Source organism: Zingiber officinale, chromosome 3A (assembly GCF_018446385.1).
Source record: "Zingiber officinale cultivar Zhangliang chromosome 3A, Zo_v1.1, whole genome shotgun sequence".
Lineage (NCBI taxonomy): Eukaryota > Viridiplantae > Streptophyta > Magnoliopsida > Zingiberales > Zingiberaceae > Zingiber > Zingiber officinale.
Genome location: NC_055990.1, coordinates 99202991 through 99275079, shown reverse-complemented (window position 1 = coordinate 99275079; position 72089 = coordinate 99202991). Strand labels below are relative to the sequence as shown.

The 72089-nt window shown below is 40.2% G+C and overlaps 2 protein-coding genes across 2 annotated transcripts; one reads left to right on the top strand and one right to left on the bottom strand.

Moving 5' to 3' along the window:
* Nucleotides 1-33018: 33018 nt before the first annotated feature.
* On the bottom strand, nucleotides 33019-36738 carry LOC122050538 (probable LRR receptor-like serine/threonine-protein kinase At1g67720). The gene is made up of 9 exons (XM_042611432.1): nucleotides 36718-36738; nucleotides 36481-36568; nucleotides 35209-35740; nucleotides 34180-34685; nucleotides 33982-34090; nucleotides 33746-33817; nucleotides 33573-33641; nucleotides 33428-33496; nucleotides 33019-33302 (listed from the first exon to the last, which is right to left on the bottom strand). The coding sequence occupies exons 1-9, from the start codon at nucleotides 36736-36738 to the stop codon at nucleotides 33206-33208; spliced, it is 1563 nt and encodes a 520-aa protein (XP_042467366.1). The 3' UTR covers nucleotides 33019-33205.
* An 8126-nt stretch (nucleotides 36739-44864) lies between these two features.
* Nucleotides 44865-45886, top strand: LOC122052157 (putative germin-like protein 2-2). Its single transcript, XM_042613553.1, has 2 exons — nucleotides 44865-45043; nucleotides 45134-45886. Exons 1-2 carry the CDS (start codon nucleotides 44929-44931, stop codon nucleotides 45694-45696), a joined length of 678 nt encoding a protein of 225 aa, XP_042469487.1. The 5' UTR covers nucleotides 44865-44928; the 3' UTR covers nucleotides 45697-45886.
* The last annotated feature ends 26203 nt before the right edge of the window (nucleotides 45887-72089 follow it).

Sequence of the window (72089 nt, the reverse complement as noted above, 5' to 3'; positions counted from 1 at the left end):
AGATGGGTATGAAGTTATATAAACATGGTCAATTCTACTATTGAACAGATACCCATAGGGCTGACCAGTGATTAGATCGATCTGGCATATGTAGAGAGACTCCTATAGAGTAATGAGTTTGACCCTCCTTTTGACCAGGTCTATGGCTAGTCAAATGTGAGGTAGATCGATTATTCCGACCTACCTGTAAGGTCGACCATCCTTTAACTTGATCGGTTATTGAGCTAGTGACGAGGCACGCTGTTTCTTTAGTTCAAAGGTGAAGCACTGAAACCCTTATTTTTGACCAGCCTAAGGGCTAATTGGCCTTTATAGCACGACTCAGAATCCGGCCAGATCCATTCAACAAGCCCTAGCACCAGACAACCCATTAGAGCCAGATGGGGAAATGTTCTCCTCCATTGACTTTAACTATCATGTCACCTTAATTTTGACTATCACGTTATCTCCTGGGTCTACTCGTTATAACTCATATCACTAGTTTCCCTTTCAAATCTAGTTTAAGGAGGTGTAGTCAACTGACTAGACCTAAGCCCAATTTTTGCCTGCTTGTCTCTTTTACTAGGGTCATTTGGAAACTCCTGTGCTTATTCGCACCTTGGACACTTAGTATTATTTTTTCAAAAACTACTTATCAGTGGCTAGTTATTCAGGAGAGATTACTGAGGATGTGCAGAGATGTGCATGGACAAAGGAATGATTTAGTTGCCACCTCCATCATAAATATCTATTTATGGGTTGATGTACGTCTCCTCGTATAGCTAAATAGTCTCTCTCTTCATACAGATTGATGATCCGTTGCATGTCATTTCTATCCAACAGTTATAATTGAATTATACTTTATAAAAACCCTAATCGACCCAAACCCAATTTTCTCCTGCTCGTCTCTTTTACTAGGTTCGTTCGAAAACTCCCATACTCCTTCGCACCTTGGACACTTAGTACTATTTTTTAAAAAACTACTTGTTAGTGGCCAGTTATTCAGGAGAGATTACTGAGGATTGTTGGAGTAATCTAGATATCTTAATATAACTAGGAAAGTCCAAGTGTGATCTTGACAAAGGAAAAAAATCTAAGAGGAGTCTTGGAGGTATAAGTCCAAGTATGTAGTCTTGACAATTTAAATCTAAGTGTGACTTGGTAAAGGTTGAAGTCCCAGAGGCGCGGCCTCTTGGCAAAGGAAGACCTGACAACAATGACAAGGCCTAAGGAAGCTCTTGAAGGCAAGACATGAAGGATGGGGAAATATCTGAGGGACGCAAAGCTGATGGAAGAGCCTAGGTCAAGATTGGTCGAGCAAGGACAAGTACTGAGTGAATGTACTCGGGGATTAAAATCCTAGGTTTAGGATTTTATTATAGCAGTTACTGTAGTAGTCGACTGATATTTTCATCAGTCGACTAGTAGCAAACAGAATGTCTCTGTTTGCTCAACCCATATAGAGCGGTCGACTGATACTTTCATCAGTCGACTGGTATCAAGTCGTTGGCCTGTAACGGTCGAATTCCACTTAGACCCAGTCGACTGGTGTTTATACCAATTGATTGGTGGCAGGAAAATAGCTTGGTGTTTTTCTTCCGAGCTCTATTTAATAGAGCTCGGGGTCCTTGGGCAAAGTTGACGAAATTAGTGGTGATTAACCCTAATTAGAGTCCCCAAGTGCTCAAATGATCTAGCCTGCTTATATGAGGTTGTGGCGAGGTTTCTTCACCCACAAGGAGCTACGCGAGCTAACTGAAAGTTTTTTGGAAATCATCCACCGACGGATCGGGATCGTCTACCTTACGGACAGTCGTGGAGTGGAGCTTTATCTCTGAACCATGTAAACGAGCATATCTTTGTGGTTTACTTGTCTTCATTCTTCTTGTGTTAGTTTAGTTTTCTATTTGTTAGTTTGTTTTGTATTCCGCTGCGCACTAACATTATAGGAAGCAAACAATTTGGGTGAGACGCTATTCAGCCCCCCTCCTCTAGCGAATGTCAATGTCCCAACAAGGACGTGCGGAGAGGTCATGGATAGAGGAATGATTTAGTTACCACCTCCATCATAAATATCTATTTATGGGTTGATGCACGTCTCCTCGTATAGCTAAACGGTCTCTCTCTTCGTACAGACTGATGATCCGTTGCATGTCATTTCCATCCAACGACCATAATTGAATTATACTTATAAAAACCCTAACCGACCCATATTCTCAACATTTTGCCTTTTGCCTTCTCCAATCTTCTTTCCAACGATCTTTCACTCGCGGTGCTCTCCCCTTTTTCCTCTTTGGTCATCAGTAAGCCCTTCGTTTTTTTTTTACTTCATGTTTTTCCATGGTTGAAGAATCCTTTGCTCCTTAGTATACCCTGACCTTTTCAGACTTTGATGCTGCTAATAAAGCTTACATTCGTTCTCAGTATGAAATCCCCAAGAGCAATAGAATTATCATACCTTCTCCTACCACTCATCCTCATCATCCTCCTGATAATCACATCACCTTTTTTTATGGACCAGTTAGCAGTCGGTCTCCGTTTCTCTGTTCCTCCATTCCTATCAATGATGAGTCAGTATTTTTGTATCCCTCTACAACAATTTTTCCCAAATGTCATCTGTGCCCTATGTGACACATTCATGTTATTCATCCATTTAGCATTCCCTCTGCACCCCAAACTTTCTTTCTATTTTCATATTCCAAAAATCAAAATTAGGAGTTTTCCTTTTTTGAAGACATGCCCTCTTCTAATAAGAGTTAGAAGTTGTATTTCTTTTTCCTTGAAATGCCTGAGCCTACCTCTTGGCCAACCAACTAGCAATCACCCCTTCCTCCCCTTCCTGACATAGGGAATTACAAACATGCCGCTACTTATATCACATACTTTTCCAAGCTAAGCAGTCAACAATTTAAAATTCATTGGCGGTTACATAAAGACCTTCTGCACTTGTTTGGCTTAAGTCTCATACACAAGAAGCGTCTCGGCTCCCTTGGTAAGCTTTGATAACTTGGTCATGTATTATCACTAACTAAGGTATTCTTTATTTTATGTAGTGAACACCATTTTCACTACTCTAGTCAATGACTCGATCGACATGGAAGAGGAGGAAATACACGCCAAGGAGTGAGAATTACAAGCCGAGCAAGGCTTACAACTGGCCGTCGTTACCAGTGAGGCGTCCGAGGGTCTTGCAACTGAGTCCAGTGTGGTTGTTGCTTTAGAGGAACTACCTTCTCTTGCACCTCCACCGCCCGAATGTTCTCTCCTGGAGGGGGAGGACGTTCCTCTAAAAAGACATAAAAGGGCCAAACTTGTCCACTCCGAAATCCCTGAAGAGTTGGTGCCTTCAGCCGAAACACTCTCGGTTGAGGTGCCTTTTGCATATTTATCTCCCGCCTGGGCAGAGCCCATCCAGGAGGAAGTACAAGAGCAATCCTCCTAGCGGACCTTGTTCGCTCTTCCTTCTGTTAGTCCAACGTTAGAGCATGCTCAGACTCAGGAGGTTATTTCTTTGCCGGATGAGTCGATAGACCCTGCCTTCATCATATCTCCCCGTACGAAGACTCCTTCGGGTTCTACAGTGTCAAGACGTCCCCATCAATTTTTGACTGCTTTTGATGTGCTGTCTGCTCAGGCCACAACTTCTCCCTCAATTGTCTTGACCAACCAAATACTTCTAAGGGGTCATTTAATACAAGCCTAGGAAGATGCTGGAAACCAACTCAGCGAGCTAAATCCTAGGGAGTTAGCAGACGAATATGCTTTCATACGAACCAAGGTCTCACCTTGGATATTTCTAATGTTGTTTGTTCCTTCCTTCATAGCTGGGCGATTGAACTGAGTGCTACCCAACAATTGTACTCCCTGGCATAGGAAAATAAAACATTGAAGCATAAAATTTCTGAGGTTGCTTCTGTACCTTCTTTAGAATGGCTGAGCAGAATGGAAACCTAGATCCGAGAGGCTAAAGTCTATCGAAAGCTGAGTTTGAGAAGGCGATCAACTTAAAGGTTGCTCTGGAGGTTTCTGAAGTTAAGCTCTAGTCGGAGGCAACCCTTCGAGCAAACTTGAAGGCGGAATTGGATGAAAAAAATTGTCGAAACTGGTCGGCTCTCCTCCCAGTTGAGGGAGCAAAAGGTTATACATGAAGCCGAACTTGCTGCCAATGTTTCCGAGCTAACTGTTCGAGATGCTGAGTGAGATGGCCTCCGTTCGGACTTGGAAACCACACAGAATTCTCTATCTTCCAAGGAATCTGAATTGGCGGGTATCTTGGCTAATCTAGTGGTCGTCCGAGTGGAGTTGGAGACATACCGAGCAGGAAAGGATGAGCACTTCGAGACGAGGAAGAATGCTCTCCTCCAAACACCTGAATTCAATGTGCCCATCACTCGCTCCATCAGTAAAGCACTTCTTCTCGGAGAGGAGGGTGCGGTAGAGCAATTAAAGGAAGGTGGTTACTTGACTTTCAATCCTCCTGCCCACTTTCTTGACCACAAGAGGATAAACCATAACTCTCCGCTCAACCTATTTTTGAAACTGTTCTGATCCATCATGATCTACTTTGTAATAATCTTTTCCTTTGTTTAAGACACTAGAACTCTGTGTTTATGTTTGTAATCCATGTAATTACACTTTAGGCAAATTCATTACTTGAATTTGCCTTAATGTTTGACTGTCGAACAATTCATGTTTTTTTTGCCTTTCTCGGGTATGTGTAGTATGCTCTAAGGATATCCTAAATCTGTCCGAACTAAGTCCGGTTAGGCCATACCGCAGTGCTGCTAAATTAGGTAGGTACATCAACTTTTAGAAATCGCTCAACCTACCATTCGTCTGGGCTCTAAGACTAGGCCGAGCATAAAAATATTTGGAAATGGTTGAGCTTAACTTCGTTCGGTATCAAACCCTCACGGAGTTATGTCATTCAAGAATGAATCTGATCGGATTTCCCGCCATTACCTCTTCCATTACCTCCACAACCTGTTCGAGTTTAGGACAAGTCGAGCTTTTAAAAGGGGTAAGGGTGGCACAAAAAATGAGGCTTACTTTGGTAATGCATTAATGTCTCGAGATGACTACCTGTCGAATCAGTTATCGATGCAAACCTTTGGTTGGTGACACGTGTGTGATGTCATTACGAGTATACACTCTTTTCTGTACTTGTTTTTTTACCTTACCATCTGATGGTCCATAATTTAGCTCACCTTTTTACTATTATGATCTGAGGACTTTGTTCAAAAAGGAGCCTGAAAGGTAACCTTTAAAGGGTTTCCATAAGAAATCCTTAAGAACCCTAGTGTCCTTAGTTCTTCTTCTTCATCATCACTTCTTCTTCTTTGCTCCCACTCACTTTCCTTTTCTTCCTTTCACTTGAAATGGTGGAGAATAGTGAGTGGTATACGCAATGCTCCTCTGACTTCACCATTATAGGCACTTATGACCTCAACATCAACTAGGGGTACCTTCTTACATAGTTATACAAACCAGTGGAGATTATCCTCATCTTTCCCAAACAAAAAGCATTGCTATCTTTAGAGAGCATGTCGTGGCAGAACTTCGTTTCCCCCTTCACCTTTTCTTTGTCGCAGTTAGCTAATATTTCCATCTGCCACTTCATCAGCTTCTCTCCAATTCCCTTCGTATCCTGAGTGGTGCTACCATGATTTTTTATTTATTTGACTTACCTTTATCCTCTCATTTATTTCATCATTACTTTTATCCTCAACAAGTGATGGATGACCTATTTTGTTTTTGCGTCTGCCCTAAGACGACTTTATTTGATAGGATTCCAGCCCAGGGTGAATGGCGAGATTAATTCTTCTTTATTCGACTCCCAACCTCTTTGCCTTGTCCTATAACCTGGTAACAACATCTTTCCTCTATTCCATATTTGGTTAATATCCGTACCGACCCAGCCTTGCGCAAGGCTTTGGAGAGACTGAGAGATCTAAAATTCAATTTACCCGAGCTAATCATAGAAGGCTTGTTATATGTTTTTGGGCTTACCCCAGTCAATCTTGGGCTAAGTGCCACTTTTGGTAGGAAATCTTCATATTTTAGTAATTTGTAAAGGTTTTTCTCATAATATTTACTTATTATTGTGGCGGAGGTTATCGCCCTAGCCTTTCTTTTCAACTATAACCAATTGAATTAAGATGTTTTGAATCAATAAGGGGAAGCACTGCTAAAGGATCGCAAAGCCGAGCAAGCTTTGCCCTCTGCTGGTTGTTTGCCTCTATAAATTCTCCCAAAGGAGCCTTTTCCTCTAGCTCTTTTGATTCAGATCCTCCTCTCATATTTAAGCGCAAAAGGCCTCAGTCAGGGACTTTGGGTCTGGATCTACACAAGCAACCAACCATCGAGCGGACTTCTCTGGATATGACCAAGGCTCCTTTTGCTCGAGGTAAGAGCTTGGATCTCAAAAACATCGTTGAACTCGTTCTAGAATTGCTATGATAAGACCAACCATTCTTATACCTGCATCTTATGCGATTGCCCCAGATACACAAGCTCTGGGCGTTTCTTCACTCCCCTTAAGTTCTGAGCAAACTTTTGATGCAAGATCAGTTGGTCATACACCTACACGCCTTGTTGTCGCACAAGATCCTAGTCTAGTCGGGAAAACACCAGAACCTTTGCCTGCTCAACCAACCCCTCGTTCATTTGAAGTTACCTAGGGCTTCCCTCGCTCTCCCTTCCAGGTCCCACTCTCTGACTAGTCCTTATTGCCATTTTAAACAATCTTATGTATTGCCCAGTCAGCAAGGGACGGAGGTTACTGCTCCATCTTCGTATGGGTTATTGAAGTTAAACGGTTCCTTAGCCGAATCTTGGTTAAAGGCTTGTGATCAGTTAAGAGTATCTACTGTATCAGGATGCGCAGCTGAACACGCCCTGAATGCGACCACGGTGAGCTTGTAATTTAGTATATCTTATGAACTAAGACTTCATTGACATATCTTATGGGCTAAGACTTATTATTTTTTCAATTTTTCACTTCTGGGATGCACTTAAGCTAAATGGTTGTGGACTTAGAGCGTATTAACAAAGTTTTGAGAGGGCGAGTAGAAGAATTAGAATCTGTAGCACTCATGCCCAGCACTGAAGCAACTAACTTACTAGGAGAGGTTGAAGCTCAGGCCGAGCAACTCTTAAGCGTGAGGCAGAATCTAAGGGAATCTCAACTACTAGCAGAGTCTTACTATATGGACAAGAAAAGGTTGGAAGTCTTATTACAAACTAGTGAGTCTCAACGTTGAGCAGAGAGGGCTATGAGAGCTAAGGTCATTTCAAACCTAGATAAAAAAACTACCTTGCTACAGGAATTAAGGGCTTCTCACATGGATAGCTTCTCTGCACAAACCACTGCATTATATTCCAAGGACTTAATGATACTGGAACAATAGAGAAAATTAGATGTACAAACGACCATGTTGGCATCGCTACAAGCCGAGTTAAACTAGACCAAAGTTGAGATGGAGACGTACATGGCTGGGGAGGATAAATGTTTTGAGACTAGACGAAAGGTTTATCTCAATTCTCCCAATTTTGGGACAACATTTGCCAAGCGCATCTCCAGGACTCTCACCATGCGATCGAGGGAGCTACTAGACAATTAAGGGAGGGTGACTATTTATCTACAGAACCTCTCTCGCGATTCATAGATCGTTATCACTTCAATAGAGAGCTCCCTGAAGACATCCTAAGCGAGTTTGAGTAAGAGTATACCCATATTTTTTGTCATAACCCCTAATTGGTTGTACAATATAAATCTGAATGTTAAAACATGTATTGAACATTATTAAGTTGCACCTGTTTTCTTACAAACTCCCATCATATCTTTCGAACTACCGGTACTTTTAAGTTATTTCTTAATTTACACCATGATAATCCAAGTGACCATTTGCATAAATAAATTGTCACATTAGGGTTGGAAGATATGCTGAACGATATATTGGCATCAACCGACACAATCAAATTGGACGGCAATAATTAGACCGGACGACTATCTCCAGACATATCGGCCAGAATGAATAATAACTTGGGTTAGGTAATGATGTCACCAGTATCAAGAAAAAAAAAGTAATTATAGTAATTTAATAACAGAATTGCAAACAAATCCTTTATAGTAAATTTTTGAGCTGAACAATAAACCGGGCAGGATGACAATACCGAGTATAATAATTGGGCAAGATAATATAATAATAATTTCTTTATAATTTGCATCAGCTTGAAGACTTAAGAGTCTAAGATTTGAAGATGAGAGGACCCACTAGTTTATAACCTGACCGATGGCTCGGGAATTTAGAATACAAGAGCCTATAATTTTCATCATTGTCTACCGGATCGAATAATATAACTGAGTAGGATACCTATATCGAATGGAAATTTAATAACTCGGACCATAGAAATGTGAGAGCATGCTCTTTTATAACCTGGTCAGTGGTTCGGTAGTCTAGGATTGGCCCGATCTGATATCCGAGTGCTAAAAATTTATAGTAGTGAGAGCATGCTCGCTTATAACCTGACCGGTGTCTCAGGAGTATGGGACTGGACTGATTTGATACCCGGGGCTAAAAATTTATAGTTGCAAGAGCATACTTGTTTATAACCCAGTCGGTGGCTCGGGAGTTTAGGACTGGCCCGGTCTGATATCCGGGGGCTAAAAATTTATAGTCGTGAGAGCATACTCGCTTATAACCTGACTGATAGCTCGGGGTCTGAGATTGACCCGGTTTGATACCCAGGGGCTAAAAATTTATTGTCACTTGAGCATGCTTGCTTATAACCCGGCTGGTGGTTCGGGAGTTCAACGCTTGAGGGAATTCTTAGGTGAATCCGCCTGCATTCTCATTAATTGTATGAAATTTGACAAAATTCGTGAGTAAATTATATGCATACTATTCAAGCCCTATAAAACTATAGATGATTCACACTTTAGGGCCGGTCCAATCTTTTCCCTTTCACATCCTCGAGATAGTAGGAGCCTGAGGCGAGCTTTTGTACCACCTTAAATGGTCCTCCCCACTGTGGCTTCAGCTTGTTGACATCCTTGATCGGCTTGACTCGCTTCAAGACCAGATCACCAACTTGAAAAAATTGGGGGATAATTCTGTTGGAGTGTATACTAAAAGCCTAGCTTTTGTAAACATTTATTTTTGAAATAAAAGGATCACATTGGTCAATATCTACATTTATTTGTTAAATGTAATTGCTCAATTAATTTATGTAGTAGACAACATGGTGTGTGGTATCACACACAGAAGATCATGTTGACGGTTCTTTATAAATTATAAACAGTTGCTCACGACTAAGATGGAAAGGAACAAACCATTGGAATAGTCTTAGTGTAATTAAGTATTAGTTTATCTTGATTAATAAATTACACTGGTACACTCTAAGTGTATTGAGTAGGACCATTTAGATAAGTTCTTTTTGTACTGACTTAATAAAAGAACTAAACCTTAGTTATTATGGAAGTGTGTGCTCTTAATCCTAATATAATAACAAGCACATATATTTAATATTTATTTCTTTGACTTATCAAAGGGTGAGATTTAGCTCGATAAATCAATATGCCCGATAAGTCGAGAAATGATATTACTTATAGTATGTGTTGTTGATTATAGAAGGAATCTGTGTCCTAGTTATCTAGGTTGAAAATGTCCCCAAGAGGAACTCATAAGGATTGCCATGTTAAATCCTGCAGGTGGACTTAGTCCGACATGACAATGAAGTTGAGTGGTACTACTCTTGGAGCTAGATATTAATTAAGTGAGTTGTCAGTAACTTACTTAATTAGTGGACATTTGTTATCTTAAACACAGGGAGACTAACACACTCATGATAAGAAGGAGCCCATAATGTAATTTGGGATTGGTGCGGTAGTGCGATAATAACTCTCTAGTGGAATGAGTTATTATCGATGAACTTGAGTTGTGTGTTCGGGGTGAATACGGGATACCCAAGCTCATCGGAAGGTCAGAATCAATTTCTCCTCTAGGTCCTTGTCGTAGCCTCATTAAAGCCTCAAGTCCATCCAAAGAAAGACCCATCTTGTGTCCAAGAAGGGGGCCGACCCAATGCTTGGTGACCAAGCAAGGGCCGACCACATCCTCTTTATAGGGGCCGACCCTATTGCTTGGTGACCAAGCATGTAGGGGCCGGCCAAGATTAATTCAAATAGGAGGGGTGTTTTGAATTTTTAAAATCTTCTCTTTGAAGAAAACTACAAGTTTTAAAAGAGAGATTTTAAATTTAAAAACTTTCCTTATTTGAATTAGGCTACATGTTTTAAAAGAGAATTTAAAATTTTTTGAAACTTTCCTTTTTTAACCATCTTCATGGTTGAAAAAAAGGAAGAGAAGTTTTAAAATTTAAATTTTCTATCACCATGTTAAAAAAAGAAATTTTATAAGAGAATTTTTAAATTTTAAAACATGGTTTTAATTTTTAGAACTTTCCTTTTTTAACTCCTACTTTAGGAAAGAGAGCTTGTAAAATTTTATAAGAGTTTTTCTTCTTGTAAAATTTTATAAAAAAATTATTTTCTTCCTCTTATAGGGGTCGACCACCCTTGCTTGGGCAGTCGACCACCCTTGCTTGGTGCCCAAGCAATATGGCCGGCCAAAACAAAAAAAATAAAATCATCATCCAAATTAATTTGGTGATTGATTCAATCAAGAGGAAAGAAAAGGAAAATTAAAAGGGAAAAGGAAAAGCTAGAGGAAGATTTTAATTTTTGTAAAAATTCTTCCCTTATTTGCCTTGGGCAACTAATATAAAAGAAGGGGTGAGGAGGCTTTATGAGACACAATTCTTATTCTCTTGCTTGGAGAACCTCAAGTGGCCGACCCTCTCTCTCCCTTCTCTTTTCCCTTTTGCTCTCTTCTCCTTGGTGGTGGTGGTGGCCGGATTTTAGAAGAAGAGGAAGAAGCTTTTGGGTGGTGTTCATCTTGGAGGATCGTCGCCCACATAACGTCCAAGGCGAGGCGAGGAATATGGCAGAAGATCTTGAGGTCATTAGTTTACAAAGAGAAGGTATAACTAGTAGTTTTCTTCCGCATTATACTAGTTATTTTCTTTGTAAGAATTCTAAATACAAGAGGCAATTAGATCTAGTTTTTCGAATAAGTTTTTTGAGTTTGTGTTTTCTTCTTTTTTGAATTTGTGATTCGATTGTTCTTTTTGGTTAACCTAGAGTTATTTAAGGAAATTAAATATTAGCTTTCCTTAAAAGACTTTGTCTAGGTGGTGGTGGTTGCTCCTATATCCAAGAAGGCCATGTGCCTCGCCATGCAGTCCTGGAAGCTAATTTTGGAAATTAATATTTAATAAAATTAATAATATAGGTGGATTTGAATCAATAGTGTTAAGTTCCGCTTGCGATTCAAATCTAAATCATTAAGAACAAATAAGTTAAATTTGGAATCAATGATGTTAAGTTCCGTCTACGATTCCTAATTTAACTTCTAAAGAAGACAATAGGTTATTTAAGGAAAGGTTCGACACTTGTACAAAAAATTTTGTACAGTGGAACCGGTACGTTTTCCTAGGACTAACCAACAAATTCTTATGTTATAATTTTACCTCATTCTTTGACGGTATGTCATTAACCGCACGACCGCTTTGTCTCTAACTTATTCTATTAAATCAAGCTCTATAAGGTGTTGACCATCATTATCTTTGTCATGTAGCCACCTCCTATTGGACTCCACACCAATTTTGACCGGGACTACTGTTTCACCCCTATAAATCAGGTGAAAAGGGGTAATACTAGTTGCTTCTCGAGGGGTCGTATGATATACCCATAGTACACTAGGGTGCTCATCGACCTAGCTTCCTCCGACATGATCTAATTTGATTTTGAGCCCTCTAATGATTTCTCTATTTGTCACCTCCGTCTGGCCGTTACTCTGGGAATAAGCCACCGATGTAAAGGCCTAGGTGATACCATAGGTTAAGCATCACTCTCGAATTTTCCTACCCTGGAATTATCTCCCATTATCTGATACTAACTTATGTGGAATTTTGAACCTACAAATGATATGTTGCCATAAGAATTTAATAACTATTTGTTCGATTATCTTGGCCAGTGGCTCGGCCTCCACTCATTTCAATAAATAATCCACTGCCACTATCAAGAGTCTTCTCTAGGCAGATGCTAAGGGAAAATGCCCCTCTATATCCATATCTCACTAATCAAAGGGGCAGGAGACAATGAAAGTTTTTAGCAACTCCGTGGGGTGATGTGGAATATTTTGGTGCTTCTGACAGGATAAGAAAATTTTTACTAATTGCGTTGCATCAGCTTGCAAAGTAAGCCAAAAATACCCGACCAGCAAGATTTTTCGAGCAATGGATTGGTCACCCGCATGACTTCCACATGAGCCCTGATGTAATTTCTACAAAATGTATTAAATATCGTCTGACCCAAAACACTTGAACAATGGACATGAGAAAACTGTTTGTAAAGATGATTTACAATCATAGTAAACCAACCGACTCTTTTCTTAATCATGCGTGTCTGTTCTCCATCTGTTGGTAAAATATGTTGCTGTAAAAATAAAATTATGGGAGTTCTCCAATTACTTTACAACTCAAGGTTGCCTATCTTTCAATACAAGCTACCAGTAGTATTTACTCCACCGATCGGTCTATGGTCCAGGAGATTATGGCGAAAGTCAACTTAGCTAAATCATCCGCCGGTTGATTTTATGATCAGATAATCTTTTGGATAATTACCTCCTGGAACTTGGCTCTAAATTTTTTAAAAGCTTCAACATAGAGCTTGAGTCGTTCATTATTAATTTTGAAGTTACCTGATAACTGTTGTGCAGCTAATTGAGAGTTGGAGTATATTAGAACTCGAGAAGCCCCTACATGTCTGGCGGCCTGTAAACCAGCTACCAGTGCTTTATATTCTGCTTCATTGTTAGTAGCACGATAATTTAGCCGAATGGACAACTACATTCTATCTTCGCAGGGTGAAATCATAAGTATACCTTTGCCATTGTCTTGTCGAGTGGAGGACCCATCCAAACATATTTTTCATGTCCCCTCAGGCTCCGGGTTTTATACTTCTATTATAAAATCAACTAAGGTCTGAGCTTTGATGGTCGCTTGGGGTTGATATTGTATATCGTATTCATTGAGTTTGGTGGTCCACTTCATCAACCTTTCGGAAGCTTCCAGGTTGGCAAGTACCCGACCCAAAGTGTTATCAGTGAGTACTTTGATGGGATGAGAAAGGAAGTAAGGACGTAACCTCTGAGCAGCTAAGACCAATCTATATGCTAACTTCTCGAGTGCGGTATAATGACACTCAACTCCTTTCATTAAATAACTTAAAAATACACATGCTATTGTTCCTTTCTATCTTGCCTCACTAATACTGACCCAACTGCATGGTCATTAGTTGACAAATGCACCCACAGAGTTTTGCTTGCTATTGGCTTGGCAAGTATAGGCAAGGTGGACAAATAATTATTTAATTCCTCAAAAGCTTTATCACAATCGGTATCCCATTGAAATTTAGTTGCTCGTCATAGTATCTTGAAAAAGGGCAGGCTTCGATCGGCTGACTGGGAGATAAAGCGAGAAAGGGTGGTGATTGGGCCGGCCAATCTTTACACCTCCTTCAAATTACATGGAGGAGCCATGTCTTGAAGAACCTGCACTTTGCTCGGATTGGCCTTTATTCTCCGCTCGGTCACAATGTATCCCAAGAATTTTTCACTCTTGGCCCTGAACAAGCACTTACTAGGATTAAGATTTAGTCCGTAGTGCCTTAAAGTATGGTAGGTTTCCTCCACGTCAACACATAAATCGATCGCCTGAAGGGACTTGATAAGGATGTCATCCACGTACATCTCCATATTCCATCCAATCTGCTTCTGGAATACTTTGTTCATGAGCCGTTGATAGGTAGCCCCTGCATTATTCAAATCAAACAACATAATAGTATAGCAATAAGTACCCTCAACAGTTATGAAACTGGCCTTCTCTTGATCGTCCTTGGCAAGCGGAACTTGATGATATCCTTGATATGCGTCCAGCGTGCTGATAAATCCACATTCTGAGGTGGAGTCCACCACTTGGTCGATGCGAGGTAGTGGATAATAATCTTTCGGGTAGGCCTTATTAAGATCTCTGAAATCGATACAAACCCTCCACTTATTTCTCGGTTTAGACACTAGGACAACATTGACCAACAAACTTGGGAATTGGACTTCGCGAATGTAGCCTGCCTCTAGTAATTTGTCCACTTCCTCTTTAATAATCTTATTTTGATCGGCCCCAAAATCCTATTTGCTTGACTAGCCAAGCGACTGGGTACACATGCAGTACATGCTCCATGACCGTTGGTGGCACCCTTGTCACTTCTTTGGGCATCTAGGCAAAGACATCGTTGTTGTGTGTAAGACACGCAATAAGCTCCTTTTTGAGTTCTTGAGGTTGGTCAGCTGCCACTTGCGTAACAGCTTCTGGTCGGCCTAGTTGAATATGGATTTCCTCCTTTTCTTCGTAGACCAAGGTGGGCAGTACCACCCGGATGGTGTTGACCTCCATCCGTTGCATGTTCCGTGCGAAGTTGGCCTTAGTTTTTATTATGTCAACATAGCACTTGCGTGCTGCTAATTGGTCTCTTATGACTTCCCTAACTTGATCATCCACAGGGAACTTTATCTTCTGGTGAAAGGTAGATACTACTACCAAAAACTCATTCAGGACTGGTCGACTTAAAATAACATTATAGGCTGAGGATGCGCCCACTACTATGAAGGTTGATCGACGTGTCCTCACTAGGGGCTCCTCCACTAAGAATATGGCCAACTTTATTTGACCGAGTGGCTGGACCTCATTGCCCGTGAATCCGTACAAGGGAGTTGCCATGAGTTGAAGCTCACTCAGGTCTATCTGCAACTGCTCAAACACTTTCTTAAAGATGATGTTGACTGAGCTTCCTGTATCAACAAAAGTAGAAGAAATATTATAGTTGGCTATAACAGCCTGAATTATTAAAGCATTATCATAGGGTATTTTCACCCCCTCTAAATATTTGGGTCTAAACCTGATTTCGGGCTCGACAACATGCTCTGTGCTGCAGTTGACCCGTGAATCTCCAAATGCCAAAAATGTGACTTTCTCGCTCGATTAGAGTTTTCATCAGTTGGACCCCTGGATATCATGTTGATGTTGCCTCGGACGACATTGTTACGGTTCTCCTCCTATCAGGTTGGTAGCTCTAGTTGAACCCGGGCTGGAACTTACGCCCGGTCTGTCAATCGTGGAGGGTTCTTTGGCGCCGCTTGGTCTCTCGCTGATTTCTTCTAGGTGAGTCATTCGGTTGTCGATAAGGGTGGTGATTAGGCGACAGAGAGTGCCGACAAAATTTTCGATTACCCCCTAGCGATTGGCCAAAGTGTAGCAATCTTGTGTGTCATGAGTAGTCGACCGGTGGAGGGTACACGACCGTCATGGAGCTCCTCGAGAGGGCTCGAGGTACCTCTCTGGATCGACCTCCACATGCTGCACGACCTAGAGCCGTGCATCTTGATGATGAGGCTGAGGACCCGCTTAAGGTCCCTTAGGTGGAGGAGTTGGCAATGCTCGGCGTTCGGGTGCTGGAGTTATAGCTGACATAGTCACCTCCTTCCTCCGGGCCGCCTACGCTTCTTTCACATTGATGAATTCGGTCGCTCGATCTAGCAAATGATCAAAATTCCTTAACGGTCTCCTAACTAAGGCGCTCACTAGAATCTCGGTAGTGGATGAAGGGACGCCCATTGCCACCTAATTAAATTTTTTAATATAGGCCCTCAGTGATTCCTTGGACCCTTGTTTGAGTGAGAAAAGGATTAGGGGAATCTTTTGGTTGAGTCGGCTACTAGCAAAGTGATGAAGGAAAACATTACAGAAATCCTTAAAGCTACTAATAGATTCAGCAGGTAGTTGCTTAAACTATCTCTATGTTGAGCCGCCGAATGTGGTCAGGAACACCCGAGACTTCACCCCGTCAGTGAATTGATGAAGAAGGGTAATGTGCTCAAATTTAAGGAGATGATCCTCAGGACCAGTTGACTCTGAGTATTCCCCTATCGCCAAAGTTTGATAATGCTTTAACAGCTTGTCTTCTAGCACCTTCTGAGAGAACGGGATGCTAATTTTTTCAGGGGAACTCCACCTTACTGGAGCTTTTCCCTTACACCCTTCTCGGCCAGGCGCTTCTCTTGAGAATTCTTAGTGCAATCCTTCCTAGCCCTAGTGCTTGAGCGGCATGCGAAAAAGTGCTCGATGGTATAGAGCCGGTGAGTGAGATGCTCGCGGCAAATGAGTCGGGCCTTCCTCCCGAGCTCCTCTCTCTCTCTGGTGGATTGTTGTTGATGCCACAGGATTGGGTGGCGGTAGGGTACCATTGGTAGCCACTTATTGTTGTTGTTGTTATAATAATTTTTATGCTTAGGTATTGATGAGCATATCCTGTTAGTTAGAGCCCTAGAGTCAATCATTTAATGATTGTTGTATGGACTCGTTGTATCATATTCTTATATATATAAAGGCATTTGGTTATTATGCTTACTTGTATTGGTGTCAAATAACTAAGTATAATAGTGTCCTTGAGTAGAAGGTTCTTACCTATATCAATCAGTTAGTTGAATCGATAGTGAGATGATATAGGGAACACTACTCTTAATCATTCCTAGTCAAGTATTAGCATTCAGGGATAATGTTAATGCGACGAGACTAGCATGTAGGTCAACTCGATGACTTGATCTCACAAGTCATTGATATGGAGATATCAAGTTGACACATGAGTATGCATTGGAGAATGTATACTGAATGACCCGCCATGAGAAAGTATCATGAATTGTTATATGAGTGTCATATACTTTCTCATGTGGCTATTAGTATGACTATTAGTTCTTGGACCTAAAGTCACCATGGTTCCCTATATAATGAGTTACATACTTTGGCTTCGTCAAACGTCACCCGTAACTGGGTGGATTATAAAGGCGATTATTGGGTATGTAACAAATTATGCGGAGGGATGTGAGTGATGTAGATGAGATCTATCCCTCCTATATGACGGGAGAGACATCGATATTCTTGATAGAGTGAGACCACTAAGTGCATGGTCATGCCCAAATGAATCAATATGAGATGTTGAGCTCATTTGATTGAGTGAGTCTACTTGGGATTCAAGATTTAGATTGATTAGAGGATGAAACGGTCTATGTCTCACATTGATTAATCTAGATGTCTAGGATAGAAGGACACTTGTCATATATTGTGAAGAGTCACAATTAGTAGTCACAAGGTGATGTTGGATCTCAACATTCTTATAACTTGGGTAGTAATGATGTGTTGTTAGATACTGCTCATTACTTATGTTTCTAAATGGGTTTAGGAGTATTGCCAATGTTATAAGAACCTATAGTGTCACACACAAAGGCCAATTGATGGAGATTAGGTTCATTTGATGAACCTAAAGGATTAGGTCCATGTGATGAACCAAATTGTATTAAGAGTAATCTAAATTAGGCTAATTGAGTTGGACTCAATTTGGTTCATGTGTTAGATGAGTCTAATTTGGACTTAGACTCATTGAGTCAATTTAATTCAATGAATAGAGATTCATTAAATTAAAATTGACTTGAACCAATGGTTAGATTTGATCAACCATGGGAGAAAAGTGGTCAAGTTTGACTTGACTTGAGAGGAAGATGAAGAGTCAAGTTTGACTTGACCATTTGCCACCTCATTGGTGAGTTGGCAAAGAGTGGACCAATGATGATGCTCCACATCATCATAGTTGCTTAAGTGAGATGCCACCTCATAAGAGTTACCAAGAGTTGTGACTCTTGGTATTCCATGGAGGTTATTAACCTCATTCATGTGGCCGGCCACTTATGATTTTTTTTGGTGAGTTTCATTTTTTTTTGTGTAACTCTCATCTTCTTCCTCAAGCTCTCTCTTCTCTCCCTCTCCTCCACCTTGGCCGAACCTTTCAAAGGTGCTAGCACACCTTTTGTTTGGTTTGTCCATCTCTTGCTTGTGTGGATACACATAGAGGAATATCTACTTTGATACTCTCGAGATCCGGCGAACCTTGGACGAGCGGGATTAGCGAAGGGCATCGCATCAAGGGTAAAGCTCTTCTCCTTTGTAGATCTAGTTTAGATCTAGGCTAGAAACTCGTACTCGAAGTTTTACGTAAATTTTATTTCTTCGCACGGATCTGGTGGCGGGGTTTCGGGGTTTCCGCAACGCAAAAAGCGATTTTTGCGGCCCGAAAAACCCAACAGTGGTATTAGAGTCACGTGCGAAGCGCGTACGGGTTTTTGTTTGTATTTTTATGAAAAATATCAGTTCTATAATATTCTATAAATTTACTATTTTTATAGATTTTATGGGTATTTTTCTCGTAGAAGCAAAGCACAAGAGTTTAGACACTTGTAGGCTTCGACTACCGAGAAAATTTTTCCGAAACGGTAAGGTTTCGCCCCAAATCGTTTTGGGACAGCGGGCTAAGGCGCTGTAGGATCACTTAGGAACACTCGCGATGGTTATATCGCGGGTAGGGGTGCTGCCCCTAACCCCGCAAAGGCCTTCATTCCGCGATTGCACCCAAAAATCGCTAAACCGAACCGCCGGGAATTTTTACTCATAAAATCATAAAAATATTAGATAAAAATTACAGAAATTTATGGAAATTACATAATTTAGAATTATATATTATTTTGTGATGGTCATGACCCAAAATACCCCAATTTGATTGAAAATTATGTTGTAATTCATAATACAGCATGCGTGCCGTCATGTAATTGTACGTATTGTATATTTGATATGCGACCTGCGCGTCGTGCCTTTCTATTTATTTATTCCTGTTGTAAATAGTTTAGACTCGAATATAACTCGAGTTTCACTTTTTGTAATGTACAAAATGAGGCGGTGGAAGGTTTACTCAAGACAGAGTTACGAGGAGAGTGCGAGCAACACAAGGTGGTCAAAGGAATGAGCTTGAGAAGCTATTGATCTTAGGTTGACCATCCGATCTTCTCATTGGCTTGAGAAGATCGTAGTAGGGTCATGACTAATTACAAAATTAATTAATTGCTTGTGTGTGTATATGTGATGCATGCTAGATTAGTAATTAATTAGTGCCTTAACGATTAGATTAGATCTAAGTTGCGCACATGATGCACCTCCACTATTAGATTAGATATAAATCGAGTATATGATACGCATCATCGATTAGATTAGATCTCAATCGCGTCAACTCAAAAATGCCTACCATGTCGTGATACCTATCATTGCCTCGATCACATGTTGTTGTTGAATCTGTCAAAGAAGAGCAACACATATTATCTTGGTAGGGTACGGAGGGACAATCTTGGTCCCGCCTATCAACGCATGGGTGAGTAAAAACTCAATTAGATTGAGTACAACTTGTTAAATCAAGTTTAACTATAGGCATTTATACAATAGTTGGAAGATGGGACAAAATCACGTTTATATTAACTCTTGGGCGTATTAGCCAAAGCTAACTTGAGTTTTAATATAAATGCGGATCTTGATCCTATAAACAAGAGTTGCATAGAGATGTAATTGGTAATTAGTTACCTACCGATCATACTAAGTCTTGGGCGATTTAGCCAAAGCTAACTCAGGGCATAGTATGATGTGGATCTTGTCCCACATGAATTATAGAATTCAGTGGGAGCATCATTTAATTAAGGGTCTAATTAGATGATTAATTGGAATATGATATTTATTTTTCTGCATTTTTCTATTGTAGATTACCATGTCGTCAAACACGAACTCCTTCTCCCTGCGTTCTGTCCTCGATAAGGACAAGCTCAATAGAGCTAACTTCCTGGACTGGTACAAGAACCTAAGAATAGTTCGTACACAGGAACGAAAATTGTACGTCCTAGAGCAGCCCATTCCTGAGGCACCTCCTGCTACTGCCACGCGAGCTGATCATGATGCTTACAAGAAGCATCAAGATGACGCATTAGATGTGTCATGTCTAATGCTCACGACCATGAACTCTGAGCTTCAGAAGCAACATGAGTTGATGGGTGCTTATGATATGGTTGAACATCTTCGTCAACTATATCAAGGACAAGCGAGGCACGAGAGATTCGAGATCTCTAAGGCACTGTTTCAGTGCAAGATGCAAGAAGGGACTCCCGTAGGCCCCTATGTACTCAAAATGATTGGGTACATAGAAAATCTACAGAGGTTGGGATTCCCGCTTGGCCAAGAGCTGGCCACTGACCTGATCTTGCAATCCTTGCCAGATAGCTATAGTCAATTCATTCTAAATTATAACATGAACGAAATTGACAAGCCACTGCCCGAGCTACTTAGCATGTTAAGAACTGCTGAACTCAACCTTAAAAAGGTTAAGCCCAATTCTATTCTGATGGTACAAAAGCATAAGGGCAAGGGCAAGCCCAAAGGTAAGGGAAAGTCCCAAGCCAAGGGCAAAGGCAAGGCACTGAAACCCAAATGAGGGATTGCCAAGGATGCTACCTGCTTCCACTGCGGTCAGATCGGGCACTGGAAGAGGAACTGCAAGGTGTACCTGGAAGATCTTAAGAAGAAGAGAAGTGAGACTTCCACTTCAGGTATATATGTTATAGAAGTCAATCTATCTATTTCTTCATCATAGGTATTAGATACCGGATGTGCTTCTCACATTTGTACTAATGTGCAAGCGTTGAGAAATAGCAGGGCATTGACAAAGGGCAAGGTGGACCTACGAGTAGGCAATGGAGCACAGGTTGCTGCTGTTGCTGTAGGAACTTATCATCTATCTCTGCCTTCTGGGCTTGTATTAGAATTAGATGAATGTTGTTATGTGTCTGCTTTAACTAAGAACATAATTTCAGTTTCTTGTTTGGACAAGAAAGGTTTTTCATTTATAATAAAGAATAAATGTTGTTTAGTTTATTTAAATGATATGTTCTATTGTAGTGCACCTCTGATGAACGGACTCTATATTCTAGACCTTGAGAACCCTATCTATAACATAAGTACCAAAAGGTTCAAGTCAAAAGACATGAACCAAACCTATATCTGGCACTGTCGCTTAGGTCATATAAATGACAAACGCTTATTCCAGCTCCATAAAGATGGTTTGCTGGACTCATTTGATTTTGAATCTTATGAGACATGCGAGTCATGCCTACTCGGCAAGATGACCAAGACTCCCTTTAATGGACACAGCGAGAGAGCGACTGACTTGTTAGGACTTATACATAGTGATGTATGTGGCCCTTTCAATGTCGCTGCTAGAGGTGGTTATAGGTACTTCATTACATTTACTGATGACTTCAGTAGATATGGTTATGTGTATATGATGACACATAAATCAGAATCCTTTGAAAAGTTCAAAGAATTTAAGAATGAAGTACAAAATCAGTTTGACAAGAGTATTAAGATACTTCGATCAGATCGAGGTGGAGAATACCTTAGCCATGAGTTTCGTGACTATCTAGTTGAGTGTGAGATCTTATCCCAACTCACTCCTCCTGGAACACCACAGTGAAATGGTGTATCCGAAAAGAGGAATCATACCTTATTAGATATGGTACAGTCTATGATGAGTCACACAGATCTTCTTATGTATCTTTGGGGCTATGCTCTAGACACAGCAGTCTTCATTCTCAATCGAGTTCCATCTAAGGCTGTAATAAAGACACCATATAGGATATGGACTGGGAGAGATGCCTAGGTGTCTTTTATGAGGATTTTGGGTTGTGAGGCTTACGTTCAACGTCAAGTCTCGGACAAATTGGGACCCGAATATGATAAGTGCTATTTTATTGGATATCCCAAGGAAACGAAAGGATATTACTTCTACATTCCTAGTCAACACAAGATAGTTGTGGCTAAGACTGGGGTATTTCTAGAAAGAGATTTTGTTTCTAGAAAGACTAGTGGGAGTACGTTCGATCTTGAAGAAGTTCAAGATGTGAACCATAACACTGAAGCCTCGATGGAAGTTGAACTGGAACCACAAAGTGTTGTGGATGATGTTATTCCACAAGGAGTTGAGGAACAACAACCAGTTCAAGTAGACCTACCTCTTCGCAGGTCTGATAGGGTATGTCGTCAGCCTAAGAGCTATTCATTTCTCTTGTCTGACCATGATGACGTTATGCTCATTGAGGATGAGCCTACCTCCTATCAGGAAGCTGTGATGAGACCAGATTTCGAGAAATGGCTAGAGGCTATGAGATCCGAGATGGAATCCATGTACACTAACCAAGTATGGATTTTGGTTGATCCACCTGAAGAGGTCAAACCCATTGGGTGTAAGTGGGTCTTTAAGAGAAAGACTGACATGGATGGACTTATTTATAAGGGTCGCTTGGTAGCTAAAAGTTTCAAGCAAATTTATGGTATTGACTATGATGAAACCTTTTCTCCAGTAGTGATCACTATAAGAAAAAAGCCTAACAACAACGGTTTTTCACCGTTGTCGTAGCCCCTTTCTGACTGTTGTTAAAGGCTGTGTTGTTAAAAGGGATGCCCAAAGACAACAGTAAAAACTGTTGTCTTTGAAGGAAATGACAATAGTTTTATAACGGTGAAAAATCGTTATCTTTTCATTCAACGACAACAGTTGTTCACCGTTGTCTTTGAGCGTATGCCTAGGCTCTTCAACAACAGTTTTGAATTGTCTACGACAATGGCTAAAAATCGTTGTCGTTTTTGCCAATGACATCGGTTTGACAACGGTTTAAAACCGTTGTCTTTTTAGCGAACAATGTTAATTAACATCAGTTTGACAATGATTTTTCACTGTTGTCTTTTAACGCCATTGACAACAGTTTGACATATTTAAACTGATGTCTTTGGGTACAATATACAACATGTTGACAATAAATAAAAAACTTATTAATATTTTCCTACTCAACGGTTTATAAAAAACATCATCATCCAGTGCAAATTTCATCCAGTGCAAATCATCCAGTGCAAATTTCATTGATAAAAAACCTACAATCCAAACATAATCAATATTTACAATGCAAATTTCATTAAAGTACCAAACATCATCATCCAAACATCATTAAAGTATCAAACATCAACATTCAAACATCACAAAAGTTTACAAAACAAAATAGTACCCATAACAATATATCACACATATGTATAAAGTCCAAAATATCTTTTTTTGTTGGATCAAGTCTTCTCTACCTATGCATCTTCTAAACAGCCTGTGCATCTTCTAAACACCATATCAATAACTGCAGCCTTTTCTGGTTTCTCCTCCCTCCTAGCTTCTCTTTTCTTCTCCTTTCTGGGTACGGGGTCATTATCTTTTCCCTGAGGTAAATAGCATATGATTGCAAGTTAAGTCATTTCCCAGGAGTAAATGGCATAAAGATGATGATGACAAAGACGTTGTACACAATTGAATATGATAACAATACTTCTTTCTAGGCACAAACTAAAATTACTGCATAACTCACTTTCAGTTCAAGTTATCTACAAAATATCATTGATCAAGAACCTACAATCCAAACATCATTAAAGTATCAAACACCAACATCCAAACATCACCAAAGTTTACAAAACTAAATAGTACCCATAACAATATATCACACATATATATGCCAAAGTATATTGTTGTTAGTTAGAGCCCTAGAGTCAATCATTTGATGATTGTATGGACTCATGTATATCATATTCATGTATATATATTAAGGCATTTGGTTTTTGGTTATTATGCTTATTTGTATTAGTGCCAGATAAAATAAGTATAGTAACGTCTTAGAGTAGAAAGGTTCTTACCTATATCAATCGATTGGTTGAATCGATAGTGAGATGATATAGGGAACACTACTCTAAATCATTCCTAGTCGAGTATTAACATTCAGGGACAATGTTAATGCAATAAGACTAGCATGTAGGTCAGCTCGATGACTTGATCTCACAAGTCATGGATATAGAGATATCAAGCTGACACATGGGTATGCATTAGAGAATGTATACTGAATGACCCGCCATGAGAAAGTATCATGGATCGTTATATGAGTGTCATATACTTTCTCATGTGGCTATTAGTATGACTATTAGTCCTTAGACCTGAAGTCACCATGGATCCCTACATAAGGAGTTATGTACTTTGGTTTCGTCAAACGTCACCCGTAATAGGGTGGACTATAAAGGCGATTACTGGGTATGTAACAAATTATGCAGAGGGATGTGAGTGATGTAGATGGGATCTATCCCTCCCATATGACGGGAGCGACATCAATATTCTTGATAGAGTTAGACCACGAAGTGCATGGCCATGCCCAAATGAGTCAACATGAGATGTTGAGCTCATTTGATCGAGTGAGTCTACTTGGAGTTCAAGATTTAGATTGATTAGAGGATGACACGGTCTATGCCTCACATTGATCAATCTAGATGTCAAGGATAGAAGGACATTTGACATATTTTGTGAGGAGTCACAATTGGTAGTCACAAGGTGATGTCGGATCTCGACATTCTTGTAACTTGGGTAGTAATGATGTGTTGCTAGATACCGCTCATTACTTATGCTCCTAAATGGGTTTAGGGCATTGCCAACGTTACAAGAACCTATAGGGTCACACACTAAGGACAATTAGATGGAGATTTGGTTCATATGATGAACCAAGAGGATTAGATTCATTTGATGAATCATATTGGATTAAGAGTAATCCAAATTGGGCTAATTGAGTTGGACTCAAGTTGATTCATGTATTCAATGAGTCTAATTTAGATTATGACTCATTAAATCAACTTAATTTAATGAATTAGATTCATTATATTAAGTTGACTTGAATCATATGGTTGGATTAGATCAACCATGAGAGAGATTTGATCAAGTTTGACTTGATTTGAGAGGAAGAGAAAAAGTCATGTTTGACTTGACTTTTTGCCACATCACTAGTGAGTTGGCAAGATGTGGACCAATAGGATTGCTCCACATCATCAATGTGTTTCACCTCATGGAGGTTACAAGCCTCCATAGCATTTAATGTGGCCGTCCCACATTAAATGAGGAGGTTACACTTGTTTCCATGTCATTTAGTGAGGTGGCAAGATGTGGACCAATAGTGTTGATCCACATCATCCTAGAGTGCCACCTCATGGGGGTTACAACTCTTAATGGTCTCCACATTAATTGGAATTAATGTGAGGGTTACACCTCTTAGAGTGGTCGGTCACTTGATGGCTAAGGGGTTTTTTGAATTTCCTCTTATTTTGATTCATTCACTCTTCTTCTCCTTTGGGTGACTCGGGGTTTCCGCGACGCGAAAAAGCGGTTTTCGCGGCCCGAAGAACCTAACAGTGGTATCAGAGCCTCGTGCAAAGACTTGTACGAGTTCATTTGTATTTTTATGAAAAATATATCTTCTGCGATTTTCTATAAAAATTGAGGTTTTAGAGTTTTTATGAGTAATTTTTCCGTAGAAGCGAAGCACAAGTGTTTCGGCACTTGTAGGCTTCGGCTATCGAAAAGTTTTCTTTTAAACGGCTTCGTTTTGCCCCAAATCCGTTTGGGATAGCGGGGTCGGGTGCCATTAGATTGCAAAGGAGCAACTCACGATGGTTAGATCGTGGGTAGGGGCATTGCCCCTAACCCCGCAAGGGAATTTGCTTCGCGATTGCACCCGAAATCGGTAAAAACGAACCCACCGGGAAGATTTTTCCGAAACGGCAATGTCTCGACCCAAATCGTTTTGGGACAGCGGGTTTAGGCACTGTTGGATCGCAAAGGAACCCTCGCGATGGTTAGATCGCGGGTAGGGGCGCTGCCCCTGGGCCCCGCAAGGGGATCCGTTCCGCGATTGCGCCCGAAACCGCTAAACGGGACCGCCGGGAAATTTTACTCATAAAAATTGTAAAAATTATTTTTAAAATTACAGAAAAATTATGAAAAATATATAATTTTGAATTATATATTAATTTGTGATAGTCATGGCCCAAAATACCCAATAAGATTGGATTTGTGTTGTAATTCATAATACGGCCTACGTGCCGTCATATGATTGTGTGTGCTGTATTTTTATTTTTTTCCCACGGCCTTGCGTGTCGTGCCTTTCTATTATTCTGGTTGTAAATTAGATTTAGACTCGAATGTAACTCGAGTTTCAAATTGTAATGTACAAATTGGAGCGGTGGAGGGTCCACATGAGACGGAGTTCCGAGGCGGGCACGAGCAACACAAGGTGGTCAAAGGGAGGAGCTTGGAGAAGCTGTTGACCCTAGGTTGACCATTCGATCTTCTCATTTGCTTGAGAAGATCGTAGTAGGGCCATGACTAAATCACAAATAGATTAATTAATTAATTGTTATGTATCTGATGCATGTTTAATAATTAATTAATTAATTAGTGCCTTAACGATTAGATTAGATCTAAGTCGTGCACATGATGCACCCTTGCAATTAGATTAGATCTAAGTCATGCACAAGATGCATCCTTCTCGATTAGATTAGATCTAGATCGAACCAACTCTAAATGCCTAACCGTGCCGTGATACCTATCACTACCTCGATCACATGTATTGTTGAATCTGCCAAAGCAGAGCAATACATATTATCTTGGTAGGGTATGGAGGGACAATCTTGGTCCCACCTATCAACGCATGGGTGAATACAAACTCAATTAGATTGAGTATTCCTAGTTACTCGGTTGGATCGAGTCAACTATAGGCATTCTTCCAATATTTGGAAAGGTAGGACAAAATCACGTTTATATTAACTCTCGGGCGTATTAGCCAAAGCTAACTCGAGTTTTAATATAAATGCGGATATTGATTCTATAAACAAGAGTTGCATAGAGATGTAATTGGTAATCGTTACCTACCGATCATACTAAGCCTTGGGCGTATTAGCCAAAGCTAACTCAAGGGTTAGTATGATGTGGATCTTGTCCCACAAGAATTATAGTATTCAGTGGGAGCATCATTTAGTTAAAGGCCTAATTAAATGATTTTAAAAGAATATGATATTTATTTCTGCAAATTTTATGTTGTAGATAACCATGACGTCGAACACGAATTCCTTCTCCCTGCGATCTGTCCTTGAGAAGGACAAGCTCAACGGAGCGAATTTCCTGGACTGGTACAGGAACTTGAGAATAGTTCTCACTCAGGAACGTAAACTGTACGTTCTGGAGCAGCCCATTCCGGAGGCTCCTCCTGCCACTGCCACGCGAGCTGACCGGGATGCTTACAAGAAGCATCAAGATGACGCATTAGATGTGTCCTGTCTAATGCTCGCGACCATGAACTCTGAGCTTCAGAAGCAACACGAGTTGATGGGCGCTTACGATATGGTTGAGCATCTTTGCCAACTATATCAAGGACAAGCGAGGTATGAGAGATTTGAGATCTCTAAGGCACTGTTTCAGTGCAAAGATGTCAGACGGGGCTCCTGTAGGTCCTTATGTACTCAAGATGATTGGGTACATAGAGAACCTACAAAGACTGGGGTTCCCACTTGGCCAAGAGCTGGCCACTGACTTGATCTTGCAGTCCTTGCCGGATAGCTATAGTCAATTCGTTCTCAACTATAACATGAACGAGATTGACAAGCCACTGCCCGAGCTACTTAGTATGTTACGAACTGCTGAGATTAACCTTAAGAAGGTTAAGCCCATTCTGATGGTCCAGAAGCACAAGGGCAAGGGCAAGCCCAAAGGTAAGGGAAAGTCCCAAACCAAGGGCAAAGGCAAGGCACTGAAGCCTAAAGGAGGGGTCGCCAAGGATGCTACCTGCTTCCACTGCGGTCAGACTGGAAGAGGAACTGCAAGGTATACTTGGAGGATCTTAAGAAGAAGCGAAGTGAGACTTCCACTTCAGGTATATATGTTATAGAAGTCAATCTATCTATTTCTACATCATGGGTATTAGATACTGGATGTGCTTCTCACATTTGTACTGATGTGCAGGCGCTGAGAAATAGCAGAGCATTGGCAAAGGGCGAGGTGGACCTACGAGTAGGCAATGGAGCACGGGTTGCTGCTGTTGCTATAGGAACTTATCAGCTATCTCTGCCCTCTGGGCTTGTACTAGATTTAGATGATTGTTGTTATGTGCCTGCTCTTACTAAGAACATAGTTTCAGTTTCTTGTTTAGACAAGAAAGGATACTCTTTTATAATAAAAGACAAATGTTGTTCTGTTTATTTAAAAGATATGTTCTATTGTAGTGCACCTCTGATAAACGAACTCTATATTCTAGATCTAGAGAGCCCTATCTATAACGTTAGTACCAAGAGGTTCAAATCGAACGATATGAACCACACCTATCTCTGGCACTGTCGCTTAGGTCATATAAATGACAAGCGCTTATCCCAGCTCCATAAGGATGGTTTGCTGGACTCATTTGATTTAGAATCATATGAGATATGCGAGTCATGCCTACGAGGCAAGATGACCAAGACTCCCTTTAGTGGGCACAGCGAGAGAGCGACTGATCTGTTAGGACTCATACATAGTGATGTATGTGGCCCTTTCAATGTCGCTGCTAGAAGTGGTTATAGGTACTTTATCACGTTTACTGATGACTTCAGTAGATACGGTTATGTGTACTTGATGACACATAAGTCCAAATCCTTTGAAAAGTTCAAAGAATTTAAGAATGAAGTACAGAACCAGCTTGGCAAGAGTATTAAAATACTTCGATCAGATCGAGGTGATGAATACTTAAGCCATGATTTTTGTGACTATTTAGCTGAGTGTGGGATTCTATCCCAACTCACTCCTCCTGGAACACCACAGTGGAATGGTGTGTCCGAAAGGAGGAATCATACCTTATTAGATATGGTACAGTCTATGATGAGTCACACAGATCTTCCGACATACCTTTGGGGCTATGCTCTAGACACGGCAGCTTTCATTCTCAACCGAGTTCTATCCAAGGCCGATAAAGACACCATATAGGATATGGACTGGGAGAGATGCCCAGGTGTCTTTCATGAGGATTTGGGGCTGTGAGGCTTACGTACGACGTCAAGTCTCAGACAAATTAGGACCCAAATCCGATAAGTGCTATTTCATTGGATATCCCAAGGAAACTAAGGGATATTACTTCTACATTCCCAGTCAGCACAAGGTAGTTGTGGCAAAGACTGGGGTCTTTCTAGAAAGGGACTTTTTTTCTAGAAAGACTAGTGGGAGCGCGTTCGATCTTGAAGAAGTTCAAGATGCGAACAATAGCACTGATGCCTCGATGGAAATTGAACTGGAACCACAAAGTGTTGTGGATGATGTTGTTCCACAAAGAGTTGAGGAACAACAACCGGTTCAAGTAGACATACCTCTTTGTAGGTCTGATAGGGTACGTCGTCAGCCTGAGAGATATTCATTTCTCTTGTCTGACCATGATGACGTTGTACTCATAGAGGATGAGCCTACCACCTATCAGGAAGATGTGATGAGACCAGATTCCGAGAAATGGCTAGAGGCCATTCTCGGAGCTGGAATCTTCGATTCGATGATGCGATCAAACAGTTTGGTTTCATCAAGAACAAAGATGAACCTTATGTCTACAAGAAGGTTGAAGGGGATGTAGTTGTCTTCATCATATTGTATGTGGATGACATACTACTCATTGGGAAGGACATCCCTATGCTTCAGTCTGTCAAGACCTGACTAGGGAGTTGCTTCTCAATGAAAGACTTAGGCGAGGCATCCCGCATTCTAAGGATACAGATCTATAGAGATAGATCTAAGAGATTACTTGGCCTAAGTCAGAGTACATACATTGACAAGGTACTCCTTCGGTTTGCCATGCAGAACTCCAAGAAGGGATTTCTGCCGATGTAACATGGCGTGAGTCTTTCGAAGACTCAAGGTCCTTCTTCTAGAGAGGAGAGAGACCGCATGGATCAGATCCCTTATACCTCAGCCATAGGATCGATCATGTACGCCATGCTATGTACTCGACCTGACGTCTCGTATGCTTTGAGCATGACCAGTCAGATCCAGGTGAAAGTCACTGGATAGCGGTCAAGAATATTCTTAAGTACTTAAGAAGGACTAAAGAATATTTCTTGATATATGGAGGCAATGATGAGCTAACTGTAAAGGGTTACAGTGATGCCAGCTTCCAGACCGATCAGGGTTCGTGTTTTGCTTAAATGGTGGTGCTGTGAGCTGGAAGAGTTCGAAGCAGGATACAGTATCTGATTCTACAACAGAAGCCGAGTATATTGCTACATCAGAGGCAGCAAAGGAGGCAAATTGGATCCGCAAGTTCATCACTGAACTTGGGGTGGTTCCTAGCATCGCTGACCCAGTTGAGCTCTAGTGTGACAACAATGGAGCTATAGCACAGGCGAAGGAACCTCGCTCACACCAGCGGACCAAGCACATACTACGGCGCTTCCATCTCATTCGAGAGATTATCGATAGAGGAGATGTGAAGATTTGCAGAGTACCTACAGAGGCTAACATCGCAGATCCCTTGACCAAGGCTTTGGCACAGAGGAAGCATGATGGTCACACTAGGTCATTAGGCCTTAGAGCCTATACTGATTGGCACTAGTGCTAGTGGGAGATTGTTAGTTAGAGCCCTAGAGCCAATCATTTGATGATTGTATGGACTCATGTATATCATATTCATGTATATATATTAAGGCATTTGGTTTTTGGTTATTATGCTTATTTGTATTAGTGCCAGATAAAATAAGTATAGTAACGTCCTAGAGTAGAAAGGTTCTTACCTATATCAATCGATTGGTTGAATCGATAGTGAGATGATATAGGGAACACTACTCTAAATCATTCCTAGTCGAGTATTAACATTCAGGGACAATGTTAATGCAATAAGACTAGCATATAGGTCAGCTCGATGACTTGATCTCACAAGTCATGGATATAGAGATATCAAGCTGACACATGGGTATGCATTAGAGAATGTATACTGAATGACCCGCCATGAGAAAGTATCATGGATCGTTATATGAGTGTCATATACTTTCTCATGTGGCTATTAGTATGACTATTAGTCCTTAGACCTGAAGTCACCATGGATCCCTACATAAGGAGTTATGTACTTTGGTTTCGTCAAACGTCACCCGTAACAGGGTGGACTATAAAGGCGATTACTGGGTATGTAATAAATTATACAGAGGGATGTGAGTGATGTAGATGGGATCTATCCCTCCCATATGACGGGAGCGACATCAATATTCTTGATAGAGTTAGACCACGAAGTGCATGGCCATGCCCAAATGAGTCAACATGAGATGTTGAGCTCATTTGATCGAGTGAGTCTACTTGGAGTTCAAGATTTAGATTGATTAGAGGATGACACGATCTATGCCTCACATTGATCAATCTAGATGTCAAGGATAGAAGGACATTTGACATATTTTGTGAGGAGTCACAATTGGTAGTCACAAGGTGATGTCGGATCTCAACATTCTTGTAACTTGGGTAGTAATGATGTGTTGCTAGATACCGCTCATTGCTTATGCTCCTAAATGGGTTTAGGGCATTGCCAACGTTACAAGAACCTATAGGGTCACACACTAAGGACAATTAGATAAAGATTTGGTTCATATGATGAACCAAGAGGATTAGATTCATTTGATGAATCATATTGGATTAAGAGTAATCCAAATTGGGCTAATTGAGTTGGACTCAAGTTGATTCATGTATTCAATGAGTCTAATTTACATTATGACTCATTAAATCAACTTAATTTAATGAATTAGATTCATTATATTAAGTTGGCTTGAATCATATGGTTGGATTAGATCAACCATGAGAGAGATTTGATTAAGTTTGACTTGATTTGAGAGGAAGAGAAAAAGTCATGTTTGACTTGACTTTTTGCCACATCACTAGTGAGTTGGCAAGATGTGGACCAATAGGATTGCTCCACATCATCAATGTGTGTCACCTCATGGAGGTTACAAGCCTCCATAGCATTTAATGTGGCCGACCCACATTAAATGAGGAGGTTACACTTGTTGCCATGTCATTTAGTGAGGTGGCAAGATGTGGACCAATAGTGTTGATCCATATCATCCTAGAGTGCCACCTCATGGGGGTTACAACTCTTAATGGTCTCCACATTAATTGGAATTAATGTGGGGGTTACACCTCCTAGAGTGGCTGGCCACTTGATGGCTAAGGGGTTTTTTGAATTTCCTCTTATTTTGATTCATTCACTCTTCTTCTCCTTTGGGTGACTCGGGGTTTTCGCGACGCGAAAAAGCGGTTTTCGCGGCCCGAAGAACCCAACAATTATTTTGTTGGATCAAATCTTCTCTACTTGTGCAATTCCTATGATTAAAGTACCAAAATTGGCTAAGTATATAACACCCTTTTACTTCCTGTGAAAATAAAAATCACATGATTTTAATATAATTCAACAACAACAAGTCTAGCTAGTCTCCAGTATATATTTTTATCACCAACATTAGAGGTTGTAATATGTCAAGAGCTACTGGACCTTTGACATGTTTATACAAAGAGTTAAGTTTGCTTATTACACCAATATGCGTATCAAGTGTGAAAGGATTTAACTGTGAAACTTGGTGAGCTTATAACTCAAAGTGGTCAAATTTTGATTGACTTAACGTGGCCAACATGGATGGATTGTGTTTGATAGCTTAAAAGTCCATGTACTAGAAAGCTTATCTTTTTAATGGAATCCAAAAAAGAACCACTAATTTTCAATTCCATGTCGAACAGGATACACGTGTTACGGTTGGAAAATTTTTTGTTGTATGCATATCTTTTACATATGATAAAACTATAGGTGAGACCTTCTATGATAAACAAACTTGATTCATATTATGGGTGGGCAAATGCACTACAGTATAAGTTGGATAAACAAACTTGATTCATGTTGCAGAGTTAATACTATGAAATAAATACCATATCTCTTTCAATTGTTCAAAATGTAATCCTTCATCTATTCCGTAGAAAATGCTTAGAAAAATAAACCATAATATACTCAAAGGTGAATTCAACCAATGACAACCTATAAATTGTTCCAACAGTCCTCTTAATAGCAATAAGTAAGTATATGAAGTGAAACACAATGTGAAAGACTAGATAGCTTGTTTTGTTGATCACCAAGAACAATCATGATTAGGCCAGTCTAAATTCTGTTCTTATGTTATTGCACTTGGGGATACGCCTCAAAATAGCATACCCAAGTTTGATAATTGTAATTTCATTGGAAAGTAGGACTTAAAGAGATATTCAACACAATCTAATAAGAAATACCCACGTGAAAACTATATTTTTGCCAAGAAGATGACCAGGTACTGTTCCGGACAGCATATTGTTCTGCACGTACCTGCAAGCTCAATAGTTTCTTCATGCTGGAGTTGGTGCTAGACAAAGCCAAACGTTAAAAGAGAACAAATTTGGGCAAACATTGATGTTCGTTAAATGACAATATAATGGCAAGAAAGGACATACAGTTCTTGTAAATTTGATAGGCCATCCAAAAATGATAGATCACCAGTTAACTTATTGTTCTCAAGGTGACTGCAAAAAAACAATTAAAAAAGTCTAGCGAATGATTAAGTGTTTGATATATAAACCAGCAATATTTATATATTACATGTTTCTGAGACTTAAGCATGCACCGAGAGCAGGTATATGGCCACTAAGCACGTTTCCATCAAGCCATCTGAAATATTTGAATTTGACACAGTGACAAGGAATCATTAAATCCATCAACAGTTGTGCCAAATGAAATAAATTGACTTGGAACAGAAGTAGATTCTAACTTACAATTCGACTAGGCCAGTTAAACTAGCAAGCTCTGCAGGTATATTCCCCGTCAAATTTCTCCCTAATAGTCTACTGTTCATTATATGAATCTATTCATTAGTTCACGTGGCGAGAAGATAGCTAAAATTTGTACATTAGCAACAATTCATAGGTCAGCTAGAGAAACTGGAAATCATGCATGGGAAAGCAAAGCAAACATGACAAAGACCAATGAGAGTTAGAGAAGCATTCAGTACATTGAAACAATTTGTGGTTGCGACCATGGAGCTGGTAAGCATGGATCTCCACCTTCTTGTGCCCAAACTTCTTTTGGGTAATGTGATACAAAGCTTTCCATGGTCAGTGCTGAAGAGAAAAGAGGTATGAAGGATACACTCTAAAAGAAAACAGTGTTGCTCTAGATTACCAAATTAACAAGATATTTCTTTACTTACCGTCTAGGGATCCATAATTTATCTCCATATACTTGTATATCTCAAAAGCATTTAAGATAGGTCCCTTGGATGAATCATTTGTTTTCTTAAAAGCAAAAGACAAGACAAAAGGGAGACTTATATTATATGATCCCGGTTCATATAGCCGATACTTCCATTGGGCATTTTCTTCGACATTTACAATGAGATGTGTAAGTTCCTTGTTCCCCGGAAGCACCAACCTGAATTTCCTGATTTCATTTGGTTTCAAATCTTCAATTTCTACAAAATAACAAAACGCCCAACCATTCCCCGGAAACCCATTCAGGTTAAGACGATAATTTAAGCCTCCATTTTGACCCACTACTGCAGTCTGCATCACCTTGGATGGAGGTCTTTCATCACTATTAACATCTATAGGCACAGTGGTTGATATTCTTTGAGTTCCAGCAGCAACATCAACAAGGTAGTTCGCCCTCTTCAAAGAATCAGATTCCCATATTCGATCATATGGATCATCAGGATACCTGCAAGAACAACAAAGTTACCATGTAGACCTCAACAATTATTCAATACTAGAAAGTATACACCACTATCACACTTGGTATTTGTACCAGAATGGAGGTACAGTGAACTGCAATGTCCTTAGTAAATAAGTGATAATTACACTTAATTTTAATCTGGTTAGTTTGTGCTCTGCCACTAAGAACTAACAGGCACACCTTATTGAGTCCTTCCTTTTCTCCAGCTACTATTTGTATTTCCTCACATAATATTCTTGGTGTATTCCTAGACCTCTTTTGGGATTTGAGGGGATTCAATATGACTTTATGGAAATCCGAAGATTCAATTATGCTTAATGTTTGAGAGTGCATAAAATTTGTGTAAAAATTCACAAAGTAGCTCCTTACATGAATCAGTACCAGTAAAAAAATAATGCCACATAAACATTAGTGATAATTCAAGATATAGTTCTCCATCAACACCAAAATTATATTTATAAATCTGCCCAACTTTAGATTATCATAAATAATTTCTTGGAAAAAATACCTGGCAGATTCATTAGTCTCAGCACCGAAATTTATTCTCGTAGATAGACTCAAGAAGAACTGAGTCTCAAAATCCGTGTGGTACAATGATCCATTAAACTGTCGAAGTTCGATGGTGGAAATAAATGGTTCTCCAATTGTAGCATTAGATACACATATGCTAATTGTTGGAGCAGTAGCAAGGATAACAGCCTCGTGTGTCACAATGGTATTTGCATCATAGATGACAATGGTTGTCCAGTGACTTGCTCCAATTGAGATGTCAAATTTCGGATAGACATTACTCTTGTCAAAATTCCCATACAAGAAGCTTGTTCGCACAAGGTAGCGTGTCCTGACTGTAACATTGAATGTGTAACAGTATTTTCGATTATCTGCAGGAAAGTAGCGCACTGTCATGTATTGTTTCCGGTTCTCATTTGGAGCTGATATTCTAGCTGTTTCGCCATATACAAATTGACTATCTGGTGTCCACTCCAGTCCAAGCTCATTTGTATATGATTCATTGCCTCCACAATCTGCACTAACAAAACCTACGTTGCCAGAAATATCAATAATTAGTGCACTTTCACTTCTAAACAAGTGACAAGTGTAAAATGTGAGAATTTTACTCATCAAGACAATCTACAACCACAAATTTACGAATCTTAATCTTCTAGCTAAAATCTCAGCAAGAAGGGGCATTCCAACACAGAAAATTGGGCTCAAACAAGAAAGGGGATATAACAAAAGACTAAGTCACTTGCTACTGTGGTAGAAATTATCGTCAAACCGACAAACACAAACAAAAGCAAACTCACAGTCCCAACAGGCACGGAAGCAGTAAAAAACAAGCACAATCAGTTCCACATTTTAAGCTTGATGATCCAACACACAGTCCCATATACTATCTTGCGAGTACAGAATCATTAAAATGTCTAATGATGATATTTCTAGAACAACTTAATGTACTACATTCCAGTGAAAAAGGGAACCATTTATCACGAGTTCAACTACTAGTGTTCATGGATTTCCATGGTTTCCCGTTGATTACATGCTTCTCGTTTCGATTAATAAGACAATTTAGCGTACATTTCCCCATTAGAATTGAATAATCCAACAATTAGGTAAATTCAAGTGGAAAAGTTGGATTTCAGCTGATCCCTAATTACAGTTTACCTAGAACCAAAATCCACAAAACAACGAAAAAGCAACTTTAAAACCAAGAAATGTGCTTAAAAATTCAAAATAAAAGTCCATACACAACAAAGGAAGCTTGGAGGAGAAGATTAACCTGGTATTTGAGCTCTGCAGAGAGAGAAGAAAAACGCACCTCGGGACAAAATGAGCCATGGCGATCGCGAACTTGTGACCGGCGTGGACTGGAAGGAGAGAACATGGCGGTCGTCGTCGGGGAGAAGATCGCGATTAGGGTTGGCGCGGGTTTTGCCGTCGGGGAAAAGAAAATGAAATTAATGAAGAATAGTTGTTGCAACATATAGTTTGTACAAAATTGTAATTTTATCCTTACTATTTGAATAAATCCATCCATCTTAACATAGACCACAAATTTTATCTTAGAGATAAACATTAAGGGATATAAATTTCACTTCATCAATGAAAATAGGCAAATAACTATGTTTGAGTATTTTTTTATAAAATAATTTTTAAAGACAACATAGTTTTAGACACCAAATTAAAATATGCACATTAAAATGTAAGCAACACTAATAGACAACGGTTGATTAAAATTGTTGTCGTATGCCAAGTAAAGATATCTCATAGACAACAATTTTAAAAAATCGTTGTCTTATGTATGTCAAAGACAACGATTTTTTAAACATTGTTTTCTTTTTTAAAAAAACACGACCAACAACAACAGTTTTCCATAAAACCGTTGTTAAATGACAAAAAGACAACAGTTTCTCAAAAAACTGTTGTCTATTAGGTGTGGTTAAATCTATAATTTCTTGTAGTGGATGTTTAAATCCATTCGGATCATGCTTGTTGTTGCAGCGTACCACGATTATGAGATCTGGCAGATGGATGCCAAAACCGCGTTTCTGAATGGAAACCTGCTCGAGGATGTGTACATGACATAACCTGAGGGTTTTGTAGATCCACAACATACTAGCAGAGTATGCAAGCTGCATAGGTCCATTTATGGACTAAAGCAAGCTTCTCGGAGCTGGAATCTTCGATTCGATGATGCAATCAAACAGTTTGGTTTCATCAAGAATGAAGATGAACCTTATGTCTACAAGTAGGTTGTTGGGAGCACAGTTGTCTTCCTTATATTGTATGTGGATGACATACTACTCATTGGGAAAGACATCCCTTTGCTACAGTCTGTCAAGACTTGGCTAGAGACTTGTTTCTTAATGAAGGACTTAGGTGAAACATCCCGCATTCTAGACATACAGATCTATAGAGATAGATCTAAAAGATTACTTGGCCTAAGTCAGAGTACATACATTGACAAGGTATTACTTCGGTTTGCCATGCAGAACTCCAAGAATGGATTTCTGCCGATATCACATGGTATGAGTCTTTCGAAGACTCAAAGTCCCTCTTCTAGAGAGGAGAGAGACCGTATGGATCAGATCCCTTATGCTTTAGCCATAGGATCTATCATGTACGCCATGCTATGTACTCATCCTGATGTCTCGTATGCTTTGAGCATGACGAGCAGATACCAGTCAGATCTAGGTGAAAGTCACTGGATAGCGGTCAAGAATATTCTAAGTACTTGAGAAGGATTAAAGAATATTTCTTAATATATGGAGGCGATGACGAGCTAGCTGTAAAGGGTTACAGTGATGCTAGCTAGCTTCCAAACTGATAAAGATGATTATCGATCGCAGTTAGGGTTCGTGTTTTGCATAAATGGTGGTGCTATGAGCTGTAAGAGTTCGAAGCAGGACACAGTAGCTGACTCTACAACAGAAGCTGAGTATATTGCTGCATCAGAAGCAGCATAGGAGGCAGTTTAGATCCGCAAGTTCATTACTGAGTTTGGGATGGTTCCTAGCATAGCTGATCCCATAGAGCTCTATTGTGACAATAATAGAGCAATAGCACAGGCCAAGGAACCTCACTCACACCAGCGGACCAAACATATACTACGGCGCTTCCATCTCATTCGAGAGATCATCGATAGAGGAGATGTAAAGATTTGCAGAGTACCCACTGAGGCTAACATCGCAGATCCCTTGACAAAGGTTTTGGCACAAAGAAAGCATGATGGTCACACTAGGTCATTGGGCCTTAAAGCTTATACTGATTGGTACTAGTGCTAGTGGGAGATTGTTAGTTAGAGCCCTAGAGTCAATCATTTGATGATTATTGTGTGGACTTGTTGTATCATATTCTTATATATATAAAGACATTTGGTTATTATGCTTACTTGTATTGGTGCCAAATAACTAAGTATAATAGCGTCCTTAAGTAGAAGGTTCTTACCTATATCAATCGGTTAGTTGAATCGATAGTGAGATGATATAGGGAACACTACTCTTAATCATTCCTAATCAAGTATTAGCATTCAGGGACAATGTTAATGCGACGAGACTAGCATGTAGGTCAACTCGATGACTTGATCTCACAAGTCATGGATATGGAGATATCAAGTTGACACATGAGTATGCATTGGAGAATGTATACTGAATGACCCGCCATGAGAAAGTATCATGGATCGTTATATGAGTGTCATATACTTTCTCATGTGGCTATTAGTATAACTATTAGTTCTTGGACCTGAAGTCACCATGGTTCCCTACATAAGGAGTTACATACTTTTGGCTTCGTCAAACGTCACTCGTAACTGGGTGGACTATAAAGGCGATTATTGGGTATGTAACAAATTATGCAGAGGGATGTGAGTGATGTAGATGAGATCTATCCCTCCTATATGACGGGAGAGACATCGATATTCTTGATAGAGTGAGACCACTAAGTGCATGGTCATGCCCAAATGAGTCAATATGAGATGTTGAGCTCATTTGATTGAGTGAGTCTACTTGGGATTCAAGATTTAGATTGATTAGAGGATGGCACGGTCTATGTCTCATATTGATCAATCTAGATGTCTAGGATAGAAGGACACTTGTCATATATTGTGAAGAGTCACAATTAGTAGTCACAAGGTGATGTTTGATCTCAACATTCTTATAACTTGGGTAGTAATGATGTGTTGCTAGATACCGCTCATTACTTATGCTTCTAAATGGGTTTAGGAGCATTGCCAATGTTATAAGAACCTATAGAGTCACACACAAAGGGCAATTAAATGGATATTAGGTTCATTTGATGAACCTAAAGGATTAGGTCCATGTGATGAACCAAATTGAATTAAGAGTAATCCAAATTAGGCTAATTAAGTTGGACTCAATTTGGTTCATGTGTTAGATGAGTCTAATTTGGACTTAGACTCATTGAGTCAATTTAATTCAATGAATAGAGATTCATTAAATTAAAATTGACTTGAACCAATGGTTAGATTTGATCAACCATGGGAGAAAAGTGGTCAAGTTTGACTTGACTTGAGAGGAAGATGAAGAGTCAAGTTTGACTTGACCATTTGCCACCTCATTGGTGAGTTGGCAAAGAGTGGACCAATGATGATGCTCCACATCATCATGGTTGCTTAAGTGGGATGCCACCTCATGGGAGTTACCAAGAGTTGTGACTCTTGGTATTCCATGGAGGTTATTAACCTCATTCATGTGGCCGGCCACTTATGATTTTTTTTGGTGAGTTTCATTTTTTTGTGTAACTCTCATCTTCTTCCTCAAGCTCTCTCTTCTCTCCCGCTCCTCCACCTTGGCCGAACCTTTCAAAGGTATTAGCACACCTTTTGTTTGGTTTCTCCACCTCTTGCTTGTGTGGATACACATAGAGGAGTATCTACTTTGATACTCTCGAGATCCGGCGAACCTTGGACGAGCGGGATTAGCGAAGGGCATCGCATCAAGGGAAAAGCTCTTCTCCTTTGTAGATCTAGTTTAGATCTAGGCTAGAAACTCGTACTCGAAGTTTTACATAAATTTTATTTCTTCGCACGGATCCGGTGAGCGGTTTCGGAGTTTCCACAACGCAAAAAGCGATTTTTGCGACCCGAAAAACCCAACATATCCAGGTCTTCTTGCGTTAAGATAATGATAGTAAGTCTTCCAGCTTCTTCTATCTCTGATTCTCAAATTCAGGCAAAAGTTCCCATAGACAGTGTCAAATTTGATCTTGTCTAAAACTGTAAGATGATGCGCTGGGTATGGTGGATCGGTAGTTGACTGGTAGAAGACCTTTTTACTCCACGAGAAAGCTTCCTTTTGCTTCTGCGTGCACTGAGATGAGCCAACAAGACGCCAATGCCCCGAAACTAGGGGGAGTCCCTAGCAAAGGCCCTTTGACGCTCAAGTCAATACTAGTCTGAACGAATGAACAAAAAACAGTAAGAATGTGCACGCGTGAGTAAAGTTGCAGATGTTCAAAGAACATACCTTCACCATGGAGAGGACTCCCCCTTATATACCACCTCTCAAAACCTTCGCAATCGCGAGGTGGTAACGTGTGTTAGAGTTTGTTAGGCAACGCACCATAATTATCTGAGGAATTTTTTTTACCCATATGTATACTTCTTTTGTTGTTTATAACTTTTGTTACTGCTGTAGTTGATGAGAGAATATGTTATCATAAATGGTTTGCTGATGGGAAACATGATGGTCTCCAAAGAGGCTTCCAGAAAAATATTCTCTGACACTTAGTTGTTATTTTGACAGGTTGTTATGATTTGTCTGTTGAATACATCTCGGTCGGTCCTAAGTCGACCGTCTCTATTGAGCTACTCGGTTATATTCTGTATAATCTGCTCTGTTGTGTATTATGCCGCATGTATCTTGGTCGGCCAGTAAGGCTGGTCGCCTTTGTATCTGTCTCAGTATTAAGCCACTCGGTTATATTCTGTGTAATTTTGAGATATTCGTTCAGAGAATAATATAATGCCTAGTTATGCTAGGAATCCGCTTGAGAAATACTTTGATGCCCTGGACATGTTGAGAGTTTGTTTGAGAAATAATATAATAACTTGTGTGTGCTATAAATCCACCCGGTTCGCCATATAAAGCTAAGCGCCTTAGGCTCGACTGGTATTTTGTCCGACCGGGTGTATAACGAGCCGCTGGAGAAATACTATGTTCTAAAAGGTTTGGTCAATATTCTGAGCCAAAGTGTTTTATGGTCGGTCGCCCTTTTGTCTAGTTGGGAGTATAATAACTTGTAGGTAAAGTGCACCCGACCGTCTGATCAGATTTACAATGTTATCCTACTTATACATAACAGAGATGGGTATGGAATTATATAAACCTGGTCAGTTCTACTATTAAACAAATACCCATAGGGCTAACCGGTGATGTAACGACCCAACTCCTGGGTACTAAGCTATGAGCCGGAACGCTACATTAACTACTGAAGCTACTGTGCTGTACTGTGCGAAAACTGGGTAAAACAAAATTTCACTAACTGACTCTATTAAACTGACAACTGGTACACCCATGCTGTTATAAGGAAGGGTTCAAGACCTTTCCGGTTGGGGTATATGTGCTAAGGAGGATACTTGACCTCCCATCTGAGCTAGAACTCAAAGCTAACTTCCCAGCTAGCTGCTGTTCGATCCACGAATCGATCAAACTTGCCCTGATTCTGTGCCCTGCTGGATCGGTCTGCGGACCGATCCAGCAGAGGCTGGATCGGTCAGCATGACCGATCCAGGTGTGTCTGGATCGGTCTGCAGACCGATCCAGGCACCTGGAGACGCTGGGATGCCTTCTGTTCGATGCTGGGTCGGTCGGCTGACCGATCCAGGGAGATACAGTAGGCTACTGTATCCATCTGGATCGGTCGGCTGACCGATCCAGGAGAAGTAATGGCACTGGATCGGTCTGCTGACCGATCCAGGTTCTGATAGTCTGAAATGAAATCAGAATTTCTGATTTCCAGCACTGATTCGTGCCAAAAATCACATACACAAGCTCTAGATACATGAAAAACACTCTAGCATGTAAATACTAACGTTCTAACATGATAAACTAAACAAGACATAGTTTACTAATCTATAACAACTAGTAACAAGACTAGGTCATCAAACTAGACATGTTAAGTACTAAAACTGAAATAAAAGCGTATAGATCCCAAGGATCTTTATTCCAGACCCCTTGCACACACACATCATCATAGCATCGCCCTCCAGCCTCCGCTAGTCCACTTTTCTTTTACCGGTATCTGCAGTATAAGAAAAGTAGCATCTGTAAGCTAAAAGGCTTAGTAAGAAACCATCTACCTCACAAAAACATGCAACGATGCGATTATGGTTTTAAATCATGCTGTTTGAAAACTGAACTGAGCATGGCAACATGACATGGCATACAACATGTACTGAACTGATCATAGCATACAAACAAACTGAGCATAGCATACTGTATCTGAACTAAGCATAAATACTGAACTGATCATGCATATACATCTAACTGGTCATGAACTCAAATCATGAAACTTAACTGAGATAATTAACTGAAACTGAAACTAAGTTAGTGTTTCCATCACTGATTACTTATTTGGAAAACTATATATATAATAGATGAAAATACTAAACATGTTGTTGGGCCCTGGCAACTGTACCTACTGTGCGCGCATCCCTACGAGACCCGGGATTGCAAGTTCCGAATCCAGCAGGGTTACTAGGTTATCTGAACCTAGGGACGACTGTGGGAGTCCAGCCCATGGATATCTGATCCAAGTACAGTGCCAACTGAATAAAAGTAAAATACTGAATACTGTTTTATTTTACTTTGCTGTTCTAGGTTATCTGAACCTAGAGCTAGGTTATCTGAACCTAGAGGCTACTGTGGGAGCCCACCCAATGGATATCTGATCCATATAGCTATAATAACTGATAATAAGCTGAATAAAAATGTTTCTAATACATTTTTCATGCTGTTAGGACGCCTACTGGTGCATCCTTCTGAACTGGGCATTCTACCGAATGCTTGGTATGCACTAAAAGCACACCCTATAACTGAAAACTGTACAACTACTGAACTAACGCCAAAACTAACAAGCGAGAGCAATTATACTGCAGGTGAGGGGTTTCTTACTTCAATCGCAAGGTTTTCTTACGATTCTATCCGCTAGATTTTCCAGAAAAACTGCTCCGTTCGACGAACCGCTTACGTCCTCGCAGAGAAGAACCGACTTCGTGCTGGTGTTGTCGTCGGAAAGTGAACACACGATCCTAGGGAAGGAACCCTAGGTCTCCTTTGCTTTGTTTGCTGCGCCGAGAGAAAGAAACGGGAGAGGGAGAGAAAGGCTTCGTTGAGGGGAAAAATAAACCAATCCCACTTAAGTTTTCTATTTATATCAAATAGTTATTTCTCCCAAATCAACTATAAATATATTTGATTTCCTATCCTTTCAGCACGACCCTGCTGGGTTCACTTGGTTTCCGGAACACATAATAAGTCGTAGGCTCCGATGGGTCCCGGGTTCGATTCCCGCGTAAACCAATTTGCGACTTATTTGTTTTTGCTACTTCCGGTACTCCAACAATTATGTAAAAATATCCTAAAAATCTAGAAAAATCATAGGATATTTCCAAAATAAATTCGGGAATTTTTCGGGCTTTACAGGTGATATCGATCGAGTGTATGTAGGAGGCTCCTATAGAGTAATGAGTTTGACCCTCCCTTTGACCAAATCTATGGTTGGTCAAATGTTAGATAGGTCGATTATTCCGGTGGGCCTGTAAGGGCGACCACCTTCAACTCGATCGGCTATTGAGTGTCCAGGCATGCTGATTCTTTAGTTCAAGGTGAAGCACTGAAACTCTTATATTCGATCGGCTTAAGGGTCGGTCAACCTTTTTTCCATATGGTTTAGAATCCGGTCATACCCATTCAACGAGCCCTAGCACCAGACAACCAATTAGAGCCAGATGGGGAGATGTTCTCCTCCGTTGACTTTGATTATCATATCATCTTAATTTTGAATGTCACGTCAATTACGGGGTCCGATTGTTATAACTTGGATCAGTGATCATATTTTTTTTTATGCATGCTATCTAAAATTGTCATTAATTTTTTTAAAAAATATTTAACTTAGCTTGTAGAACTTGTTTTCAAAATACAAAAAATGTTAATATGTGAAAAACGTATGTTATCTAGCTATGAGAAGTAAAGTGAAATTAGATATTAAAGAATCACATTATATAATTATTCACAATAGGAAAGTTGCAGGTAAGTAAGTAATTAATCAATTATTGTCCTTTCTCGTGCATGGAAATGTACTCATCTTTAGGGTTATTTTCTTGGTATTTGGTAGCATCTCGTCATGGTTGATGTTAGCTGGATTTTGATGTTTAACTTGGAACTGGGTCGTGTTTTTGGATACTATTAGATCGCTGCACATGCCAAGAAACGTTTACCGTGGTGATGGACGTGTTTTAACAAATAAAGTTCATCAGAGTAGATGATATATAATTATTAATTAAGGAGCAGGTGAAGGCGGCTATAAGCATTGATTGCAGCAGAAGGAAATTAACCCACCGTAATAGACTTTTCAACTTGATCTCTCAAGTAAGAACGTTTCAAACCTAGCTAGTTAACCCGCATCAGTTCTATATAAACCCATCACCTCTAATTAAGCTCTCAATGCATTCACCATTAACCTCCAGTGTTGAGAATTCAAGCTAGGCATGGCTGTTAAACTCCTCCTCATTGCTCTGTTTGCCTTGGCTTCCTCCAGTGCAATATTGGCTTCCGATCCTAGTCCCCTGCAGGACTTCTGCGTCGCCGATCTTCAATCAAAGGGTTTGCATGCATTTAACTTTACCCTTGATAATATCGTTTAACAAAATCTTTCCTCTCCAGCATTATATATATCGATATTTTAATTTGCAGTATTCGTAAATGGATTTCCATGCAAGAACGCGGACGACGTGAGAGCGGAAGACTTCTTCCGTAGCGGCCTTGATAGGCCCGGCGATACCAACAACTACCTTCGCTCTAATGTCACCCCCGTAAACGTGAACCAAATCCCAGGGTTGAACACGCTCGGCATCTCCTTGGTTCGCATTGACTATGGGCCTAATGGTCTCAACCCTCCTCACACCCACCCACGCGCCACGGAGGTCCTCGCCGTGCTAGAAGGAGAGCTCTACGTTGGCTTTGTGACCTCCAACCTCAACGGCGGCGGCAACCGCCTCTTCACCAAGAATTTGAAAAAAGGTGATGTGTTTGTTTTCCCGGAGGGCCTCATCCACTTCCAGTTTAACACAGGGAAAACTGATGCGATCGCGTTCGCCGGCCTCAGTAGCCAAAACCCAGGCGTCATCACTATCGCCAACGCTGTGTTCGGGTCGAGGCCACCCATTTCTGATGATGTGCTCGCCAAGGCTTTCCAAGTGGACAAAAACCTTATTGACTGGCTCCAGGCGCAGTTCTGGACCGACAACAACTACTAGAAACCTGCTTTCGTGTTGATGTTATATATGTTGGAATAAGAAAGCCAACAGGAGTGTCCCGACTGTTAGCATGCGATGTTATAATTTTATATATCAGTTAAAATCAATATATGTAATGAATAAAAAGACAACTTGATGAGATGGTCTACTAGAATATAATAATATTTTATTCAAATTTGGGCTGTCTAAATTGTAATTTAATTAATCGACTACAGTTTGTAGAGTTATATATACTATCCCGCGTCAATTGATATTAAAGTGAAGCGGATCGAATAAAAGGGTATCATGATCGCAACAACAAGTAAGTTCTGATTGAGGAAGTTGAGCATCATAATAATAATATCTAGGATATAATGATGATCAAGGATTTACATAGATAAGTTATAGATTTAACCTAATATCTAACGATGCAAGATTTTAAAAATCGTGGGATCTCAAATTCTGAACCCAAGTCACCCTTTAAGAATCTATATCACTATCAAACCACAAATCAAGAATGCCGAGATCGAGAGGAGCCTTATAGAGATCTCATTTTTGGGGTTGATCTATCTAAATTTTTTCAGTACGTTACAATTGGAGGGCTTCTTTGATTGAATCAATGAAGGGGAGTGAATTTTCAACAATAAGCAAGTGTCAGATTAGGTGAAAGTAAAATTAGTTGACTTCAAGCTAAGAGATCTAGCATCGACATAGTGGTATCATTTGCGACGCTCACGAGATTGACAAGGAAAGGTCAAGATCAAGGAGTGGGGGAAAATGAAGAAGAAGCTGAAATGTCACTTTCTTCTCTTTGGTTACACTTAAACTTCATTCCAGGAACGATTAGGGTTTGCTATGGATGACAATAGCTTCGACGTAGATAATCTGGACGAATTTAAAGATGATTTAGAAGAGGAATTTGACTCAGAAGAAATTGAAGAGAAATATCGATCTTAAATTGGAGACGAGACCGAGATGACTAATAATCTAGTTTATGACAATGATAAAATTGAAGAAGTCCTCGATGAAGTTAGTGACTAAGATTCAATCAATTTTAATAAGGAGGTGGAAGCAACTTCCGATCAGGATCTTAGTGTTGGGTCACCTCGAGAGCTAGGGGGGGGGGGGTAGCTCATCTTGCTCGCTCGTTTGCTTCATTGATGTTGATTTTGTAGCGGATAAAATCAAAGAAAGCTCCCAATGCTAACAAGTAGGATTTACTTGGTATTCACCTCAAGATAAGGTGACTAATCCAATGATCCACACCGAGCATACTCTCTAGTATGAAATATACTCCTTCTCGGAACAATTCAGAGGTGGAAACCCTACAACTCAAGAACAAGAAATACAACTCAAAACAAAAATTAAATACACAAAAACAAATGAAAAACCTTCTTGTTTGATCTCTTGTTGCTTGTGAATGCCTCTTGTAAGCTTGGAAGTGCAGCAACACCTCATCCCTAAACTTCCAAGAACTGGTGGAGAAGTTGGAGTGAAGAGTTGTTCTTGTTTGAACTCGTCGTCGCCTTTATATCTGTGTTTTAGGGCTCCCAATCGATTGGATCTACCCCCAATCGATTGCCACGTTAGATCCCAGTGATCATAGACGTCCAAAGCTCTCAACTTGTGCAACGGTCATATCTCGATCGACTGATCGATTGAGTGTCTCTTGATCGATTACACAATCGATCAAGAATGCCTCTGTGCTCTTACTGTGCTTCACAGAAAACTTCTCCCAATCGATTTGGGAAACTCACTGTTCGTCGTAAAAAATGCTCTCAATCGATCACATGATCGATTGGCAGCTTCAATTGATCATCTAATTAATTCAAAAGCTCACTGTTTGCTCACAAATTCTCTCAATCGATTGGGGAAGATCTTGATCGATTACCCAATCGATCAAGACATTTTACACTGTGCTTTGTCAACCAATCGATTACCTGATTGATTGACCCCTCCAATCGATGGACAATTATGAAAATGTGTAGATCTCTAAACGAGCTTCGTTTCGCATCCGAGATCACCTCATTTCGGTATCCAAGTCAAAAGTTATGACATTCGGAAATTTACTATATCTGAACTTCCTCGTTCCATGCCAACTCTCTATTAGACTTGTGACCACCAAGTACTCGGTCAACCTTTGACCCACCTGAACTTTCTCTTTACCAACTTCTTGTTGGACTTCCGATCACCAAGTGAGGTCCTCATTTACCTACTTGGACTTTCTCTTTACCAACTTCCCGTTGGACTTCTGATCACTAAGTGCGGTCCTCCTTAACCCATTTGGATTTTCCTCATGCCTGGTTTCACTCACCAGGATTCTCCAACTGTCTAGTTTCACTCACTAGGACTTTTCACCTGGCTTCACTCATCAAGATTTCCCAACTGCCTAGCTTCACTCACCAAGACTTTCCAGTTGTTTGGTTTCACCCACTAGGATTTTTGCACCAAGTGTCCGGTCAACACTAACCCACTTGGATTTTCATCTTCTACCAGCCTTTTCGTTGGACTTGTCCTTGTCTAACCTTCAATTAGGACTTCTCAGTCAAGTATCTGGTCAACCTTGACCTACTTGACTTTTCTTCACATTAAACTAGTCAAACCTTAATCAGAGGAGAATTGCACCAATAATTTCCCCAAATGGATAATTGCACCTATAATCTCTATATATTGTCAAACATCAAAACTCACATATTATGACTCAAGCTTAAGTCATCTCAAGTTTAGTCAAACTGATCAACCTTGACTTAGGAAAATTACACCAACACTTAAGGCATCCACAACAACACCAAATATTTGTAATCTCCGCGCCCACATCATCAATCAAAAATCTCACTCCTCAAATATCCCAAGTCACACAATCAAATATTCTCACAACCAAATATTTGAATCTCACCTACCAAATAGCTCACTCTCAAATATCTCATCAACTAAATATTTATGAGTCCCACTATTATTTTATTAATTTACATCTAATTTTATATTTAAATAAAATTAATTATACTTATCAATTTTTAATTTAATATATTTCATCAATATTCCTATAAATCTTTTTTACTTAATATTTATTTATATGAATATGATTAATTTAATAATAATATTTAAATTAAATATAAGGAGACATATAATTTTTTTTAAAAAAAATAATGCATATACACCAATATTAAATATTTCACAAATTTGAAATTGTAATACTGAAATACAAACCACATTAATAAAGCATAGAAGGATAAACTATAGAAATTAAAAACTATAATTAGTTAATAAAATAAATAAAAATTCACTATATGTTCGATCTTTTTCTTCAGGTGCTCACGTCATCGGGGCTATGGTGCCGCAGTAGGATATCTAGGTTATCACTCAGGCACCCACGGTTCGATCTCCAGTTATGACGTATTTACAGAAATTTTTCCTCTAAATAGGGGCGTAACCAAAGGATGTTGAGCTTCTGGGTTGCTCGCCTTGCACTCTTCCAGATTTACCCTGGTGGTCGGTGAAAAAAATCTGTGGGGCTGGGCCGGTCACCCCTGGGATAGTCAATAAGGCTAACTGGGATTATCATTTTTTTCAGGTGCCCATATATTACTAGATAGTTCTAAAGTTATTCATCTGTCATATCTCGTGTATCCATTACGAGGAGTTGATATGCTTGGATGAGTTCGTCCACTTTCTTACTGTTATTATACTCCTCCAAATATGCTATTGATTGTTGCATAACCCTATTCAATTCGTCAATTAGGCTTACTCTTTCTTTACCTTTTCTCTTTGCTTCTTTTTGTCCCATTGGACGAGATCGGGCTTCTCTATCATCCACATTAATAGTTGTGTTAGGATTTGAAGAATCAGTATGCATAGCCGATGATTCTAATGTCCTTTCTTTCTTTATAGCCCATCGCTCTGAAGATTGAGGAGCGTACATTGGACTATCTTTCACAATCATCCACACATATCCATATTGGAAAGTAGATTTAAAAGTATTTTTGTATTCTTCATTAGCCTGCACCATCAAATTTTCGTCACTCCATCCGCTTGGTCGATCATTGTTTCATTTATTGTAAATTCCATTATATCTATTTATGATCTTTTTCACTAAAACATAATGTGATTTTGTTTTATCTGTAGTTCTCTTTTTAGCTCTCTTATCTCGATTTGTATTGTAGTATGTCATGACCCGTTTCTAAAAAGACTCACTCTTCTGAGTATTACCAACTACTGAATCTTCGCTCATGATTGTATGATCTCCATCTGAGTCGTTGCCCATCTTAGTTGTTTGATCAAAAATAATATTGTTAAGCCCTATTTGAGATGGAAATGAATGAAATTGTGAATCGAGGATTGCATGAGATGTTTCTATACCTTTATCACTGTCACTTATATTAACATTAGCTCTTCTCGATTCATTTGATTGAATTCCCAGTGATTGAAGTGGATTAATTTCATGAGATGGAGTTTGCATGAAATATTGGTTACTGCTAATATTTCGGGTGACATGTATAAAACGAAGCTCGAGGGTCGTTACTCGCAAAATTTAGATAACTTTGAAAATTATGATAATATGGTGATGGGTATGGAAAATATTAGAAATTTTGTGGGTATTGTGTGAGAAATGAAAATGGAAGAGGTTATAAATTGGGATGAACCCTTGAGAATTTTCTCCACTTAAATTTTTATCAATATTATGAGAATCCAACAAATTCTTAAAATAATGTCCATAATTTCAATCAATTTTTCTCTAAATTTTAAATAAGCAATATTTTTTTTGAAATGGTCATTGCCGAATATTCTAAAAATCAAACGTTGGATCAATGTTCTAAAAATCGAACTAGAAATTACAGCGTTTAAAAAAACAATAAAATAAAAAATAAAACGGCTACTATAGTTATAGTAGGCGAGTGGCAGGGCCTACCGTCTGTTGTTGCAACAGCTTTACTTGTTTTTATTTTTTTAAACAAAGCCACCTAGATAGCAATCATTAAACATAAAATTATGTTAGATGATTTCTAAATGTCCCCAATGCTCATCTTACAGTGAAAAATATTTGAGATAAGAGGATATTTGAAGAAATACTCTCTTCAAATATCTCCCACTACATATGCTCTTGCTAGAATGAATCTAGACACGATGATTTTAGAAATAAATTCACTGAGGTTTATTCGAGCTTTCTCGGTGGATCGTCTCTTTTCACCCACACTAGTTCCTTTCTCGGCTGTCTTCAGCTACCGAATACAGATCCTTTGGTTCATAATCCCTAGTCCCTTTTGTAATTTACACATTGGATCGTGGTTGGAATCTGGCCAAAGTTGACTGTGATCTTCCATGGGTTCACCTTCCCGCCTAAATTATAATTTTAGATAGAGTCAAACGGTAGGAGGCCGTCGACGATGGATGAGCCGTCCCCGCTCGGCACCATATATACAATCCGCCCACTGATGATCCAATATTTCCTCTTTTTCTTTGCTTTAATTTTCTTTAATTAATATTTAACACTTGTTACAGAATTTAAGCATTCAATAAATTAAGTCACAATTGCATAGCAATCAATAGCTATCTAAATAGCTGATTATTAGAGTTAGAGCAAAGATAAATGTGCATGATTTCTCCTCGTCTAATTATGTATTAGAACGAGTAGGCATCATCTACCTCTCAGAAGAATGCTATTGCCTAACATATGAATCGAACATCAATTTGATTTGCATGAACTATAGGTGTGAGATCACCTATATATATTTATCTATTATATAGCAGAAAGCATGACCAATACTAGTTGTTCAAATTTCATTTCTTATCTCAAAATTGCTATGATAAGAAGGATTCAATTAAACTACCTTTCCTGTTTTAGAATCGTCTAAATAATTATAATTAATCCATCCCTAAAGCAGTAGTACTTCCCAGGATTGAAAACTCGTGCCGGTCGACATGGGAGAAATATTTCCTTCTACCCATTGATTGGCACCGACATGACCTGACACTTGGCCCAACGACAGTTGTAAAGATGTTGTGCGTCCCTCACAACCGTTGCGGAAGCATCGAGCGACCCTCGCAGCCACCACAGAAGTATTAGCGATCCTCGCGGTCGCATTGGAGAGGTCACGTGACCCCGCGACCTCGCCAGGGGAAACCCTCACCGCCTCGCCGGAGGAAACCCTTCCCGCATTTCCGGAGGAGTTGCACTACCTAGCAAGAGCGCCAGAGAGGTCATTATTGGGGGTTTAATTAAATCTAAGAGTTTTTTTTAATTAAAAATATTTAGTTTAATTATTTCAATTAATTCCTAGTAACGATTGGAATAATTAAAAACACTTAATTAAACTCAACTAAAATTATCTAATTAATTATATATTTTATTTATTTTAATTCTCATAATATATAATAATTTTTTATTTATTTATTTATCTCCTAGCTATGTTATTATTATTTTTAGATGCCATCAATCCCTAACTTAAATAAATAGCCAAACATATTTTTCCTAAAATCCTAATGGAATTATCCCATCAAATATATACAATTTATTTTAAAATCTAAAAAATTCAAATAAAATATTATATATTTCTAAAACCCTCTACAAAAGCCGCGGTGATATGATTAGGGTGTAAATGAACGAAGCCGCTCATGAGCTATTTGAAACTTAATTCAATAAAAGCTCATTTGAGCTCGTAATGAGGCTCGTTAAGATAAACAAATCAAGCTCAAGCTTCAAAATATTCAGTTCGTTAGCTCGTGAACATGTTCGTTAAGCTCATGAATCAGCTTTTAAATAAAAAAAATAATAGTTTTGATATTGAATTTATATATTTTGCACTCTACTTATGGTGGTAAAATATGAATAATAATGACTAGCACATAAGGGAGGTATTTAATTCGGCTATACCGAAATTTGAACCCAGACCTCATGGTGACAACACCTCATGTGCTAACCACTAAACCATTCTGAGAGGACATTTTGCACTCTACTTATAAAACATATAAACATATATATTCTGTTTTATAAACATATATATTAAATTTATTTATTAGAATAAAATTATAAATTTTAATAAGAATATTATAATCTTCTCTGAATATATAATTTATTTTTTAATGAATATTTAAATTTATAATTTATATTTATTAAGCTCGTTTAGACTCGATAAAAGCTCGAATGAGTCTATGAGCCATGAATATATTCGTTAAATAAAACTCGAGCTCGGCTGGATTATAAACGAGATAAATTCTAACATTTAAGAGTTCGGTTCGGCTCGGCTCGATTACACCCCTAGCTGGGATGACCTTTGTAGGTAATCGCAGTTGAGATTTTTTTTGTTTGTTTAGTTTAGTTATTTTTTTATTTTTAAATATGCATTTTTAATACATAAACTATTATTAATAATAGTTATAAAATACTAAAAATTATTTCAAAATTTTTAAATAATTTAAAATGTAATAAATATTTTATAAAATATTTTATATTTTAAAAATAACTCTAAAATTAAATATAAATTTAAAATAATAAAAAAACTAAAAAATATATAATTTTAAACATTTCAAATAAATTTTTAAACTTAAAAATTTACAAATACATTAAAAAATTAATTTAAGATTTTAAAATTATTTTAAAATTATTTTTAGCTTTCAAATAATTTTATAATTATAATTTTTAATTTTTAATTTTGAGAATTACTTATTTTTAAAAATAATTTTTATAATAATTTAATAGACATTATCTTATGAGAAAAATATTGAAATATAAATTCAACATCTCAAAATACGAAACATATTTAATAATTAAATATTAATATATATATTTATATTTAAAATTAAAAAAAAATCGAAACTATATCAAGATGACATAATACGATATCGAAATCATATCATTTCGATTTAAGACCGAAACCTCAATCAAGATTTTAAAACTTGAGCACGACACTTTTATTATAATTTACCACTTGTATAAAATTAAACAACTAATAATAAAATAATAATTTCACTAATATTGTTGTTCAATTAGTAACAATTATTCCCTTACAATCAATTTTCTTTAGGACACTACAATATAGTTTATATATTTATATGTAGAGAAATGATATACTCAATGAACCTTCTCAGTGAAATGGAACGCGAACAACATGGAGCTGCATATACAAGAGCATTGAAGCACCGGATTTTTTTTTTTTTTTTGTTGTTGTTAAATCCATGGAATCTTAAGTTAGGTTTAGGTTGAAATTCTAGCCCTACCATGTTGAAGATAGAGCTGTTGCTAGATGACTGGAATGGGAATGAGTTTAGCCATTCCAATATTGTTGTTTGGTTTATAAATTGGACTTAGGTATTTACTAGAGGTTTGGAAATACAAATGCAATAAATACCATAGTTACCCTTAAAACAAATCATAATATTCCTATAAGATTACCTAAAATTTTGAGTATGGTGTGAGTTTCATACCGAAAATTTTAGTATACCAAATTTTGGTATGGTATACTATCTTTTGGTATGAAATTACCTTCTACACAGTTATAGCAACTGCGATTTCGTAACTATTAAAACTATAATTATTTTTCATGTTGTAGCATTTACAATTTTATAGATGCTAGAACTATAATTATTTTTCATGTCATAAAGTTTCGTAACTACCACAACTATAATTATTTTCATGTTATAGAAGCTACAGTTTTGTAACTGCTACACAGTTATAGCAACTACGAAATCATAAATACTACAACATATGTAGCTGCTACAACATGTGTAGTTGCTACAATTGTGTAGCAAATTTTCAAACACCATAACTTTTAACTCAGAATCAGAATTAGACAATCTTTTTTTTTAATCAAAATTAATTCAGAGATCTATAACTAAAAAAATGATCATTTCATTTTGATATCTGAGTCAATCAGAGATCTATAACTAAAAAAATGATCATTTCATTTTGATCATTTTTGAAAGTTTGCTACATAATTATGTAGCTACACAATTGTAGCAGCTATACAGTTGTAATTCGTTTAGTAATTTAATCATGTACTCAACCTTCATGTTGCAGTAGCTACTGTTTCATAGTTGTTACAACTATAATTATTTTTCATGTTGTAGCAGCTATGGTTTCGTACATCATAACTTTTGACTTGGATATCAGAATTAGACAATTTTTTTTGAATCGAAACTCGTTTAGATATCTATAATTAAAAAAATATCATTTCACTCTGATATCTAAATTAAAAATTATTATTTTTGAAAGTGTGTTATACAATTATAGCAACTATACAGTTGTAATTAATTGAGTAGTTTAATAATTTATTCAACCTTCATAACAGATACTCATAATTCACTATTCTTGTAATGAAACATCCAGATGATACAAAGAGCTTCCACAAATTATGAAGAGTCACCATGCTTGAAAAGAAAAATATTTACTAAACTAAACTACTGTACTTTGAAGTTTGAACGAGGAAAAGAGAAGGCAACTACAAATAAAACTAGTAACAAGCTATTACATCACTTAACCGAGTGATGTAACACTACAAAGATGGTCTATTATACATATGTTTACAACACAAATATGGTCTTTTGGAAACTCCCTAAGGTATAGGAGAAGCATTCTTTTGATATCTGGCATAAGAAGGCATTCGTTGTAGGATTCTAGGAAACTCTAGTTTCAATCTTTTGCTTGGCATCCCCTGCAAAAATATTATTCAATTGAGCAACTTCAAGAAAAATAGAACACTGGAGATACATTTGTACAGCCCACAACAACCACATAATCAAAATGTCATAATTCTGGCGAACCTTACATTGATCACTATAATAAGATACTTAGAATTCCATAATTTGCTAGCATAGAACCACTCACCTGATTTGTGTTGAAGATGAAATTATGTTGTTGAGTATCTAATTGGCACAGAACGACTCAACTGTGCTTACCTATAACAAAGAAACCTATAAATAGTAAAAAGAAATCTTTATCGACAAATGTAGTATAACAAGCTAATTGCTATATCACAGGTACCTAATAAGATTCATCAAACCTTCTTTCGGGTCTTTGCATCTGATTTCTTCATAATTTGTTTTATCTTAAATTGTTTCCTCTTTGTAGGTGAACGACCTCAAGATTATACTTTTAATGGAGAGTGTATCATCTTTGCACCAGATTTAAATATTTTTTTCAATTTTTCACCATCTTGAGTTAATAGTGGCAAATTGCAATCTTTTTCAGCCCTTGAATGATAAATTTTCCTTTGTGTCTTTCAAGATTACCACCAAACAACTATCTTCATTTTTTGTCCCAAGTTGAGCTTCTTGTATCAATGGAGTGAGAATATTATATCAATGTCTTTCTCTATTACAAACATAATCACATAGATGTTAGTGATACTTTGATACCCACGCTTAATATATTTGCGCCATCAGTCCATATAATTCATAGGAACCTCAATCACCTTCTTGTTTATCAACACAGAGATCACATACCTATATAAAATTTCCTAAAACTCAAATAGACAGCATAGACACTGCACTTGACAATATAACTCAGTGTAATATACCTTAAAGGAAAATTCATGTAGAGGTTCTCCATTTTTACCCAATATAGTTTCAACTACTTCAAATATTAAATCTGTCCCTTCTTTCTTCACTAATGAGGTATTGCAGAATATCAACCATCTTATTTCATCTTGGAACTGTTAGTGCAGTTGACACTAATACTTGAACTTTAGTTTTGATGAATAACAAATGGAAGTTAAATACTTGAACTTTAGATTTGTGTGACTATAATACTTTTACCAAGTATGCAGAAATTGACGAGTCAAGAGGACCTGCCACAAGCTGAAATCCAGTTAGGTCTAAGGGCCTGATAACTGGCATAAAGTCCAGATAGGTCAAGGAGTGACATGATATCTGGCAAGAAGTTCAACTGAGTCTATGGGATATGATAGCTGGACAAAGTTCAGTTGGGTCTGCGAACCTAACAACTGGCAGGAAGATCTAATTGGTCAAAAAGCAAGTCAAGTGACTCATTTCGGTTGTCTAAGATGAGACCATGACTAGATCTTGGTATTGGGAAGACAAGATCTAAGTCATAAATTGATCATTTTCTTTAATTACAGGGTAATTTTTATTGCTTGGACTAATATGTTTTGCAGGAAATCAAAGCTACAAGTTGGCTGAAAAAGGGCTCTGGGCACCTAGACATAGTCCCAGCGCCTGGAGGTTCGGGCACCCGGAGTTGGTCCAAGCGCCTAGGAAAGGACTGAACCACACAGGCGACTAGTTGAGGTGGCAGACTCTAATGTGCTGGTACACATTAGGGTCCAGGCGCCTGGACCGATTCGGATGCCCAGAGATAGATAAACTTTCAGAGATAGAGTTTCACCGAGGTGCCACCCCATCAGCGATCCAGGCGCCCGGGGGTGATCTAAGCGCTAGGAGGTGGATAAGTCAGTGAAATCCCAAGCCTCGTTGGAGGCATCCGGGGGTGGTCCGATTCAACCAAAAGCCTCAGTACAACATTCGCTTTGACTTTCATACTCATGAGCTACTCCGAGAAGACTCCTACGATACTAAAAGACTACTTCGACAACTAGCGATCAAGCTTCTATTCCTTTTATTGTCGATATACTTTTATTTTTCCTGCATTGTACTTAACTCTTTGTAATCTTTTTGAACTTATAGTAATTGTCCAACGAAAGCACAAGTGTGGGCCTTAGAGTAGGAGTTATCGAAGATTTCGAACCAAGTAAAACTAGCTTGTGTTAGCACTTGCTTCTCTTTGCCTCGCTTTCTTTTCGTATATTTCAGTTGCACACTCAATTTTAAAAATAAATATTTTTAAAATCACGTGATTCACACCCTCCCTCTCACGTGCTCATGGTCCTACATAAACAACTTAAATAAGTTGTTAGTGTAGATACTTTGAAATTATCTTTCAACAGGATAACCAGTTATTACTAATATGATAGAATTAAAAGAATCAAAATCCAAACTTTTTTCTTGATAATATTCTTCTTCAAAGCATTATTATATTGCTCAACAAATTGCTTCAAAGATGTTTAAGAATGGATGCAATCATCAAAAAAAGTATTCATACTTTTACTTCTTTGAGATGTGGGCATACCTACCCAAAAGTTATCTTTGACATATACAAGTATCCATCTATTTCGTTCTTCATGCGAAAATTTCAACCAATCATTGTTCTTCAAATTAAATTTCTCAATCATTTTCTCCCAATTCTCATCTCATTCATCAACTGTAAGCAAATTATAAACAATGTTATTTAATTTTTCTGTATCATTTTATACTGAGCATTATCACCTAATTTTGCTAGAAGTTTTTTCATGATATGCCAAAGACATAAATAATGATGAGAATTTGGAAATACCTCTGTAATTGCAATTGTCATGGCTCAACATTGGTCTGTGATTATAACCTTTAGAGCACGGTCGAGCATGTTGGTGCAGTTAGCACTAATGATCAAACTCAGATTTTGATATATGATAAAAGGTTAAAGTTAGGAGTTGTGTTCTAATCCACTTACCAAGTGTGCAGGACTAAAAAACCTGATAGGGACCAGACACCAGGCTAAAGTCCAATTGGGTCAGAAGGATCAGATGATTGGCAGGAAGTCTAGCTGAATCAGAGAGGACTAGACGATTGGCAAGAAGTCCAGTCGGGTCAAGGAGGACCAGACGATTAGTTGAAGTCTAGATGGGCCATCTGGCCGAAATACTTGGTAGGTCAAGAGATCAAGGTCAATTAAGTCCGCAAAAGGTAAGTAAAGGTAAACAACTGGAGGAGAGATCCAGTGAGGACGTGTTCCCGGTTGAGGGAATAGTAGGCGTCGATCCGACCTAGAATTTCAACAAAACTCAAAGTCAGGACTGAACAGTTCAGAGACTATCAAATATATTACTACTCTTCTTTCCATGTTATTGCTTGTTATGCTAACCTTGTGATGCAGGAAATCAAAAAGTTGGAAAAAGCTGTCTAGATGCTCGAAGGTCCAGGCACTCAGAGTTGGTCCAGTGACTGGGAAGGGGCCGAAATACGTAGGCGACCAACTGAGGTGGTAGACTCTGATACACCAATACACATCAGGGTCCAAGCGCTCAAATCAGTCTGGACACTTGGAGATAGATAAACTTTCAAAGATAGAGTTTCATCGAGTAGCTGCAACGTCAGTGATCCAGGCGCCTAGGGGTGGTCTAGGCGCCCGGAGGTGAACAAGTCAATGAAGTCCCAGGCCTCATTGGAGGCGCCCGAGGGTGGTCCGGGCCCTCGAAAAGGGCCTATAAAAAGGACTTTGACTAGATACCTCATATCATCAATTGCTTCGACTTTTGTTCTCACGAGCTACTCCAAGAAGCTCTTCACGACATCGAAGAGTTACTTCGACAATCGATACTCAAGCTTATACTTTACTTGTTATCAATATATTTTTTTTATTGCATTGTACTTAAATTGTTGTAATCTTTTCGAGCTTATAGTAATTGTCTAATAAAAGCACTCAATAAGTGCAGGCCTTAGAGTAGGAGTCGTCAAAGACTCTCAACCAAGTAAATTGAACTTATGTTAGTGCTTGCTTATTTCCGTCTCATTTCTTTTTCCTTAGTTACATTGCTGCTATGAACTCAATTTCAAAACAAAAAGAAATCTTTTTAAAAAAAAATCACATTATTCACCCTTCTCTCATGTGCTCATGGTCCAATAGAGCATACATGCCAACCAAGATTTGAACAACCATATCAATGTTTCTGAATCTTTGATAATAACCCACATCTAAGCAAAATAGATTGACAATGATGATTCACTCTAATAAATGGAGCAAATAACATGTGATAACTATTAGTTAAATATGTTATATCAAAAGTAATGACATCAAAAAAGTAATCATATGAAGCTCTACATCTTGTATATGCCCAAAATATAGTTCTTATACGAGATTCTCCATCTAAATCAAGCACATAAAAAAAATTTGAGTTATGACTTTACATACGATAAAAATAATTACTTAAGATTTCAACATCTCCATCCCCTAACTTCAACTTTCTAGCTTTTTAAATATAATCTATACTTTCTCTCATCAATAAAAAATTCTCATAGCCTCTAGCCTCTGCTACAAATGATTGAAAACTTTTACTCAAAATTATGCCAGCATGACCATTTAATTAAGTTTTCTCTTTGTAAATGAATCCAATACTTGATTCCATCTAAAATTTTGTGATTTTTCAAGGCTCAAGATATAATTATGTTCAAGGTAGATAGTAGTTATCTCAAAGAATTGATTATTCTGAATAACGACATTATTCTTAACTTCGCAATTAGTCTTAATAGAAGGTTGAGGGTATAAATAATTTTTGATTGAGAATGGGTCTTACCACTTTTGGCACATCCAATAGAGAAATATTTTTGTTTTTCATCTTCATTTTTTTCACATAATTTGAAAACACCGAAATCAACATTTTACGCATATGATTTATAAAAAATTATGCACTTCCTCTTCAGATGAGAAAGTCATTCTAATCTCAAGAATCTTAGTCTTAAGTAAAACTAGATGAACCTTTATGCATATGCTCGTTGTTATTATTGTCCTAATTTAAATTAATTTTGCCTTGTTTCATAACACTTTCTTTACCTGCATTTAAGTATTGTTATTATATCATCTCTGTTCATCATATTTTAGCTCAATTAAAAGGGAAAATTCAAATACACATGATACTGAATCACAAAATAAAGAAAACAGATCAAAAACACAATACTAAATGTCAGTCAATCGATGTCATTCATTAAAAGAATTGTAACTCCCAAATAATATCAAAAAACAAAATCACAAAAACACATATTGAATGTGATGCCATTTCAGCTCGTCATAAATTCATTCTTCTCATTTGTATTATGGAAATTCATTCATGACTTTAGGAAAACTGAATAGGAATCAGTTTTAATAGCTCAAGAATATGAACAAATTTCGCAAAATAATTACTAAGTGAAGACAGAGAAAAAAATAAATCGCCCGACAAAGGAGAGAAGCAGCGGAAAAAATAAAATAGGGGCAACAAAGGATGATTGAAACACAACTCTGGTCATAAATTCATTCTTCTCATTCTTGTCATGAAAATTCATTCATGACTTTAGGAGACTCAAGGCTAGCACCAATGGTACGTCGAATTTGTACTTGTTTTTGTTTCGAGATCGTTGATGTACGTCCGGTGGAGAAATGGACAGAGGTTGTTGAACGAAATTTCTTCTCTGTTAGGCCGTTGAGAAGCGTGGGCAGAGAGAGCTGCCTGAAAATTTTGCCGCTTGTGGGCATCCACATTGGTGAATGTATTGCCATTAACGTGTGAATGTGTTAATGGTAATATAATTTTTTAAAAAATTTTTAAATAATATGTAGGTATTAACATGTTTAAAGAATTGAAAGCGTTAATACTACAATAATACTACTACAGTAATACTAAAAGAATTCCATGTCGGCATTAATGCGTGAAGCATGAACGCCATTGCAGAAGCTCTTAGAAGCTTCTCATTTTTTTTTCTTCGCTACCGAGCTGGAGAGTCCACGTTTGCAGCTCCACGTCATTCGCATTCCGTTTCATTTCGTTGAGAAGTTTTGCTGAATAGATCATTTCTCTAAGAGCACTCATACGTAAAAATAAAAAATAAAAAAATAAGAAAATATTCAAGAATAGATATATAAATTTATAGTTCATTATTTTGCTATTTATGGATCCCATCATTTTATTTTATGTATCTATTCTTAAATATTTCCTTAACATTTTTTTATTGAGCATATCAAAATTTTTTTCTTATATATAGGTCTAAAACATTCCTTTATGTTAGTTCAAATATTAATCTCGTCCGGAAGCTGAGTCGGATAAAGACGAGCTTTGATGTACTGGAGGTTGACGGAAAGTCGCTGCGGCGTCCGATCTATCTGGCACTCTCCGGAAGGGTTCACACGGGCAGATGACGAAGGGTGATGACCAGGATGATGACGCTAGGGCTCTGCGCACACTCAGATGAGCCCACGAGTCGTTAGAGACCAGAAACCAGGGAAAAGGTCCCCGAGTCAGGCCCTCCGACTCTCAAGTCAGGTACTTTTTCCCCAAAAGCACAGAGAAAGGACGAAAAGTAAAGACGAGTCAGAAATGACGAGTGAGCGTACCTGCGTAAGGAACAAAGCATCCCTTTTTATACCGCAACGGATTCTTTTGGAGTTTGACGGGTGTCAGGGAACGTCAGATGTCAGGCTTTGTCTGGCGGTGGGTGACACGTGGTGTCTTCTTATAAGTCTAGGAAGGAATCAGAGTGTTGTAAATACCCGACCATTAGCATATTCTCTGACAGACAGTGATTATTCTCTGACAAGTAGTTACGATTCCTTAGACTGCTTGTCGCGTAGCGCCCGACCTCCTTCTTTTGTTATCCCTACCCTAGCTCTTGGTATTTGCTGATCCCGACCTGTACGCTATGCTTGTGCCGCAGGGCTAGAAGCCCGACCCGTATCCTTGTCCATGTACCTTGTGCGGCAAGGCTAGAATCCCTGACCTTTACGCTATGCTAGTGCCGCAGGGTTGGAAGCCCGACCTATATCCTTGGTTTGTACACCCCGACCTATATGCTAGATCTGTATACCGACCGGCTTCTGTTCTCTGTAATCCTTGGTTCATATGTCCTGACCTGTACGCCAGGTCTGGCTACTGACCAGCTTCTGTCCTCTGTAATCCATGGCTTGTACGTTACGACCTGTATGCCAGGTCTATATTCCGACTTGCTTCTGTCTGCTGTTATCCATGGCTTGTACGTTCTGACCTGTACGCCAGGTTTGTATTCCGACCTGCTTCTGTTTGCTATTACCCCTAGTTTGTACGTTCCGACCTGTACGTCAGGTCTGTATTCCGACTTGCTCCCGTCTGCTGTTATCCATGGCTTGTACGTTCCGACCTATATGCCAGGTCTGTATTCCGACTTGCTTCTGTCTGCTGTTATCCATGGCTTGTACGTTCCGACCTGTACGCCAGGTCTGTATTCCGATCTTCTTCTGTCTGCTGTTACCCCTGGTTTGTACATTCCGACCTGTATGCCAAGTCTGTATTCCGGCCTGCACCTGCCTGCTGTTATCCATGACTTGTACGTTCTGACCTGTACGCCAGGTCTGTATTCCGACCTGCTTCTATCTGCTGTTACCCCTGGTTTGTACGTTCCGACCTGTACGCCAGGTTTGTACTACGCCAGAAGTCTTTTCTTCCGTAACTTTACCTGGTCTGTGGGCCCGGTCCGCAACTGTACCTAGCCTGTGGGCCCGATCCTTAATTGCCCTCGAGGCTGGCTCTCGCCCCAACTGTGTTCTTGACCTTTGACTGCTCTATCAACGAAAACTTTGACCGCGACCACATAAGCTTGACTTCTGACCTCCACGGGGGTTGGACTTCTGACCATCCCATGGGCTTGACTTTGGACCACGTTAGCCGCATGACCCCCTCCTCATGCACCGTATCACAAGCCTCCCCCTCAAGTCTAGTCGAAGGAGGATTTAGTCCGACTGACTAGACCCGAATTCTATTGTCCCCCGATCTGGATTCCTGCGTCTACCCTGCATTTGCTCACTGGCGAACCCTTTTTCTAATGTCCCGCTTAAACTTCACCACCTTTTGTAAGAGAGCCTGGATGTTAATGCGTGTGTGATGACTCCTCAATTTCCGATCATGCCGTGTCATTTAAGGTTACCAGGTAATCCCTTCACCTTCGTCTTCCCCAAGGTAATCCCTTCACCTTCGTCTCCGCTTTAAAAGGTCCAAGTATACTTCTATCACCTTTTCTTCAAGCTATCCTCTTGTTAATAGAGTATCAAGGTTCCATGGAACCTACAACCGAATCCAGCGAACTTGCTTCTTTGCTTCAACAAATTTCCAATCTGACGGAGTTATTGGCTCAGAAAGAGGAAACCCTGCTGGAGATGACTAAAAGCAGAGATCTTCAAGTGTCCCTTACTCATGAAATGGAAAACCTCTGGCTGGCCGCCAAATCCAGAACCCGGGCCGAGATTGCTCTCAAGCTTAAAGCTCAATCAAACTTTCAGAGCTAGGTTCACTATATTATCTACTTGAAGATGAAACATGAGGACGAGGTGGCCCTCCTGAAAGAGGAAGGATGGATCAAAGATGAAACTATTGGCCAACTGAAGCGCGCTATCGATCTCATTAAGGAAGATCTAACTAGAGCTCAGCCTCATCTGGCTAGGAAGGATCAAGCTTCTGGATCTGGTAGTAATGTAAACCCTTAAAAAATGTTCCCCTAGTTAACGAAATAAAACATGTTTCTTGGATTCCGTTTATGGTGTAGCCCCATGTCCTCTTGCTTTGGTATTGTTATGTTTCTATAAAGTACCTGCGTTCTTCCTGACATTTCTAGTAAAAATAATAAAGATAACTTGCTTACCCCGCCTTCCTCTTACCTCTCACCAGAAGATCCCAAGGCTTGAGCAGCTAAGACGCTTGAAAATATGCCTGTTAATTTTCATATTTATCAGAAACAATGGAAATATGGCTTACTGACCGGTTAGGCATGAGAACATGGCTTGTATTTTGCCCCCGTGAATGTGAAGGATACCGACCAGGAGAGTTATTACACCGACCAGTAAGGTCATTGTGAGGGCTTAGCTCACTTATAACTCACAAAGGCGAGAGTCTAGAACCCGACCTGGACGGTCGTTGGGCGTGAAAGCTGAGCTCACTTATAACTCGCACTAAGACGAGAATCTGGAACCCGACTTGGACGGTCGTTGGGCGTGAGAGCTTAGCTCACTTATAACTCGCACTGAGACGAGAGTCTGGAACCCGACTTGGATGGTCGTTGGGCGTGAGAGCTTAGTTCACTTATAACTCGCTCTGAGGCGAGAGTCTGGGACCCGACCTGGATGGTCATTGTGCGTGAGAGCTTAGCTCACTTATAACTCGCACTAAGGTGAGAGTCTGGGACCTAACCTGGACAGTCGTTGAGGGTGAGAGCTTAGCTCACTTATAACTCGCTCTGAGGCGAGAGACTGGGATCCGACCTGGACGGTCGTTGGGTGTGAGAGCTTAGCTCACTTATAACTCGCATTGAGGTGAGAGTCTGGGACCCGACCTAGACGGTGTTGGGCATGAGAGCTTAGCTCACTTATAACTCGCTCTGAAGCGAGAGTCTAGGACCCGACCTAGACGGTCGTTGGGCGTGAGAGCTTAGCTCACTTATAACTCGCTCTGAGGCGAGAGTCTCAGACCCGACCTGGACGGTCGTTGGGCCTGAGAACTTAGCTCACTTATAACTCGCACTGAGGCGAGAGTCTGGAACCCGACCTGGACGATCGTTGGACGTGAGAGCTTAGCTCACTTATAACTCACTCTGAGGCGAGAGTTTGGAACTCGACCTGAACGGTCGTTGGGCGTGAGAGCTTAGTTCACTTATAACTCACTCTGAGGCGAGAGTCTGGAACCCAACCTGGACGGTCGTTGGGCGTGAGAGCTTAGCTCACTTATAACTCGCTCTGTGGTGAGAGTCTGGAACCTGACCTGAACGGTCGTTGGGCGTGAGAGCTTAGCTCACTTATAACTCACTCAGAGGCGAGAGTCTGGGACCCGACCTGGAGAGTCATTGTGCGTGAGAGCTTAGCTCACTTATAACTCGCACTGAGGGGAGAGTCTGGGACCTAACTTGGACGGTCGTTGAGCGTGAGAGCTTAGCTCACTTATAACTCGCTCTGAGGCGAGAGTCTGGGACCCGACCTGGACGGTCATTGGGCGTGAGAGCTTAGCTCACTTATAACTCGCATTGAGATGAGAGTATGAGACCCGACCTAGACAGTCGTTGGGTGTGAGAGCTTAGCTCACTTATAACTCGCTCTGAGGCGAGAGTTTGGGACCCGACCTGGACGATCATTGGGCGTGAGAGCTTAGCTCACTTATAACTCGCTCTGAGGCTAGAGTCTGGGACCCGACCTGGACGGTCGTTGGGCCTGAGAGCTTAGCTCACTTATAACTCGCACTGAGGCGAGAGTCTAGAACCCAACCTGGACGGTCGTTGGACGTGAGAGCTTAGCTCACTTATAACTCGCTCTGAGGCGAGAGTCTAGAACCCGACCTGGACGGTCATTGGGCGTGAGAGCTTAACTCACTTATAACTCTCTCTGAGGCGAGAGTCTGGAACCCGACCTGGACGGTCGTTGGGCGTGAGAGCTTAACTCACTTATAACTCGCTCTTAGGCGAGAGTCTGGGACCCGACCTGGACGGTCGTTGGGCGTGAGAGCTTAGCTTACTTATAACTCGCACTGAGGCGAGAGTCTGGAACCCGACCTGGACGGTCGTTGGGCGTGAGAGCTTAGCTCACTTATAACTCGCTCTGAGGGACCTGGACGGTCGTTGGGCATGCGATCTTAGCCCACTTATAACTCGCACTGAGGCGAGAGTCTAGAACCCGACCTGGACGGTCGTTGGGCGTGAGAGCTTAGCTTACTTATAACTCGCTCTGAGGCGAGAGTCTGGGACCCGCCCTGGACGCCATGAAAAACTCTTCTTGCCTGGTCCAGGGATCGGGCTGACAATTGCAGACTGGCCAGTGAATCTTTTTTGAAGTTCCTGCCCGGGTGATATACTCTGGATGGCCTGTTGGATGATCGGTGGCCGGTTAGAAGGGGGGTTGGATAGACAACACCCCCAAATCGTTAGCTTCCTACACTATTGTTAGCTTGCGCAGCGGAATACAAATAAAAACAAACAAGCTAAACTAAATACAAGACAAAGAAAGGAAATGCAAACCAAACCGCTAACACGTTCGATGTAACGTGGTTCGGAGATGATGCTCCTACTCCACGACGTGTCCGTAAGGTGGACGATCCCTCAATCCGTCGGTGGATTAGTCCCCGGAAACTCCGGCTAGCTCAATCTCCTTGTGGGTGGAGAAACCTCACCACAACACTCACCAACAACACTTGGACACAAGGGAACCTTGAGCACTTTGGTGACTACTAATTAGGCTTTAACCAAGTCTAATTTCGTCGCCTTGGCCGGCCATACCAAGCTTCTTCTTATAGAGCTTGGAACAAATCAGAACCTGATTTGCCCGTTACTAGTCGACTGGTCCATACACCAATCGACTGGTGCCAGCCCAACGGCTATCTCAACGGCTCTCTGCTACAGTGCATCAGTCGACTGGTCCATATACCAGTCGACTGCTACAGTACGCTACAGTAACTGCTACAGTGCGCTACAGTACTGCTACAGTCGCTACAGTAAAACCCTAAAACTAGGATTTTACTCCGAGTACAATCTCTCATGCACTCGTACCCTCACGACTCATTTGATTCTTCTTTGCAGTCTTGACCTCTTGCCTTCAAGCTTACTTCCTTTGGCTCTCGTCCCTCGGATGCATCCAAGCCCGTGGCTCGTCCCCAATGCCATCCTTCGCGTATGCCTCGAAGTCGCTTCCCTCGGCCCTTGTCCTCGCTGCCTTGTCCACGGTCCCTCGGATGCTCCATCCTTCACCGGACCCGAAGCCGTCAACCTGAGTCACATGTGTCACCTGCAGTCCTGCACAACTCAAGTACACATATCAAATAACGAGGGTAAACCTAACTTAAACCTTTTGCCCAAACACCAAAACACATGGTCCCGCGGACCATTGGGATTGCTCCAACATGGCCGACCAGCATTGCTATGCGTGTGATGTCTCCTGCACATAACTCAAGCACATTCCAATTAGATAGGTATTTATTTACCTCTTATCTGAGAAGCGCCAAATTCAAATTCTTATCTTTTCGTCTTCCTTCCTCTTTCCCGAGGTAGCCTCCTACTCAGGATCCATGGTCTTACTTTTCCCAAGGCAACCGCATGATTGCCTTTCTTGCTGACGTACGATCTACACGCGCCATAATGATGTCGTACAAAAATCCCTTTTGATGATTTCCTTGTCACATCCATCATTAAGACCTTTTTAATGTCTTTCCTAAAAAAGCGACACGTGTCCCACGACCTTATAGCGCTACACTAGATGATCAGCGCCTTTTAGCACACTACCCTAGATCCGACGACCCAAGTTATCATATCTTTTTCTCTTCTTTCGATGTTTCCCAGGGGCTTTCCTTTATAAGCCCTAAAGGTCGTTCGCCGTTACCTTCTCATCTTACTATCGTTCTCTAGTTCTGTCGCTTATTGTTCCCTCTCTCAAGCTCGTCCCTGATCGTTGTTCTATAACACTTCCCCTTCCCGTCTTCATCTTCTTCCCTACTCTAGTTTCCAATGGCGGAAGGTAACATAGCACCTTGGTATACGTATTACATTTCTGACATAGATAATAGTGATTTGATGATGATCTGGGAAAGCCTGCATCTTCCATATGAGTATCGACTGTGTGCTCCCAAAACGACAGAGCATCCTTCTTCCCCTCCTCAGGGCTTTGTAACCTTTTTCAAGGATCAACTTTTGGGAGGTCTTCGCTTTCCCCTTCATCCGATTTTTTCTTCTTTGACTCAGTACTTCCGGGTCCCTCTTTCCCAGTTCGCTCAAAATGCTATTCGCGCCATCTGTGGCATGGTCATCCTATGTAGAGTGTACCGAATTTCTTTGACTCCCGAGCTCTTTCATCATTTTTATTCGCTTAAAAGGTCTGATCCTGGGGTATTTATGGTGCAATCCCAAGTGGGATGCAAGTTTTTCTCCTATATGTCTTCCTCCAACAAAGGTTGGAAATCCCGCTTTTTCTTCATTAGACTACCCGAATTAGTGACTTGGCCGACCCAATGGTGCCCTGCTCTTCCTACTCCTTCAGAATTACTAGATCATCGCCATCAGCTCGAGTGCCACACAGCTTCCTCACAAATGAAAGGAGTCAACCTTCTCTTGTCTATAATATTACAGGAAGGCTTTTTGTACTTCTTTGGACTCAGCCCAGTCCCTGCGACCATAGGAGCTCCTCTTGGTAAGATGCTACTTTTCCCTCCACCGGTCTTCACTAACTGAAATATTTCCTATTTTCTTTGCAGAGGTTGCTGTGTTTCGGGCCTACTCCAAAGGATCAGCTCGGATACCCAGCAATCTCCTGCAGGCTATGGGTGCTGAGGTTGCAAGGAGCCTAGCTGCTCCTTCTGCTACTCTTTCTCACGATCCATCGGAGGAAGAGCCTTCAGAGCATTTTGTCCCCTTGCCCAGCCCGCAGGTCTTTCTGGGGTTGAACCCATAGCTCTGGCGCCCGTCGCTGAGGAACGAGCCCCTTCTCCTCCCCCGGACAAATGCCTACGACTCCAGCACAAACGCAAGAGAGTCGCTCCCTCAGTCTAGTCCTCTCCTTTGCTTCCACCCGAGCGGGCTTCTTCTCAGCCTCCCACAGTTCAAGTAGCCACATCCAGAATCCCTGCTCAGGTGTCTCCTCGAGCGACGGAAGTCCCGGCCTCTTCCCCAGTCCCAGTCATGGCTCCTGAGCGGGCTGGTCCTTTTGCTAGGGATCAACCTGGAAGCTCTGCCACCCCCTCCTATTTTTCGACCGCCCCTTCTTCTTCATCCGCACGTACTCGGGCGCAGCCTCCCAGAAGTGAAGAAGATTTCCTGGCCACTTGGCGCCTACCTTCTATGACCGGCTTAGAGTCGGACTCAGTAGGAACTTCAGCGACAAACGTCCCTCCGGTCCATGGCAAGATCCATCTGCTAGGTGACCTAGCCACCTTTTGGCGATCAGCTACTGATCAATTCTGCACCACCTCCCAATGGGAAAGTCTGGATTTAGCTTCTCGTCATATTGTATCGGTGAGTGTTTTCTTTTCTCGCTTTATTTCTGACCTTATTGTTGATTTCCTTCTTTTTATGGGGCAGATCTGCTCTAGTAATCTATGCTTGGCCCATTTTGCTGCTAACCTACTTCGAGAGGTCGAGTCTTTGAAGGCTCGTATTCAAGAATTGGAGCTGCCCCTGACTCCCCGTGACCCGTTTGATCATCTAGATTCCTATCTGCACGCGGCCGGGGAAGCAACTCAGCCCGCTCGGGATCTGAATCAAGAATCTTCCGTAAAGTTAAAAGAGCTACAAGCGGCACTGCAGTTTAGCGACTCCCAATTAAACTCCGAGGGGCAGCGCCGTCGTCAATTAGACGATGAGCTGGCAGAGAGGAAATCAAAGCTGGCTGCCCTGTCCGCAGATTTGTAGGCCCTTCAGGAATCTAATAAGGGTATCCAAAAAGACTTGGAAGTCGCCCGTGCAGACCTAGTAGCCAGTGCCGACCGGGAGAAGATTTTTAAAGCTCAACAGGAGAGAGATCAAATCACCATTAAATCTCTCCAAGCAGATCTTCTGACGGCACGAGTGGAAGCTTCTGCTTTAAAACAGGAAGGTGCTCTAGCTCTAGCCACCACCAATAAAGTAAAAGCAGAGCTGGAGGAGTATCGATCAGGTGAAAAGGATCGCCTTGAAGTCTATCAAGTCGTCGACCTTCCAGAAGAAGATTTGCGATTTCTCTGACCTGATGCTTTTTTACGGGGGTGTGGGAGCAGTGCGAGCTATTTGAGCACAAACTTCTTCGCTCTACCCCCCCCCCCCCCCCCCCCCCCCCCCCCCCCCCCCCCCCCCCCCCAGCCATCCTTCCCGTCCTTTGTTGTAGACAGCAACTTCTTGACCCTTCTAACCACTCTTCCGAGTGATGCCCCTCCTTCGGACCCGCAACCCTAATGTAATCCTTTGTGAAAATTTAGAGTTTGACAGACCTGCTCATGTGCATAAACTTGAGGAACTCTTTAACGAGCTTATGTTTTGTGAACTCTTGATTACGTATTTCTTGGTCAGCGTTATTTGTTTTTCGTTCTGGGATATATTTCTCAAACCTACTGGTTCTGCATCCTTAGATCTGTTTGTTCTCCCCCTTCCAGGATTTATGTGTTTCCTAACCTGGGCTTAGTGTCTCGACCTGGGAATCATTTATTTCTCAACCTCCTATCAACTCCTTTCCCGACATGCGCCGTCTGGTGCTCCTGCCCTGGAGCTCAGTTGGCTCCGTGTCCCGAACTGGTCCCCGATCAGGGTTTACCCTTACACTTAGCCATGGCGATAAATACCGACCGCCTAGAGAAGTCCCCTAGTGTTTTGTAATGTGGCTCGCTTTTTTCCGAGGCAACTCATGATGACCCTTGGGATTTATGCCCTTTATTGTTTCTTGCTTCATTTTCCGTGAAGATCCAACGGATCCTCTTGCTTCGATACACTACCCCGCTTCTACTACGAGCCGTTGGATGGTAATTTGATCATTTTGTCCTTATGGATTTCAACTATAAATAGATCCGCGCCGCCACTTCGTGGAACCATCTCTTCTGCACTTCCTCTGTTCTCGCCTTCTACTCCTCTGCTTTGCTCCTGGCTTCCACTTAAGTTTTCCCATGGCTTTCCCCAACATCACTTTTCCTCCTGGAGTTTCCCACTTTGAGGGTATGGACCGAGATAATCTTCGCTTTAACTATGAGATTTCCAGAGACATGCACATCATTATTCCCACTATCCTGCACCAGGCTTCTTCACCTCCCACAGGTTACGTTACCTTTTACAAGGAACAAATTGTGGCAGGCCTCAGATTCCCCATCCACCCTTTCTTTTCTGAGGTGAGCCGCTACTTCTGCATCTCTTTGGGCCAACTGACTCCCAATTCGATAAGGATTTTGTGCGGCTTCGTGGTTCTGTGTGAAACTTGTGAACTCTCCTGGTCCGCCCGCCTATTCCACTACTTCTTCACTCCTCGGCTACACAGTGAAGGCTTATTCCGCTTCCAGAGCCGCACTTGGACTACCTTTTTTTGTCCCATTCCCTCATCTGATCCGGCCTGGAAAGATAAGTGTTTTTTTCTCAAATTCCCTTTTACTGTGGAATGGCCCACTCGCTGGCAATGGATCCTTCCCGTGATACCTGACCTGGGAGACTACAGCGATGACCCCCTTTTCACAGATTCTTTGGCTCAGTTGGGATGTTGGCGATTAGACTTAATGAGACTAGTATCTGAAGAGGTACTATCTTTCTTCAGGCTAAGTCGCATCTCATCCTCCGAGTTGCCTCGCTCCTTAGGTGAATTCTACGCCCTTAAGATTATTTTATCTTGTTTTTTGGCTTACGTATCCCGACCTTGATCTCCATATGCAGCTGACACATTGCTCCGTGCCTCTGAAGTCCAACCTCTCCCTTTGAGCGAGCAGGAAATAATGCGACGGGGCTGGATCATCCTAGATAGGAGACTCCTTCCCCATTCGGCTCCTACTCGGCTGGGGGGGGGACTGCTGCTGCCATGCCCGGTCGGCTCCTCGACCAGTCTCTCAGTCGCCTCCATCTACATCTCGTACAGCTACGGGACCTTCCTTCTAACCAACCTCTCGACCTTCCTCCGGTTTAGCTGATATTCCCCCTGCTAGTCCATCTTTTCGAGCAGCTTCCAGGGCCTCCTGGCAAGCTCGCCTTGC

Excerpts from the sequence above, each read along its gene's own strand:
- LOC122050538 (XM_042611432.1), bottom strand. The coding sequence starts at position 36,738 with ATGGATGGATTTATTCAAATA. Across the intron at positions 33,818-33,981 it reads CAACCACAAATTGTTTCAAT|TAGACTATTAGGGAGAAATT; the intron begins GTACTGAATGCT and ends TATAATGAACAG. Across the intron at positions 33,497-33,572 it reads TGCTTAAGTCTCAGAAACAT|TCACCTTGAGAACAATAAGT; the intron begins GTAATATATAAA and ends GTTTTTTTGCAG.
- LOC122052157 (XM_042613553.1), top strand. The coding sequence starts at position 44,929 with ATGGCTGTTAAACTCCTCCTCATTGCTCTGTTTGCCTTGGCTTCCTCC. Across the intron at positions 45,044-45,133 it reads CGCCGATCTTCAATCAAAGG|TATTCGTAAATGGATTTCCA; the intron begins GTTTGCATGCAT and ends TTTAATTTGCAG.